Genomic DNA, 72,089 nt, shown 5'->3' with positions numbered 1-72,089 from the left:
CGACAAATGCTCAGGAAGGACCATATATTGTCTCACCTCCGTGTGATCTTTGTGCAAGCAAATCCGGATGGATGATCAACAAACAGGCCATCTGGCAGAGCCCTGGGTTTTGCGTTGCTTGAGCAAGCTGTCTTTAGCTTTCAAGCACTGTGGATGTTTAAAACATTGAAGAACAAATATACGGCCTCAGGTAAGCCATTAAGCAAAATAAACAAGCCAGGAAGGAGTTGGAGAGTGAAGGTGCTGCTCGAATAAGGAAGCCCTTCAATGAGGAAGGCTCGTATTTTAATCATCCAGGGGAGCAAATGCTGGCTGGATGTGGCAGGTGACTTATTTAATACCGGCCGGCTCTAGCTAGCTGTACCAAGACTGCCATAAAAAAGCATGTATTTATATGCTCATGCCTAAGAGTCTGCAGGCAGGGCATGTAATAGGCTTGCTGTACTCTTTAGACTGCAGGAAGCTGAGCTTATGTTTTTCAAACTCCAGATTTCCCGTCCATCTCAAGCTTATCCCAACGGCATTTAGGCCAGCAACTTGTGTGATGAGAAAATCAGCAGTAGAGAGAGACAGAAGGTATCTGGACTTCCCCTTCTCAGTTAATTTCTCTACATAGTTCATTTGGGTATGTTGGGCCAGCAGAGAGCTGCCTGCAGCACCTTATGGATGATTTAATCCATACCTATATATCTTTATTGTTCTGGTGGTCAGAGCCACAGTTAGGTGATCTTGCGCCCCTGGCAAAACCGTCCAGATTGCACCCCCTAGCCATGGACAAATGAACTCTTCTTTCTGCCTCTCCTCCAACCCCCTTCTCCACTCATTCAATTCACCCTCTATTAGAAACCTTTTCTTATGAGGCAATAATCAATATTTTTATTTATGGACATATTTTTAGCTGATTTTGTGCCCACCCCACACCTGCGCCCCTGGCGTGGGCCCACCTCACCCCCCCCCCACAGCTATGGCCCTGCTGCTGGTGGTGGTGGTTGCTGTTGTTGCTTTATTTGTTTGTTTAGTGCATTTGCAGTCCACCTTCCCTCCAAGTTGTTCAAGGTGGCGTACAAAGTTATTCTTCCTGTTTTATCCACTCAACAGCCCTGTGAGGTAGGCCGGAAGTGAGTGAGTGAGTGACTCAGTGTCACTCACTGAGCTTCATGGCTGAGCAGGGATTTGAACCCTGGTCTCCCCAGTCCTGGTCCAGTACTCTAACCACTACACCACTCTGGCTCTCCTCTGTATATCTATAGCTGTGGGATGCTATGGTGGGGCTAAATGTGGTTAGGGGTTGAGAACCTTTTTCAGCCCAAGAACAACTTTTTTTGGGGGGGTGCTGGGGGGAATAGAAGCCAGTGGTGGGCGGGGCCAGAGGCTAAAGTGGGTGGAGCAATGAAGGCAAAATTTACTTTTGTGCAATAGGCTAGTTTCTATACATGCTCTTCTCTGTCCTCCATCCAGACAGGCAAGAGGCATGATCAGAGTTGAAGGACACATTCCAGTAGAGAGAACCCACCACACTATTTGTCCAAGTAGCCCAGGATTCTCTGTTCTGGTAGAAGCTCCCTAGGCTCACAGACAGATGTAAGTCTTTCCTATTCCCCAGGAAGGACTCCTGTTTTACACACAAGATAATTAAAAACAGTTAAAAATCACAAAACCCAACCAATACATTTAAAATAACACCAAAACCAGTGCTTTTTTTTCTTCTAAAAAAATGTTTAGGGGTACTCTCATTTTGAATCAAGAAAATCACCATTTTATAGTTCAAATCAGGAAAAATAAATATGTACCATAAATGGACAAAAGTATAAAGAACATGCATTACTCATATTGAAATACTGCCCCTCAACGAGGCCAAACGTTCATCAGTAAAGCACCACACATCCAAATTCCACACTGCTTCACACATTAAACGCTCACTTCCGTCTGAGACTCAGGAAACACCGTGACAGGAAATGAGGCCACCATTGGGGGTAGCAACAGAACTGACGATTCACCATGTTAGAGAAGAACCTTAAAAAAAAAAAAGTTTCTTCTCCCGTTAAATTCACAAAATGTTTAGGGGTATGCATACCCCTGCATCCCTCCAGAAAAAAAGCACTGACTAAATCCATAACAAGTGGCCACTTGTGGTAAAACCCATTTATCCAGCTATGAAAAGCTGTCGGAACAAAAACACATACCCTCCAACATTCCTCCGACAAAAATAGGGATGTCCTATTCTTCTTCTTCTTCTTCTTCTTCTTCTTCTTCTTCTTCTTCTTCTTCTTCTTCTTCTTCTTCTTCTTCATCGTTTTATTATTAATTTTATTTATACCCCGCTCATCTGACTGGGTTGCCCCAGCCACTCTGGGTGGCTTCCAACATATATAAAAACATAATAAAACATTAAACATTAAAAAAGCTTCCCTATACAGGGCTGCCTTCAGATGCCATCTGAAGGTTGTCTAGTTACTTATCTCCTTGGCTTGGGGGGTTGCATAACTCCATACCCTCTAACATTTCTGCAGTGAAAATAGGGACATCCTCAGGAAAAGCAGGACATTCTGGGATCAAATCAGAAACTGGGACTTCTCTAAATCAGGGCCATCCCTGGAAATTGGGGACACTTGGAGGGTCTGCTGTTCCATAGAACAGGGTCAACCACACCCAAAGCCCTGTTCTGAGTTACTGTGGTTTTTGAGGTCTTTGGAACTTGCAGGAGAAACTCTGCAAGGCCTGCAGGAGGCTGTGGCTCACCAGTCATGCGCAGGGGCTCACTTGGTGCTTACCAACCACATTTCTGCGATTCTGGGAGCAAGCAGCAAAAACTGGAGGTTTAACGAGCCCCCGGTGGGCTGCTGTGCATGGCTAGTGTGTTGCTTTAGGCTCGGCAGGTCACAGGTTGAGGAGGCCCAGCTGTAAACTGAGATGCTCAGAAATTCAAGGATTGCTCCTGAATGTGTGCATGGCAGATTAACGTCCCAATCTGCATGAGTTCTACTTCTGAGATAATCAGATTCAGTGCCCTGCATGCTCCCCCCACACCACCCCAGCAAAGATGCACCGTCCCCCAGTGTAAGAAGTGGAGGTCAAATTAGGATTCAGTATTTTATTTCTGGAAGATTTAACTTGCTCCAGACTGTTCATTAATGGGTCTTTCCACTTCTCATCCGTTCACTGTGGCAAATGAGTTTCTGGAAAGGGCAAGAACAGTTCTGGAATGGGATTCTCTCTCTGTGTAAGAGGGAGGCATATTGGATACAAGTACAAGTATAATTTTGGCTTCTAGCCTCATGCAACATCTGAGGTCATTTGAGAATTAGGTTGAACCCAAAACTCTGGAGCCTGAAGGTGGAGAACTATGTCTGGCAGCAACTGGGAATGTGACCAACACCACCAAGAACACAAAATAAGCTTTCCTGAACCAGAAAACAGTCTTCCTTTGAAATGCACATTTCTCTGAATTTTGCAGTGCAGTTCTGCAGTTCTCCAGTTCTCCAGGTAGTGGGTACAAACAGCATATGTACTCTGGTTAAGTGTGGATAAAATGCATCCATTAGTAAAAAAAATATACAATAATGCATTAAGTTATTATTTTTATTATTTATTTGCATTTCTATCCCACTGTTTCTCTAAGGAGCTCAAGGTAGCAGACGTGGTTCCCCCTCCTCATTTAATCCTCAGTGAGGAAGGTTAGCAACTGACCTCCCAAGGTCACCCTGCGAGTTTCATGGCCAAGTGAGGATTTGAACCCTGGTCTGCCGGGTCCTAGACTGACACTCTGACCACTGCACCACCACCGGCTTTGTGAAAATGTACATATTAGGCAAAATTGCATGCAAAAAATACAGTGGTGCCTCGCAAGACGAAAATAATCCGTTCTGCGAGTCTCTTCGTCTAGCGGTTTTTTCGTCTTGCGAAGCATCCCTATTAGTGGCTTAGCGGATTAGCGCTATTAGCGGTTTAGCAGCTTAGCGGCTATTAGCGGCTTAGCGGCTTAGAAATAGGGGGGGGGGATGGAAAAAATTTGCAAGACTCGCAAGACGTTTTCATCTTGCGAAGCAAGCCCATAGGGAAATTCGTCTTGCGAAGCGCCTCGAAAAACAGAAAACCCTTTCGTCTAGCGGGTTTTTCGTCTTGCGAGGCATTCGTCTTGCGGGGCACTACTGTAATGTGTCTGTTAGAATAAATTTGCACTAAAATGGTGATGAATTTTCAGGACGACTTTTTAAAAATCACAAAGTGATACGGAAGTGTAGAGAACTGGACTTAAGAGTGGAAAAAGTAGAAATAGAAAGAAACCAAAATTGGCAGATTTCCCCATCCCTACTCATGTGGTAAGTGGCTTGCTTTTCTAGCCTACCTTTTTCTCCAAGGAGCTCAGGGTAATGTGCATTGTTCTTCCCCTCCATTCCCACAACAACCCAGTGAGGTGAGTGTCTGGTCTCCAAGGTCACCCCTTGTGAGCTTCATGGCCAAGTCCCCCCTGCTGTCTCCCAGGTCCTAATCTGATGCTCTAACCACTACACCACACTGACTATATTAGATCTAAACTAGATCTATATCTAGTTTAAAATAGCCATGTGTGTGATCTCTTTCTTTATATCTCTCCCACACACATGGAAGCCTTCCCCCCTTATTCTCCTCTCTTCCCCTTGACACGGGTTCTCTGTGCTTTTCTATAAATATTTCACTAGCACTTCTAAAAGTCTATTTCATCCCCTCTTTTAATAGTATCAAATATAAATGCAGCACTGGAACGGCAGCAAGTGCCGGTGATGGCTGGGCAAACATAAAACTTCCCTTGAAGTGCAAAGAAGTGGATGGCAACAATTTGGCTTTATCTATTATATATAAATACATACGGCTTGCCATTGATACGGTTCCTGTGAAACTCGCAGGACAGAGATGAGGCTTTTTGCTAACTTGCTATCATAATTCACTATGGTGAATCGGGGTGGGGAAGAGGCTTTGTTATGTTGTTGTTGTTTAGTTGTGTCCGATTCTTTGTGACCCCGTGGACCAGAGCACGCCAGGCACTCCTGTCTTCCACTGCCTCCCGCAGTTTGGTCAAACTCATGTTGGTAGCTTCGAGAACACTGTCCAACCATCTCAGCCTCTGCCATCCCCTTTTCCTTGTGCCCTCAATCTTTCCCAGCATCAGGGTCTTTTCCAGGGAGTCTTCTCTTCCTTTGTTATGTTATCTTTGTGGTATTGGAGAAGCGGTCGCACAACTGTATTCCCTACCTGGCCACTGCCACTATGTGAAGCTTTGGGGCATAAGCAAAGGCTGGGGTAGACCATGGCTGCGCAGCTCCTCAGAGTGGGCTTTTAAGGTAAAGGTAAAGGTACCCCTGCCCGTACGGGCCAGTCTTGACAGACTCTGGGGTTGGTGCGCCCATCTCACTCAAGAGGCCGGGGGCCAGCGCTGTCCGGAGACACTTCCGGGTCACGTGGCCAGTGTGACAAAGCTGCATCTGGCGAGCCAGCGCAGCACACGGAAACGCCGTTTACCTTCCCGCCAGTAAGCGGTCCCTATTTATCTACTTGCACCCGGCGGTGCTTTCGAATTGCTAGGTTGGCAGGCGCTGGGACCGAGCAGCGGGAGCGCACCCCGCCGCGGGGATTCGAACCGCCGACCTTTCGATCGGCAAGCCCTAGGCGCTGAGGCTTTTACCCACAGTGCCACCCGCGTCCCAGAGTGGGCTTTTACTTCTAGGTAAAACATAGGGGTATTTTTTTCTTCCTTCCAGCTTCTTGAAATGGAGAACTGAAATGGAGAAATGGAGCTGGAACTGTCCACCCAAGTCTTTAAACTTGGCTACAGGTCTAGGCCAAGGGACATAAAGAGATGGAAGGCTTTCATGCTGAAATTCAGCCTACATGTTGGGAAGGAGGTGAGGAACAGAAGCCAAAGAGAGGGTCTGCTAAACTGTGGTTTGAAGTGGCCAAGACCACAAAGTCTGTTCCCAGAGGGAACGGCAAGTGTGACTTGGGAACAAAACCCTGCTGCACCAAGTGCTTCTGCACTCAGGGATGCCTGTGTGGTGTAGTGGTTAGAGCGTTGGACTAGGACTTGGGAGGTCAGGGTTCAAATCCCCACTCAGCCATGAAGCTCCCTGGGTGACCTTGAGCCAGCCATTGCCTCCCAACTGAACCCACCTCACTGGTTTGTTGTGGGGTTTAATGAGGACGACAACTATGTATGCCACCCTGAGGTCCTTGGAGGAAAAGGTGGGATAACAAACACAATAAAACAAAACCAGAAACAAATTTCTCACTCCAGGCTCCCCAAGTTCCATTACGGGGGAAATGGAGAAGGTCCATAGCTGAGTAGAAGAGCATTTGCTTTTTGCACAGAAGGTTCTGGGTTCAGTCCTTGAGATCTCCACAAAGGGCTGGGGAAGACCCCTCTCTGAAATCCTGCAGAGACATTGCCGGTCAGGGTAGACAATACTGCGCTGGATAAACCACTGGCTTGAGCAGGTACAAGGCAGTGTCCTGCACTCCTGTTTTCACAAGGGAAGGGACATAGCTCAGTAGTAAAGCTCTTGTTTTGCATGCAGAAGGCCTAGGTTCAATCTCTAGCATTTCTGTGCAGGGCTAGTAGAGACCTCCACGTTCGAAACCCTGGAGAGCTGCTGCCAGTCAGTGTGGGCAATACTGACGTAGATGGACCAATAGTCTGACTCTGTGTCTGCCTCTCTCACACATACCCTGCAAACACACACCAAACACCACTTGGTCAACCAAGGATGTTCAATCTTCACTGAGCTGTTTTAGGAGTTTTGTCCCAAAATATTTTTTGATTTGATTTGATTTGTAAGCCACTTTTTCAAAAAACTAAGCAATATATGACGACAACAAGAAAAGCGGAAGATAAAACACAGCTAAACATAAACATAGCTAAAATGTGGGTCAGAAAATGCCTGGGTAAAATTTAGTTTTTAGGAGGTGGCAGAAAGAGATAGCTCCTTGCTTCATCTTCTTCTTTTTTAAAAAGAGGTCCTCATGAAAATCCATCAGCATTTTAGTGCAATTTCCCCCCTAATATTTTTCATGCGATTTTGACCAATATACACATTTTCGCAAAGCCGTTTCCCCTAACATGAGGCATTTTTATTGTTATTTTCATGAATATGTGTATGCACACCAGTAGATGCATTTGTTGCCTGCACTGCAAAATTAGGAGAAGCGCAAATTGTGAAGGGGCATGTTTCGATTTGTGTGTTGTTCCTAGAAGTGCAAATGATGTGGGTTCGCCTTTAAATGCAAACAGTGTCAAAATACCCCCCCCATCTCTGCCCTGCAGGGAAGACCTTCTGCTGCCTCTCAGGGCCAGAGAGGCCAAACCCTGTGAATGGATTGGATTTTCTTTATTAGTCCTTTCCGAGGTGCTTTCGGAATGCCTTTCGAAGTGCAAACGTTTAAACGTGGACTTCAGCTGTGAATTTAATAAAAAAAAGCGTGATCTGGAAATGTCGATTCTGTTTGTCTAGATCTCAGGATTTGACAAAATTGCCATTCCTGTCATCAAAAGCCCCAGGACAAGCGAGGTGCGTTTTCCTGAGGCTTTCCCCTTGTTTTCATATTTCTGTCGTAATGAGAGATGATGGAGGGAGAAACGAGGTTATTAGAAATGTTATACGGCCTGCGAGAGAAAAGCCATTTTCTTTTTCATTTTGGCCCCCATGTGCTGTAATTGTGAAGGATTCTTTTTGGCTTCTAAGTTAATGCACTTTCATTGATTTGGTTTAAATTCATGCATTGGAATGAGCTTTCTTTTGTCTTTCTTTTGGTCTTTTTTAAAAGCAAGTTTAACTTGGTTGAGAAAATGCAAAGGGAAAACACCCACACCAGATATTTGAAGTTGCTCTTCTCAGACAAAACATCCTTATTCGGTATATACTCCAGCTATCTCACTTCATTAGGACCATCCTTATTTACCTTACACTGGCAAAAGCCTGTTTGTATCTTGTCCGGATTTACTATTCTTCAAATGATATAAGAAAAAAACTGCTTCTTTTCTGTTTTGGGGTACCCATATAGAGTCCTTTTGTAGGTTCTCTCTTGGTAGGAGAAAATAACAGAGACCAACCAGAGAATATTGAGAAGCAAAGCAGCTAGTAAACCTGATCTTTATTAACTGTTGCAACAGGTGCTCTGCCACACGCAGGAGAGAGGAGGAGGACTCAGAACAAAGGTGTGCCTGGCCTTATATTGACATTTTAAATTACCCGCCCTGGAGTCCAAGACCACCCCCAGATACATCTTACTTACATCACAGAAAAGGCGGTCTACAACAGAAATCTGAATGCGTTGTTTATCTCCTGTTTGGCAAGTTACCTGATTGCATCATCTGCGTTTTGGCCACTCTTTTGTTATTATAACTACAGTGGTACCTCGGGTTACATACGCTTCAGGTTACAGACTCCGCTAACCCAGAAATAGTACCTCGAGTTAAGAACTTTGCTTCAGGATGAGAACAGAAATTGCGCAGCAGTGGCGCAGCAGCGGGAGGCCCCATTAGCTAAAGTGGTACCTCAGGTTAAGAACAATTTCAGGTTAAGAACGGACCTCCGGAATGAATTAAGTTCTTATCCAGAGGTACCACTGTACCTTGGGTTAAGAACTTTGCTTCAGGATGAGAACAGAAATTGTGCGGCGGTGGCACAGCGGCAGCAGGAGGCCCCATTAGCTAAAGTGGTGCCTCAGGTTAAGAACAGTTTCAGGTTAAGAACGGACCTCCAGAACGAATTAAGTTCTTAACCTGAGGTACCACTGTACTTAATTCCTGAATCTAGGTCACAGGTTACAGGCTCACACCCCGTTTATATCTTGAATGTGCTCTTAAGACAGGATTTGTGAGGAAAGAGACAATGGGGAGGTTTCTCACTTTGACCTTGCAGAGAAATATTTGAGGTAAATTTGTTCACGACCTTTTCTATGGGGTTTCAGACATGTGGTTTATATATATAGTTATGAACATTTCATTCTTTATATATATGACCTTAAAATTCTTATAGCACAACCTACTACCCCAGATCTGTAGAAAGCAGACATCTCCATTGTGGGTGGTGATGCATGTCTCTTCTGTCTATTGCAGATATACCGGTATATATCAGGAAGGGGTTTATCTCAGTAGCATCAAGGCATATTGCAATGGTAAGATCTCAGGTTAAATCCCTGGCATATCAAGGTAAGGCGGAGGAAGACCTTTCTCTGAAATCCCTGGAGAGCTGCTGCCACTTGACTTGACTTCCCCAACCTGGTGCCCTCCAGAAAGTTCAGGCTACATCCCCCATTAGCTTCAGCTAGCATGGCCAATGCCTCCAGCTGTGGCCACTGCTAGCCTTCTCCTCCATGATCTTGTCAAAGGTAAAGGGATCCCTGACCATTAGGTCCAGTTGTGACCGACTCTGGGGTTGCGGTACTCATCTCACTTTATTGGCCGAGGGAGCCGGCGTACAGCTTGCGGGTCATGTGGCCAGCATGACTAAGCCACTTCTGGCGAACCAGAGCAGCGCACGGAAACGCCGTTTACCTTCCCGCCGGAGTGGTACCTATTTATCTACTTGCACTTTGACATGCTTTCGAACTGCTAGGTTGGTAGGAGCAGGGACTGAGCAATGGGAGCTCACCCCGTCGCAGGGATTTGAACCGCCGACCTTCTGATTAGCAAGTCTTAGGCTCTGTGGTTTAACCCACAGCGCCACCCGTGTCCCATGATCTTGTCTAATCCTCTTTTAAAGCCACTCAGGTCTGTGGCCACTGCTACCTGCCGTGGGAGCAAATTCCAGAGTTTAACTATGCATTAAGTACTTGGCTTTTTCCTGTCTGGAGCCTCCCAACATTCAGCTTCACTGGATGTCCCCAAGTTCTAGTCTTAGGAGAGAGGAGAAAAGGAACTTTTATCTACAACCACTTTCTCCACGCCATGCCTAATTTTCTAAATGTCTTTCATGTCAACCCACCGTTTCTCTAAATGAAAATGCCCCAAATGCTGCAACCATTACTCATAGGGAAATCACAGTCCTTACTTCTGAATTTGCATCTATGCAATCAATTGGTATATGCAAACGTCACATAGATCTGTGTCCTCTTCCATCTTCTTGTCCTGCAGATGCATTTCCTGGTTTGGGGGAGATGTGTGACTGGCTACCTTATCTCGGAAAGTCAAAACCTGCCAGGACAGGTGCCAGCCAATAGGGTTGGTCCTTGGGACAGTTGTTGTGCATATGGTAGCATGCTGGGGGAGAAAAAACACAATGGGATTTAATTGCTCACTTAGTAATGTGTCTGTGTTCGCTGGATACTTCTTACACATATACCTGTGGGCCTGCCACGCTCCAAAAAGGACTTTGCCAAGGTTAGTCTTAATGGCTAAATTATGCAAATTCAAATTAAAAATATTTTCTTAATAGAAGATGCATAAATTATTCCCAGCTGGCCTGCAAGTGACAATAAATTTCATGCTCCTGGAAATTAAGATGGCCCACTTTTAGTAGCTTGCTGTTCCATTACAAAGGATGCATTATTCATTTCAGAAGGCTCCATCCTTCCTGGTTTCTCCAAGAAAGGACATTTAAGCTGCCGCCTATGCAGACTTAACCTGGGCTGAAGCCCTGCCAAAAATATGGGAGCTTACTTCTGCATAAATGGGACTGCACCACTGGACACTTCTCAAGCCTCTGTCTCCTTTAACCTCTGTATCCATTACTGTGGGATTTAGAACTCTATGCAGAAAGTTATACCTTTTAAGGAAAGGAGTTTTGCATTTTGCAATTATGTCATATGGACACCTTTATAGATTATACGTTCCAAAGTGGCTTGCATAAATGTTTCCAATTCATCCATTGCAAAAAGTGGTGCACAATACATCTGACAAAATGTAGCCTCTAGTTTTGCATAGGGCTCTGCTATCAGTTCAGGGTGGGGCAGCTGTTTTCAGTTGGGAGGCTGCATTCCCTTTTAGGCACGTTTCCGGGTGCTTGTGGTGGTGGGTGTCAAGGAGCCATCAGGCAAGTGCAGGTCATCCACAGGGCAGGAAGAACATGAGGCACGAAATGCAATTTCCTTCTATTCACAGAAAGTAAGAACGCAACACAGTTACAGTGGTACCTCGGGATGCGAATGGGATCCGTTCTGGAGCCCCGTGTGCACCCTGAATAGAATGTAAGATGCAACAGCGCGTCTGCGCATGCGTGGGTCGCGTTTTGCCGCTTCTGCGCATGCGCGTGACGTAATTTTGACCGTCTGTGCATGCGCGAGAGGTGAAACCTGGAAGTAACGCACTCCATTACTTCCGAGTTGCTGCGGAGTGCAACCCAAAAATACCCGTATTTTTCGCTCTATAACACGCACCAGACCATAACACGCACGTAGTTTTTAGAGGAGGAAAACCAGAAAAAAAATATTCTAAATGAAATAGTGGATATATGATTTTTGTGGTTCATGCTGTGGCCACAGGCATGTGATCTGACAGTGAGTTTGGAGTAGCTCAATGCAAAAATCCTGAGGATCCATGTGGATCCATGCTTTGTAACCACAGAGGAGGGAAGGAAGGGGAACCATGGATCCTCTGCTCACGACTGCAGCAGATCCCCCCCGCCACCCGCAGGCATTCGCTCCATAACACGCACAGACATTTCCCCTTACTTTCTAGGAGGAAAAAAGTGAGTGCTATGGTGCAAAAAATACGGTACTTATCCTGAAGCATATTTATCCCGAGGTATGACTGTACTCAGGCTCAACTTCTTCAGCTGGAGATGTTGCTCCCCTCTTCCCCTCTAGCCTCCCACTCTGGATCCCTCCCAAGCAGACAAAGCCTGGATCGAGGGCATGGGCTCCTCCTCTGGGCCTGTCTGCTCCATTGATCAGCAACGTGCAGGACTCTCCTCGAGTGGGCTGTCAGGGCAGGAGGAGAGCCAGCAGGACTGGGACTGTCCTGCTGCTTGGTAGCAAGGGCAACCTCTGACTCCTCTCTGCCTGAGTCTGTGCTCACACTGTGACTCTCTGCCTCTAGCCCTGCCATGGAAGGGACTCCTTCTCCAGATGCACTTTGATCACTCAAACCTCCTGCTTCTAGCATCTCCCAGCTCCTTGCTCCCCCAGGCTACTCTCCAGTGTCCCACCACCATGATCCAGGGTCTAAGTCGTCTTCTGTGTCATCCCTGGGGGGGGGGGCTCTAGGGCAGGTGGCACCCACCACTCTTCCTCATCCAGACAGTCCCTGACAGTCCCATTGCTAGAAGGGTAACAAATGTAAAATTTTGCCTTTTTATAATAGTTTATTTTCTGCACCCACACCCAACCCTCTCTAGCATCCAGACAGACAGACAGACAGACAGACAGACAGACAGACAGACAGACAGACAAGAGGCATGATCAGAGTTCAAGGACATATTCCAGCTAGGGAAAAACACTCAAGGAGGGGGTATCCAGCAGGGCTGTGCTGGTGAGAGGAGGTGTGGCCTGGGACAAGTCCTAAGGGCTCGGTAGAGAGGCCTGAAGTTCCCAGTCCCTGACTTAAGCTCTGCACTGGTTGACCTTCCAACTCAGTAAGGAGTTAAGCTGGTAAAGTGGACAGCATAGAAGTGAGTTTTCGGCTGAAGTTACTGCTGAAGCCAAATGAGCTCTTGTTTGAGAGTACAGGTGCAAATGCACTCTATTTATAACTAGGAGCATCGGCGTCACGCTAGGCCAATGCAACATTAATGCCAGTAGTAAAATGTGTCTTTTTCTTCTTCTGAAGGAGTGACTCCCTGCCCCTGCCCTCCCCCCCCCCCAAGATGTTAAAGATATTGAGCTGACTTGTAACAGTGCCTGCTACAAGATCGACGAGCGTGATTTGCCAAAAAGAGAGAGGGAAAACTCCCAGATCCAATATTGTCGAATGCTCTTCCCCATTGAGAGAGAGAATAGGAAATTAAGCATTCAGATCTGGAAACTTCGCTCTCCGGAGATTTTTGCTCTTTTGGAAAAGGCAAGTCTCTCAGCACAATGGCAGTGTCTTACGTCGCAAGAAGAAAAAAGGCATTTCTGCAAGGCATTTCAATGGAGATATGGAACTATACAGGCCACACTGAAGCCGGAGGGGGGGGGGGATGAGTGATAAGGAAGAATGCAGCTTTAAAATACTAGAAGAATGCTGAACTGTCCCCTTTATTAAGGTTAAGTAAGTCGATGAGCCTTAAATCTTTCTGAAAGAGGGAAAAGAAACCCCATCCTAGTTCTCTGGATAGACAGGGTGCACCTGCTGATTGACTCTCTTGTTGTATATAATGTTGACTCCCAACCTCAATGTGAACAGCGCATACTAGTAGATTTTGAAGTGCAGAAGCTCATCCTGAACAAAATGCAGGCAATTGTGTTGTTCCATTATTAATTGGCTACACACACACACACACACACACACACACACAGCAGTATGTAGCATGATACTCAATTATTAGGATCTGCACAACCACAATCCTATGCTCTGTTTTTCTTGGGAATAAGCTCCAATGAACTCAGCAGTGTTTACTTCTCTGCACTTTGGTTCAGTTTGTGTAACACATTGTGCTTTGACAAAAGATCTTTCACCAGCTGAGATGCAACCTGTAGCTTTTCATTAGAAAGGCAAATGATCTTACAGAGATGGGTTACTACTGAAACTGTTAGCCGGAAGTAGGAACCCCACTGAAGAAAAGGAAAGGAAAGGAAGAAAAGGAAACTTGGCTTGGTCCCGCTCCCCCGCTCCCCCCAATTCTCCAACTTCTTTTCTGCTAAACTGTCTCAGACAAGCTTGAAACCTTCATTATTGCTTGATCTGGTTGTCAGAGCAAAGAGAGCCTATCAGTTACACTGGCAGAAGATGCTATTCCATCTAGTTGTGAAAAGTCAGTACAGTGGTAACTCTGGATGCGAACAGGATCCGTTCCAGAGCCCCGTTCGCATCCTGAAGTGAATGCAACCCGCGTCTGCATGATTTGCCACTTCTGCGCATGCACGTGACGTCATTTTGACCGTCTGCGCATGCATGAGCGGCGAAACCCGGAAGTAACACGCTCCATTACTTCTGGGTCGTCGTGGAGCGCAACCCAAAAATACTCATCCCGAAGCTAATTCAACCCAAGGTATGACTGTACTGTTAACAAAAATAAACATAGTAGTTAACATGACAATGCTGCTTAGACAGTCTGATAAGTACCATTGTAATGCACCCAGTCAAATATGCATTACTTAAAGGGTTCAGTCTAACCCAGTGCCTCTTTCCCAAGTGATCTCTCTCTCTCTCTCTCATATCCCACCTTTCATTCAAGGATGGGATATATAGTTCTCTCCCCCCCCCCCACATTCTAGCCTCACAAACAACCCTATGAGGTAGGGTTGCAACTGAAGGTGAGAGACCAGCCCAAGGTCACCCAGTGAACTTCATGGCTGGATAGGGATTTGAACCCTGGTCTCCCAGGTCCTGGGTCCAACACTCTGACCACTACACCACACTGGCTCTCCAATCATGTCCTTTCTGCATGTAAATAAAACAATGCCACTCTTCCTGAAATGCGTCTTTGGTGTTCATTGACGTCTTTTGTGCTCTAATATATTTTGCTGATTTTTCAAACACTTCTGCTCTCCATATTTTTCTTATACCAGTCCTCCATTAAGAGTGTTATCTATTATTTTCCCATGTTTGGTGATGGTTATTTTGGCTGATTTTGGTGCATGTTGAAAATATTTTTGTTTGCCTTGCCGCTTGGCCCTTTCTGATGCCAGCTGCTATAGTTTTGGACACCAGCCTATTTTCATTGTTTATGCTGTATTGCACTTTTTTTTTTTTTACTCATACTGTATAATTTTTATGGTTGTATTTTTTTCATTCATGGACACTGCTTGGATATGATTATGTGACAGCCAGTATAGAAATATAAATACCTTTTTAAAAAAATACATAAAATTAAATTGGATATTAGTGAGTGTTTTGTGTTTTTTAAAAAAATGAGAACAGAAGGCCAAAAGAATAGCCTGCTGGATTAGGACAATGGCACATCTAGTCCACCACAAGCAGGATTCGACCACAACAGCACTCTTTCCTCCTGTGGTTTCTGGCAACTAGTATTTAGAGAAGGATTGCTGCCTCCAACGGTGGAGGCACACACTATCTCCTGGCTAGTTGCCATTGCTAGCCCTGTCCTCCGTGAATATGTCTAATCCTCTTTTTAAGTTCTCCAAGCCTGTGGCTATCCCTGCCTCCTGTGGCAGTGAGTTCCATAGTTTAACCACGTGCTGTGTGAAGAACTTCCTTTTACCTGCCCTGCATCTTCCAAATAAATTTAAAACCTGTTAGCTACAAAGCATAAATGCTTGATGCAATTCCGGGGTTGTGTTGGATCCGCTTCTGCTGCCAATGTCGCTTTTTAAATATTTGTTTCCAGTTCCTGGGATTTATTACAGCTGATTTTGCTCCAGGCATGGCTCACCTAGGGAGCTGATACCTGGGGTTCTGTTGATATTCCTGTCATTGGCAAGGTAAGAGCAGGTTGACCTGCCTTCCATATGAGCATCAGACTAGAAATAAATCTCATTTCCATATGCTTTTGGGAGATTAAAAGAAGTAAAAAAAATAAAATAGGAAAGTTGCACAGGTGTTGTATTTTATGGACAGGTTCCACATGTATGACAAACTCCCACTGCTGATTTACTTTGGACATGTGATGCTTTTCCTTGCTCTGGGTGATATGGAGCTTTGTGTGCATGTTGTTATTATCAGGACAGCTGGCATGTAGTAGTTACACAGATGTTGAGTCCATTTTTATTTATTTATATATATATACATAATACAGCTGGTGATCACAGCTCCTGGGGAGTGTCCCTGTGTGATGAAGGTGGGCATAAGGTAGATTGGGTAGATCACCTGATGATCCACAGGAGATACATTTGAAGATCCAGAGCATAGAAACAACCTTTTTTTCACACAGTGCATAATTCAAAGTGGAACTTGCACCTGAAGGAGGCAGTGATGACGGCCATCTTAGGTGGCTTTACAAATGCATTGGGCAGATTCATGGAGGAAAAGTCTGTTGGTGGCTACCAGCCATGATGGCAGTGCTCTGCCTCTGCAGCTGGAGGCAGCAATGATTCTGAATACCAGTTTCTGGGAATCACAGGAGGGGAGGGTGCTGTGGTGCTCAGTTCCTGCTTGTGTGTTCCCCACAGGCATCTGGTTGGACACGGTGAGAACAGGATGCTGGACTAGATGGGCCATTGGCCTGATCCAAGAGGTTCTTCTTAATCTTCTTATAATGGTGAAAACTGTATTGTGGGACTTGAGTAGCAATGAGGTGCGAAAATTACAAGCAGTGATATGTTAGATAGGCACACCTTTCACCTCATACTGTAGCAGCCTGAAGATAATTGCGCAGACATGTTTCTGATAATACAGTGGTTCTCTGGGCCACACTTTCAGACTAAAAAAGCGATCACACCACACCGAATTTTTTATCGATAAGAAATACTTTGGGGGTTGGACAACTCCTAACAGTGCTTGATTTATAACATAGAATGCAACTACTGTATTTTTTGCTCTATAAGACTCACTTTTCCCCTTCTAAAAAGTAAGGGGAAATGTGCGTGCGTCTTATGGAGCGAATGCAGGCTGCGCAGCTATCCCAGAAGCCAGAACAGCAAGAGGGATTGCTGCTTTCACTGCACAGTGATCCCTCTTGCTGTTCTGGCTTCTGAGATTCAGAATATTTCCCCCCTTGTTTTCCTCCTCCAAAAACTAGGCGCGTCTTGTGGTCTGGTGCGTCTTATAGAGCGAAAAATACAGAACTTTATGATATGATCACAGGACATCCAGGAAGTATAAAACAAGGCAACTACATGAGAATACGAATCATTCCCAAAATATAATTATAAACGAGCCTCTTGCATATGTACCTTAACTACAAACTCAATGAGAGTTGTGAGCTTGCATTTGGCAGGTAATCTCATTTATGTTAGGTATCATCTGAGACAAGCAATTGCTCATCTCCTCATCAGCACAAAGAAGGCTTTCTCTTTTCTGATCCTTCATATTTGTCAGAGGTGAAAATCCCTGTTCACAACAATATGTTGTGGAGAACTGTGGAAGATGTTAAGTTGTGGGCAAACATATCAGACGACACAGCGATTCTTCAACAGCTCTTGTTTATTCAGAGGCCAGAATAGAACTGAACTGAAGAGCTCAGTCAGCCTGCTTATATAGAGCTCCAGAACATAGTAACTGCTGCAACTTTCTAAAACTATCCAATCACTGAACGTCACTTTCGATCCTTCATTTGCATACAAACTATCCAATCACTGAACGTCACTTTTGTTTTTTTTATATATATATAAATATTTATTAGAGTTTTTAAATACAAATGCACCAATAATAAACAATCTTACTTCTATCACAACGTAGTTTCATCACTTCTTTGGACTCCCTCACGTCTCCCGCTCCCATTTACATCGTTAAAAGATTTTTCCAAGCAAATTATCAACTTGTTTACGATCTTATATCCACTCAATCAAGTATAATCTAACAATTCTCCATAAAATTTATGTTTTCTTTAATCTCACTTATCATCAAATTCAAAATCTAATTTAGTGGTGGCCAATTTTTTATAATCTAGCATCCTTCTTAACATTCAACCAAATTATGTTTTTGTAAATACATCTTAAATTTCTTCCAGTCTTCCTCAATCCTCTCTTCTCCCAGGTCTTGGATTCTGCCAGTCATCTCGGCTAATTGCATGTAGTCCATCAGCTGCATCTGCCACTCTTCCAGTGTGGGTAGATCTTGAGTTTTCCAGTTTTTTGCGATGAGTATCCTTGCTGCCGTTGTTGCATACATAAAAAATGTTCGGTCCTTCTTTAATACCTTCTGGCCGACAATGCCCAGAAGGAAGGCCTCTGGTTTCTTAGGGAAGGTATACTTAAATACCTTTTTCAGCTCATTATATATCATTTCCCAGAAAGCCTTCACCTTAGGGCATGTCCACCAGAGGTGAAAGAATGTTCCTTCATTTTCTTTACATTTCCAACATTTATTATCAGACGAATGGTATATTTTGGCAAGTTTAACTGGGGTCATGTACCATCTATATATCATTTTCATTACATTTTCCTTCAGAGCATTACCACTGAACGTCACTTTTGATCCTTCATTTGCATAACTATCTACAGTATCCCCCTGCTGGCCCAGAGTGAGAACTTCAGTACATAACAGAAGACTAGCCAATGCTCTTGGAGAGAAGATTCTATTTCTGACTGCAAACTTGCCATCCTCTCCTGTTACACCAATGTGCTGAGCCACACCCTTTGAGAGCCATCATATCAACACCTGGAAGTACGATGGTGAAAGTGGGTGCAACTGAATAACTTAGAAATCTTGTCTGTTTGTAGGTTCGTTTTCTTCTTTTTTAAAAAAGGGGATTACACACACCCACACACACACCCACACACCCCCCCCCCTAAATTCAGCAAAGTTCTGCATACAAGCAAAAACATGCAGATATTGTATTTAGTAAGATGGCTATGTATATGTAGCCAGTTAATAATAATGCTAAAAATTGGGTAGAGAAGCCAATGGGAGAAAGTGATCTTTGATAAGCTAATTATTTTGGAAGGGGGGTGTACTTGCATCAGAGTTTAGTAAATCAGCATGCAGCAACTGCAGGGCTAACAAAACTAATCTAAAACACCGGCTTCCCTGAGGAGACAAAGAAATGTCAGAGCCCGTTGAGACTCCCACTGCATTTATGCAAGTCGCCCTTTTCTGTCACATATTCAACAGACCTTCCTGGAAGAGGGCCACAGTTCTTTAAACAACCTTAACGTGCAGTTTGAAAAGAGATTAATGAATATCTGCCTTTGTGCACAATAAATTTCGTTGCTTGGTTCCCTTTCTGCCTCCCCCCTCCCTCCGGATATGCTAAATGAACTTGGATCAGCGTGGGCACCTCCAAACAGCACCTCTAACTCCCTCCAGCAAGTTTGATGGGCTAATGGCAAATATACCTTTGATGGAAAACACTCCTCCCCACAACACACACAAAGTTACCATGTTTTTCTCCATTCACCCCAGAACAGCTATTTTTACATCGTTGCTTTTAAGAACGTGAGATTAAAGGACTTTAAAAGGTTTTTGTGTGTGTTTTAAATCTACATATGTGTGAGCAGGTGGACTTCTCTCTCTCTCTCTCTCTCTCTCTCTGTGTGTGTGTGTGTGTGTGTGTTCACAAGTAGCTTTTTGTCTCTTATTTGCAAGTCTTCTTGTATCAGTTCCCAACCTGGTGAGAGATGAATGCAAGCATAAAATGAGACTTCCTGTTTTGCATATCCAGTGCTGGATTTGAAACATTGCATCGAAGGCTCTGCCTGGTTCCTTGTAGCCTCACTTCTCACACTGAGGGAACTGCCAAAAGGCCCTCGGTGCCAGATCTCTGTGTCCAGGCTGAACGACGGGGGTGTATACAGGTATTCAGGGTCGAGGTCATTTAGAGCTTTAAAGGTCATCACCAAGACTTCAAATTGTGCTCAGACCATATAGGTCTTTCTGGACTGGTGTTATATGGTCCTGGTGGCTGCTCCCAGTCACTAGTCCAGCTGCCACATTCTGGATTAGTTGTAGTTTCCGAGTCACCTTCAAAGGTAGCCCCATGTAGAGCACATGGCAGTAGTCCAAGAGGGAGATAGCCAAGGCATGTACCACTCCGGTGAGACAGTGTGCAGGCAGGTAGGATCTCAGCTGGCATACCAGATGGAACTGGTAGGCAGCTGCCCCTGGACACAGAATTAACCTGTGCCTCCATGGCCAGTTGTGAGTTCAAAATGACTCCCAGGCTGTGCAACTGATCCCCCATTCAGAACCAGGGAGTCCCCTATACCTGTCCGCCCTCTGTCCCCCAGAAACAATACTTCTGTCTTGTTGGAATTCAACCTCAATCTGTTAGCCGCCATCCATACTCCAACCGTTAATTCTCCTCACCCTCTCAGTGACTTTCAGTACTATTGACCATGGTTTCCTTCTGCAGCAGCTGTCTGAGTTAGGAGAGTGTGGCTCCGCTTTGCAGTCCTGCAGACGCACATACCTTGGGTTACAGACGCTTCAGGTTACAGACTCCGCTAACCCAGAAATAGTACCTCGGGTTAAGAACTTTGCTTCAGGATGAGAACAGAAATCGTGCTCCGGCAGCGCAGCGGCAGCGGGAGGCCCCATTAGCTAAAGTGGCACCTCAGGTTAAGAATAGTTTCAGGTTAAGAACGGACCTCCAGAACGAATTAAGTTCTTAACCTGAGGTACCATTGTACACACAATGCAACGGAGCAATAAATATTGCTTCATTTATTTCTCATGAACACGTGTGGTTTTTTAAAAATTTAAACAGCAGCAGATGCAATGGCTACAATCAACCCCAGAATTAGGTGTGATGAAAACCCTGCATATATAATTGACTAAATTAAAATTAATTAATTTTGAATTGAATTAAACATTGCCAAGAGTTCCACCATGAAGAGAACTTAATTCATGTCCTTTTCACTCAGAAATGATAGTAACTCTTTTCAGAAGTAATTCAGAGATTTGTGAATTAGTTAATCCAAATTAGTTCATTTGTTCTAAGCACGGCACCTGGCATTGCCCACCAAGCAATGGGCCTCTGGCCACCGAGTAACCTCAGGCCACTGGAGGCTGGATTAAGGTGGATGGATGAGGCACTGCATTTCATTGGTCTTGACTCAGGGGTGGAGCCACCCAGTAGCAGAAATGCCAGAGGGACATCACTCCATATGTTCATGTGATTATTTTGATACTGTGTTTCTTGACCTTTTGGTGCTGTGCTTTGGAGCAGGTGGTTGCTAAGCGGCTGCCTTAAAAAAGAAAAAGGAAAAAGGAAGGGGGGGGGGAATGCTCGCTAACAGGTTTGAGACTGTCTGAGATGCTGGGGCAGAGCCCGTGAATTTCTCTCATACTTGGAGCAATCTTCATATCTCGGAGGCTGCTCAGCTACTCAGACCATGACCTGCCTGACACTGCGGTGCCCCTTAGCCCTTCGTCCTTTGACCTGTTGTTTTCTCTGTTTCCTTGGAGCCCTGAATGCAAAACACACCCTCCTAGTGCAGCTGGATACCTCTGCATATGAGTGGGGCAGGGGGCTGCCTTTGCCCTTTTCTTTCCGCTTGACCTTGGAAGATCTCTTTATGTACACCAGACACAGACACACACGGCTGTCTCAGAAGAACATTTGCATTGTATTCCACCTTTCCAAAGTAGGAAGGTATGAATATTTACCTTCCCAGTTGTTGACTACATTGTCTCCGCCATTAAATTCATTCTCACATATATATTTTTATTTCATTTCTATACTGCCCTATACCGGAAGGTAAGCAGAACATAGGTGAGCAGCCAATCCACAAAGCACCAGAACATGGGTAAGCAAACTAAAGCCCAGGGACCAGATCCGGCCCAATCACCTTCTAAATCCGGCTCACAGACCGTCCGGGAATCAGTGTGTTTTTACATGAGTAGAATGTGTGCTTTTATTTAAAATGCATCTCTGGGTTATTTGTGGGGCATAGGAATTCGTTCAGTTTTTCATCTTCAAAATATAGTCGGGGCCCCCACTAGGTCTGAGGGACAGTGGACTGGCCCCCTGCTGAAATTTTTCTGACCCCTGCACCAGAACATAAAAAGCCCAGTGCAGGCCCTGATTTTAAAAGACCAAAACAACTTCATTATTAGTAATTAGTCTGATCACTGTCACCACCACTCTATATGCAGTTTCATATTTCAAAGAAATATTGCAGCACCCTAAAAATATCACAAATAAAAATAAAATACAAAAAGGTAACTATTCCACATTTTAAAGCAGCATGCATAACAATTAACAAAGTTATCTTCTTAAACATCAACATAAACTGGGAGGAAAACTACAGTGGTACCTCGGGTTACGTACGCTTCAGGTTACAGACTCTGCTAATCCAGAAATAGTACCTTGGGTTAAGAACTTTGCTTCAGGATGATAAAAGAAATCGTGCTGCGGTGGTGGCGGCAGCAGCAGGAGGCCCCATTAGCTAAAGTGGTGCTTCAGGTTAAGAACAGTTTCAGGTTAAGAACAGACCTCCGGAATGAATTAAGTACTTAACCCGAGGTACCACTGTACTTGGGATCTATAATAACTACCAGGAGATCCAAAACCCTATCCTCCCCTCCCTCCGATTATATTATCTTTTAACATAAGAAAAAAAGGCAGCTGTTAGCAGTGGCAGAGGAAAGGGGTGTGGTGGGTGCGGTCTGCCCCGGGTGTCATTCCTGAGGGGTGTTGACATCACCGCCCTGCCGCCCTGTGATGCTCCTCACGGGCGGCACCCCCCCCGGGATGCTTGCCCCACCCCCACAGACAGCTAGCCCCGCCCCCATGGGTGGCTAGCTCCGCCCCCGGATGCACAGCATGTGCACCGCTCTGGGTGCTGGAGCAGCTAGCTCCGCCTCTGCCTGTTAGGCAGCAGAGGCAGCAGCGGCAGGTGAGATTTTCTGTTTTGCTTCAAGCAGCAAAATGTCCTGGGCTGGCTCTGCTTCCTGGTAGCAATGGATGCTCCTGAACTCAGTAGTATCTGCTGCGTCTGTGGAACTGCAGGGAAATGTAGTTACCAGTGGGCTGAGGTGAGAGGCCTTAGGAACAACACCCCTGTGCTCCCCCCTGTGGGGGAATGATATTCTGGTGCTTAGGTGCCACCACTAGGTAGGCCCTGTTCATCACCACCATTCTCTTATTTCAGAAGGTGGGGGCACTCTGAAGCACTCCCCTGAACGAGATCTATCAAATGTTTGTTAGGCTCGTGTAGGATTGCACAGTTTCAGGATAACCCAGAAGCATTTTTCTTGATAAATAATACAGCCCCTGGACTAGTTGCTAAAAGCGGCTCAAATATTTATTCAGTCTCAATTCGTCTCCCCCACCCCACCAAGCTCCTCAGTCCCACTTGTAACATGAAGAATTTTGCACTGCAGTTGAACATTAACAGCCTTAATAATTCCCCATACCATCTAATTAGACTAATAATAAAGGCTTAATTACATATCCAGTTAATCATCGAGTTTGTTCACTCAAACGCTTTTAATTGGTAACTCAAAGCGCCAAGGTCTTTCAGGTCCTAAAGACGTCGCCCGCCTTGGCTGACGGCTAGAGCCACACACACAGGGATGATGAAGATCTCTGCAATTCTTTAAAAACAGATTTTCTCCCTAAAGTTCTAGAAATGTCACAACATTCAAAAATAATGACGAGCAAGAGGAAAGCTTGGGTGCAACAATGCATCACATGTGGTACCAAAATGGGGGGAAACAAACCTCCAGTCAAAATGTCCTTAGGATTTCCCCCCTTCTTGAGTAGTTGCGGGGACAGTCTGTTTTGATCAAGGTTTTTGTGGACCCCAACTCCATCCATCTCAGCCAGCATTCCCAATGGTCAGGAATGAATATGCTATATCTTGGGCTGCCCTTGGTTGGACCTGTGATTGGAAGCTCCAGTTGATGCAGATTATAGCTGCCAGACTGCTGAAAGGGGGAACCTGGCTGTCAACATGTGACACATCTGCCCTGGCTTCCCATCTACTACTAAGCCAGGATCAAGGCGCTTGTATTATTGGGCAAAGCCTGGGTGGCTTAGGCCTAGAGAACTACAGCAACCACCTGAACCCTTCTATCCCTGCTTGATAGTATTGAACTGAAATCAGGATGGTTGTAGGCTGTTCTCTGAGTTGGTGAGGTTCATTTGACGACAACAGACGCCTTCTCTTTCAGCCCTCACCTGACATAACAACAACAACAACATTTTATTAATGGCAACCATTGGGCTAGAGTTCTATGAGGATTACTGAAGGAGGAGGGTCAGACTGTGCCTTGGCCAAAGGCCTGGTGGAACAGCTCTGTCTTGCAGGCCCTGCGGAAAGATGTCAAGTCCTGCAGGGCCCTAGTCTCTTGTGACAGACTGTCCCACCAGATCGGGGCCATGGCCAAAAAAGCCCTGGCTCTGGTTGAGGCCAGCCTAACCTCCCTGTGGCCTGGGATCTCCAAAATGTTTTTATTTGAAGACTGTAAGGTCTTCCGTGGGACATACCAGAAGAGGCGGTCCCGTAGGTACGAGAGTCCTAGAGCTAGGGAGGCTTTCCAAAACAGCCTCCAGGGTTTGGACAATTAGGAATGCAGGGGTTGCTGTTCCCATGGGATACATAAATTGTCTCGGTTCCACCATATATCTGAACTGCTATGATTCCAAACAATGCCACAGTCCCCTACATGTGCACAACATTCCCCTAAATTGCTGGTCCCCGATGTGCGGGCAACCTCACAGAGGACTGTGACCAAAGTTTGCATTTTTAAATGCTTCAGAGTCGACAGGATAGAGAGAGAAGGAACCGGGACTCAAGGGACATGGAAAGAAATTGCCCATCATAACTATGGGAGCACCCTTCTCCCGAGGAGCCGGAATGAAAAAGCGAGCCTGTGATTTAGAAGGCTTTGTACTGTCTGCACTCACGGAACTCTGAATAGCAGAGAGTTCTACAAAGCTCCGTGAGAATGGGAAGCTTTTCTGTATTCTGCCCAGGTAGTTTCTTGCAAAATGATAGTTAAAGACTCCGGAAATTGGGGGCCTCTGGGTTTTGTACGATTCAGTAATATGCCACCTAAGCCATTTTGAAATAGATACCTGTACTTGGGTAGCCCCGAGTCTTTTCTTATTATGGAAACGTATAAATTGGCTCTTCGTGTAAAAAGCTCCCCCCTCCCTTCCCTGCTACCTTTTGAGTGTGTGGAAAGTAAAAAAAAATCTAATTGCCTTATGGACATTTGAAGAATTGAGGTGCTTCTCCTGGGAGGTTTTGCGCTGAACCAAGAGATAACGGACCTAGCTGCTGATTAAGAATGAAATGGAGAGTCAATAGCTAAATGCTGGCAGGATTTCCTTCCTGTTCAAAGTTCGGTTTAATTGCTAATTTGTAGTTACATTGTAAAGAATGCTGTCTCTCCCTCCCCCCTTCTTAATTTTCCCTTTCCTTTTAGGGATTGTGTGTGTGTGTGTGTGTGTGTGTTACTGTTCTGGGGTGGGGGGAAGGATTGCTTTGATAGAAAGAGAATCATATTTCAGTACCATAACATGATCTGCATGCCAAAAGTCCTGGGTTTAATCCCTGGCCAGGTTAAAGTAAGGAGGGGATGTCTGTGGCTAGGAATGGATAAATCAATCAATCTCAGTTTCTCTCAAACTCTTGGGTGCATTCAGATGTGGAGACTCCTGTGTTAGTTTTTTTTAACTTTTTTTTACTTATTTATTTTATTGCATTTATAATTCCCCCCTTTCTCCAAGGAGCGCAAGGTGGTGTACATACATCTCTTCCTCTTCATTTTAGGGTTGCCATACATCTAGATTTTCCCAGACACAATGGAGGTAGATAATTGAGGATTTCCTGATTTTTGGAATTTTCTCCAAAGAAGCTCAACAACTTTTGTGTCCTGATTATTACTTCTTGAAATACGGCAACCCTACACAACACCCCTGGGAGGTAGGTTAGGTTGAGAGGCAGTGTGTGGCCTCCAAGGTCATCCAGCGAGCTTCATGGCCGAGTGGGGGTTTGAACCCTGGTCTCCCAGGTCCAAGTCCTATACTGTAACCACTACACCACATTCGCTTTCCTGGTTGCAGTGCTAGAGCTTCTGCCCTACATTACCTGCTGAGTAATGGAACAGTGGCTTTTTGACCACGTTGCACTGTGTTTCATTCATGCCTGTGATTCCACAGCAGATATCCTTGGGCATGCCACCCCCCCCCATATGTGCATGCCTGGTTCTGTTCCCCCATGATTCCCCCATGAAAATGTTAGGGGGTGGGGGAGAGAAGAGAACTGTATGACCCAAATTTTATTGCAGGACGTGATCCATGCAAATGGCACCATGATGGTGCAAAGCTCTCACAACTTTCTGGGTTAACAGGATTGTAAATGGAGTGTGTCCCCTACCCCAATGCAATTTACAGAGAAATAAGTCAGAAATTTCCGCTGGATTTCCAGAATTATTATTATTGCATTGTGTGAAAGAACACATAAAATGCAGAAATTATCATGCAAGTGAACATTGGTACTTTCTAAATGTAGCTGTCTTCTTCTTCTTCTTCTTCTTCTTCTTCTTCTTCTTCTTCTTCTTCTTCTTCTTCTTCTTCTGTGGTTTAAAAAACCTAGCTGTGGTTTTTTTAAAATTACTAAAAAAATAAAGTTAGTTTGCTTATTTTCCCCCCCAGGCACAGTTCTGCCAATGTATGTATTTTGGTATGCAATTTTACATAGTAGAAGCACTTTGGTGGAAGAATTGTATCACAAAGCTTGGAGAAGAACTAATTTCAAAGGAGAGAGGCACTTTGGTTCACACATTGGTTCAGGAAGCTTGTGTTTGGAGCGTTTGCACTGAGAATAACAACAACAAGAAGCAGCCTTTTAGATGCTGTCGATATGAAGTTGACTTGGTGACCTTGGACCAGTCATTAATTCTCAGACTAACCTTCCTCACAGGGTTGTTGTGAGGGCAACATGAAGCAGAGCAAATGCTACATGCCGCCCTGGGCTCCTTGGAAGAGCAGTGAGTTCTCAAATGTAACAAAAACATTTTAAAGAATGGATATAAGAGAGGTGCAAATTTTGACAGTTGGCTCTGTTTTGGTTCTTGTATAATTTCAGGCAGTGGGAACTGGAGTCAATTCTCCTTTAAACATTAACTGAATAAAATTTCTGCCCTCGTCCTGAAATTTGATGTGATAGGTGAGATCTTGCTGGGATTCTGCTGGGATGGTGCTTTGCCATCCTTCAATAAACCCCAAGCTCTTGCCATCCATGAAACTCTCTGGAGAGACTTGTTGGGAAAAGGATAAGGATAAAATGCTACACTCAATGAAAATATTTGGAATGTCATGGGGGAAAAATATTATAACAACAGATACATTTCAGCTAATTTACAACGTAAGCAAAATATGTACACCATCACTGTTTTTGTGTTGTTGCTGATGTTTTTCTTTTTCTTTTTGTGGAACAAAATTGTAACAAACTGTACTCATTTTCTCAGGAGGGAGAAAGTTCTTGAATTCCCACCTTCTCACAGAGCTACAATTCCCAAAGTTTGCATTTCCCCCCAAATTTCCATTTTGTTGACCTGAGCCGGCCCTCCCATTAGGCATGCTTGTTCTGGACTGTCTTCCAGTCTGACTGGCCTTCTCTCTGCAGCATTAAGAATGGTCGCTGACTGGCTGAGTGTCCAGAGAGACAGACAGCCCCAGGGCCTCATGCTCCAGCAGGTGTCACGCATGCACAAGTGTTGCAGACCCTCCAAGTGTCCCTAATTTCCAGGGATGTCCCTGATTTAGAGAAGCCATCCCAGTTTCTGATTTGATCCTGGAATGTCCCACTTTTCCTTTTGATGTCCCTATTTTCATTGGAGAAATGTTGGAGGCTTTAGAGTTATCTGACCCACTGAGCCGTCTGAAGGGGATCCTGTATAGGGAAGTTTTGTTTTTCTTTAATGTTTTTATATACCGTATTTTCGCTCTATAAGACGCACCAGACCACAAGACACACCTAGTTTTTGGAGGAGGAAAACAAGAAAAAAAATATTCTGAATCTCAGAAGCCAGAACACCAAGAGGGATCGCTACGCAGTGAAAACAGCAATCCCTCTTGCTGTTCTGGCTTCTGGGATAGCTGTGCAGCCTGCATTCACTCCATAAGATGCACACACATTTCCTCTTACTTTTTAGGAGGGAAAAAGTGAGTCTTATAGAGCAAAAAATACGGTATGTTGGAAGCTGCCCAGAGTGGCTGGGGCAACCCAGTAAGATGTGTGGGGTATAAATAGTAAAATTATCACTATGGAATGGGACATCCCTATTTTCATTGGAGAAATGTTGGAAGGTATTGTGTTTCCTCACGTGACACACATCACTGCAGCTGCTGTGTTGTACATCCGAGTTCTCTGGACAGAGAGATTGGCTGTTAGCTTGCCCTGGGATTTGTAGCTCTGTGCGGGGAATAATAGTGGCCTCCTAACAATTCTCAGCATGCCCAACAAACAATAATTCCCAGAATTCTTTGGGGGAAGACATGGGTTTTTAAAGTGGTCTGACAGTGCTTTAGATATGTCATGTGGCTGTGGCCATAACCTGATGAGGGTGCAACTGAATGGGACTTTTCCTTCTTCTACTTCCTGTCTTTCTGAGATGTTTGCAATCATGTTTGCTAGGGAAGTTTTTTCTTTTTTTCCCCATTTGGAAGAAAACAGCTTCACTCTCCTTCAGAGAAGAAAATGACCCCCCCCCCCCATCTGCAGAAGTGTGGTGATGTCACAATTTTCATACACCACCATCTTTTTGTTCCTCAGAGACCCACCTTTCTAGCAGAGGTTGTCTTGATTAAACTGCCCTTTTCTCATGTCTCAAGAAATGTGTCTTCTTCAAATTTCCTGTAATACATTTCCCCACCCCCACCCCTTTATCCCGGGGTGAAGGGAAACATTCCTTCCTTGAACCCTAAATGTACCAAATTGCAGCTCTCTCTTAACACAAACAATTCCCCATCCACGGAAGCATCTTTTAGCAGGCTTCCATGCCTAGGGAACCAAATGAAATACAGAAAAATGGAATATTCAAAGAGTCAGACTATAGAAACAGTGCGCTCTTGCTTTAAAAAAGAGCAATGGGGGGTGGAGAGAGCGAGAGAGAGCGAGGGTTTTATGTGAATTAGGACCACTCATTATTTGTCCTGGATAACAGATTATTGGCTTACATTTCCTGCACTTTGCTGGGATATAAAACAGCAAAATAAATGGCAACCACTCTCCCTGGCCCTCAGTGGCTGCCTTTCTGATTAGACGCCATCTCCAGCTTGACTGGTAGAATCAAGGCAGCTGCTGCTGGGGAGCCCACAGAGCCACTATGCCTCAGAGTGTGTGCTGAGCGTTGCCTTTAAACGCGTTCTAAAAGATATCTTTCGGGTTTTTAAAGATTGTTTTGTACTTCTTCAAAGATTGTTTTGTACTTCTTCAGCCCTTGAGGTTCCTTCCCTCCTCTGCCCACTGCTCCAGCCTGCTAATATTTTCCTCCAGCGTACATGGATGCTGCTCCTTTGACTAAGCAAGGACCAGGAAAACTGAGATCATTATTAGTACATAAAAGTGGGGCCTTGTACCAAGATGGTGTGTGTGATTGCATCCTCCTTTAGAAATTCTACTTGGTCCAAGTAAGTACGGACAGGGGCTATTCATGGACAGGGGCTGAAAGAGCTGATATTCTTTTTACATAAGAAAAAAAAATAAGTTGACTACAAAAATCTGGAGTGGCTTGGTGAGAATAAACATGGGAAATGTTTTTCTAACCCCATAAAGAAAGGAAATAATAATAACCTGAATTATTCGCTGAAATTATTAAAATGCCTCCACATATTTCGGATTAGAAGGCTTTCAATTCCAAAAATTGGTTTGGAGGCAAGCCTTAGGCCCAGTACTTTATTTTCCCCAAGCAGTGGCATCAGCAAAACCATCCCCTATGTCTATTCCAGTGGATAATGGTGATGATGTTTAATGGCTTTTACAATATAAAGGTAATCCTCACAGAGCCTTCAGATTCTATTAAGAAGTTGGCATCTATCTCAAGATTTAATCAATTGACAGGTCAATCACCATATGAGAGGATGCCCTTTGAATCACCACATTTGTAGGAAAGATATTGATGGGGAGGAAGAGAGGCATGGACCATGTGCCTCAAGCCAGTCTTGAATCAGAGCATCTTCCCTTTTTTGTATTGGGGTGGGGAAGTAGAAGGTATTCTTTTGATGTTGTGTCCGAATTATTCTCTGCAGGATCCAGAGCTTATATGCACCCCCCACACCAGACTCGTTAAAGCTCAAATGCACCAGAATATTTGTGAAGTATTCACAGAGACACGTGCCTTAAGAACCAAATCACATATTACCTGCATCATGCAGAGGCCACTGGAAATTTGTTGTTGTTTAGTTGTTTAGTCGTGTCTGACTCTTCGTGACCCCATGGACCAGAGCATGCCAGGCACTCCTGTCTTCCACTGCCTCCCGCAGTTTGGTCAAACTCATGCTGGTAGCTTTGAGAACACTGTCCAACCATCTTGTCCTCTGTCATCCCCTTCTCCTTGTGCCCTCAATCTTTCTCAGGGTCTTTTCCAGGGACTCTTCTCTTCTCATGAGGTGGCCAAAGTGTTGAGCCTCAGCTTCATGATCTGTCCTTCCAGTGACCACTCAGGGCTGATTTCCTTCAGAATGGAGAGGTTTGATCTTCTTGCAGTCCATGGGACTCTCAAGAGTCTCCTTCAGCACCATAATTCAAAAGCATCAATTCTTTGGCGATCAGCCTTCCTTATGGTCCAGCTCTCACTTCCATACATTACTACTGGGAAAACCATAGCTTTAACTATACGGACCTTTGTTGGCAAGATGATGTGTCTGCTTTTTAAGATGCTGTCTAGGTTTCTCGTTGCTTTTCTCCCAAGAAGCAGGCCCCACAAAAACTTGCTCTTGCTGCAGAGCAGCCAGTGTGGGCATCATGTCAGTTTAATACCTGGCATTCTGGAGAAGTTTCATGCCACTGCTAGCTGCTACCCGTCAGCAGAAATTGCGTACTTCATTTCTTTATTTAAAATATATAATCCCCAGTCTTTAGCAGAAAAGGGCTCTCGCGGTCGCTCACAAACAATCGGTAATAAGGGGGTCCCTGCCCTCAGGTTTATAATCTTAAAGAACAAAAGACATAGCACAAAAGGAAAAGGTATTTGGAAGGAGGAGGGTGGGGAAAGCAAAGGCAGGCACTAGATCTTAGAGACAAAATTCTTATAAGTGTTCTTATTAGCAGGAAGTAGGGGATCATACTCTCTAGCTCAGGGGTAGGCAACCTAAGGCCCGGGGGCCAGATGCGTCCCAATTGCCTTCTAAATCCGGCCCATGGGCAGTCCGGGAATCAGCGTGTTTTTACATGAGTAGAATGTGTCCTTTTGTTTAAAATGCATCTCTGGGTTATTTGTGGGGCCTTCCTGGTGTTTTTACATGAGTAGAAAGTGTGCTTTTATTTAAAATGCATCTCTGGGTTATGTGTGGGGCATAGGAATTCATTCATTATTATTTTTTCAAAATATAGTCCAGCCCACCACATGGTCTGAGGGACAGTGGACCAGCCCACGGCTGAAAAAGGTTCCTGACCCCTGCTCTAGCTGATGGTTGGAGCTAGAATATTCTTGCCACAGCATTCTTCCTATGAGGCAGAATGGAGCCAAAATGTGTCCTCCGACTTTTGCCACCCTGCACACAGAATGTGAAGTTGAGGACTGGGGCTCACAGAGCTATAATTCCCTGGGAAGGGTGTGTGTGTTATATCATGCAGGGAATTGTAGCTCTGTGGAGGGAAATAAGGGTTCTCCTAACAACTCTCAGCCCCCTTAACAAATAACAGCTTCCAAAATTCTTTGTGGGGATGCATGCCTTCTCAAAGTGGTGTCATAGTGCTTTAAATGTATGGCTTGAATGTGGCGTTAGGCAGCTTTTTGCCTTTTCATATTTGATAAAATAACTGGCACAGAAACACACAAATGGATTTTACAGAACTGTTCACTCTATTGATAACTGCAATACTGTAAAACTGATACAGTCATCCCTGAACATTATTCTTAAGTCTCCCAGTACTCTACGGCAGATTTTAATATACATTTTTTTTGAAGTCATTAAGATTTCCAAAAGTCCTTAAGTTGTCACATTAGTGGTTTAAAAAATGTGAACCATGAGAGGAGACAAGTGGGATTTCTTTTTTTCTTTTTTGAGGAATGCTAATATAGTATATTAGAAAATGGTGTATATAATAGATTTTTGAGTGAGAGGTATAGATATGCATGTATGTGCAGGTAATAGAACATTTCGGCTATTACTGAGCCCCATCTGGTGGTGATATGCAAGAACAGCGGATATTTACGCCAATGTGGACTTCCCCGTAGTTACACTGTAGTTTCATGGAATCTTTCATTTTCGAAATGTTTTATATACATGGATCGTCCAAGTGTAATGGAGGGGGGAATGTGGTTGTGATGCTTTGCCAACAGATTTCAGATACCCAGCCCAAAATTGTGGACCGTGTTGATTTTCAGCAATGGGGAACAGGCAGGTGATCCACAGATGCCACATAACATGGCTTTGACCCAGCCTGGTTGAAAATTAAAGATTTCTTCCTCCCTCCCTCCCTCCCTCCCTCCCTCCCTCCCTCCCTCCCTCCCTCCCTCCCCTTCCTTCCTTCCTCCCTCCCTTCCTTCCTTCCTTCCTCTTCTTCTTTTGTTAAAAACCATAACCCATACATTAAGTCATGACTAATTTTAAATGTGTGCAGTTGAAATATATGACCGCATCTTATTATGCAGAGGTTTGGTTCCAAGGGTTCCATGTATACATACTGTACATACATCACCTTCATAGACCTGAGAAAGGCCTTTGACCTCATCAACTGAAAAGGACTCTTCACAGTGCTCAATAAGGTAGGATCAGGGCCAGATTTAGGTTTGATGTGGTCCTAAGCTAGTGAAGGTAATGGGGCTCTTTATATGTCCAGCTGTCCTTTGTCAACAACAAATTGTCACTGTTTTTTGTGTTGAATATATGCTATATGGTAATTTATGGACCTAATAGGTATCGAAAGCCATTTGCCACTGTTGCTGGATGTAGGTTTTATTTTATTTGTTTTTTATCTTATATTTTGGAAATGTACATCGTGTTTTTTTTCTTTAAATTTTTTTGGGGCCCCAAGAGAGTGTGGCCCTAAGCTATAGCTTGTTTAGCTTATACGTAAATCCTTCACTGGGTAGGATGCCCACCTAAGCTCCACAAGATGATTGTGTTCTTCCACAAGAACATGTGTGGCACCATCCAGCATGATGGCTTGTCCTCGGATGCCTTCTCGAGAAAGAGCGGTGTGAAACAGGGCTGTGTTCTCGTGCCAACTCTCTTTGGAATATCCTCCTCCTCGTCGCTCTCATATGCCTTAAGCTCAACGGAAGGCGGTGTATACATTCATTCAAGGAGTGATGGGGGTCTGTTCAAGCTGGCATGTCTCCATGCCAAGACAAAAGTGTGGCGAGTCCTTTATCCAAGAGATGTTGTTTGCAGGCAGCGCGCTCCGAGGAAGCCCTACAGAGACACATCAGCCATTTTGCCCAAGCCTGCATGGAGTCGGGCCTTACTATCAGCATTGCTTTTTTTCGGGGGGGGGGGGGGACATAGGGGTACACATACCCCTAATCATTTTGTGAATCTAAGTTTGGCCTCATTGAGGGACAGTATTTCAATATGAGTAGGAAAATGAGAGTACCCCTAAACATTTTTTTTTTTTTTAAAAGGGGAAAAAAAGGACTGACTATCAGCCTAATGAAGACCAACTTCCTGTAGCTGTGGGTGAACAGAGCTGGAAGCAGGCTGGAAGCTGAGAAGCTGGAGGCACAGGCCCAATCTTGATTTGTGTGGAATCCAAGCTATGACCAATGGAGAAGCCAGGTCTCCCGGAGTGTTAATGCTGTGAGCCCTCCATCTTAGGCTCAGGTTGTATATAAAGGTAAAGGGGTAAAGGGACCCCTGACCATTAGGTCCAGTCGTGGCCGACTCTGGGGTTGCGGCGCTCATTTCGCTTTATTGGCTGAGGAAGTCGGCGTACAGCTTCCGGGTCTTTTGGCCAGCATGACTAAGCCGCTTCTGGCGAACCAGAGCAGCACACGGAAACGCCGTTTACCTTCCCACCAGAGTGGTACCTATTTATCTACTTGCATTTTGACATGCTTTTGAACTGCTAGGTTGGCAGGAGCAGGGACCGAGCAACAGGAGCTCACCCTGTTGCGGGGATTTGAACCGCCAACCTTCTGATCGGCAAGCCCTAGGCTCTGTGGTTTAACCCACAGCGCCACCCACATGCCCCAGGTTGTATATAGGTGTAAATAAACCATATATCTTAAAGACACCACTTTTCTCCAGCCTTGCAGCTAGACTCATCTGTGAGACAGGCTTTGGGAGTAAACCCTGGGCAATTTTTTTTTACCCATAAAAGGCTAAGGAGTATGCCCTACACAAATCCAGAGTGGAGTCCCTAAGACGGTTGGATGGCACCTTATATGTCTCCTTCCGGCAACTCCTGCAGCTAAGCTGATGCCAAACATATTGCTCTGCTTTCCTTCAGACCACATCAATGAGGCCAAAATGAAGGTCTTAATATCTGGGCAGCCCAGGACCTCCATACACACTGCCCAGGTTTGTGCCCCGGTGAGGTCACTTTGGTGCTGCTAACGCAGCAAAAACAACGTGGGAGGCAGCCGTTATGAGTTACCGGTCTCTGCAGCCACAGTGGGCACTGTGATGCTCCAGCGGTTTGTCTTGACCCTCAGAAGCACACTCCATTGTATCTCAAGACAGACAGATGCCAACACAACAACACACTGCAGGTTAAGGGGGCTGCGAACAGATTTTTTTTCCTGGAATTGAATAACATGGAAATGAGCACTAAAATTGACTCATATTCCATTAGTTTTCCAGAAGTGGCTTTTAAATCATGAGAAAGCTGAAATGCCAAAATTAACAGGTAGGGAAATGTTGGGGGCAGTGGAATAAACTGATGGGTGGACGCTACCAGAGTTACATATGGACTAAGGCTTCCCATTGAACGATAAAAAGATTGTTAATGGTCTCCACATTCTTGCCTCACTTAGGTTGGCTAAAACAAGCTAGTCAGTGGTCATTGTGCCTTCTGGGATATGAGTTCTAGTTTACAGCAAGAAACAACAACCTTAAATCAAAGAGCTGCCATTCCAAATATTTCAAGGCAACTAGAGCAAATGCAGATGAATGGGGAAATGCATCATTTAATTTGACTTTTAGATCAGTTTTTGACCTGCTTCACTTCTTTGGGGGGGGGGAGGAGGGAATAACTACTATTTTTTTTTATAAAAACCATTTCAGCTCACAGTTTTACTCATAGTGAGTGCAAGAACCATTTTATTATTGCATCATGAGAACACACGCCTCACACACTATTTTTACTCCAAAAGGTGACCGGCTCTTCCATGTATAGGTAGTGGTGGAAATGTTCCCCTAAGAGGCTGTTTTCTAAGCAATGCAACCGAATTTGGGCAGCAGGCCCAATCTACAATACCTTGCTAGGAGTGGATGAGAGCACCTTACTAACATCAATGTCTGATGCTTTCATATGAGGATGCAAGTCAATATAAATCCCAGCTTCCTTGCACAGCTTCAGCAAGGTATCAATATTGCTCTGGGACAAACGGAGGTACCTGTGCAAAGAAAATAAGAGGGAGGGATACTTGTAAGTCACATTTGTTAAGAGGAAAAAAATCTACTGCCCTGGATTCTCTAAGGTAAAGGTAAAGGTACCCCTGACCGTTAGGCCCAGTCATGGGCGACTCTAGGGTTGCAGCGCTCATCTCGCTTTATTGGCCGAGGGAGGCGGCGTACAGCCAGCATGACTAAGCCGCTTCTGGCAAACCAGAGCAGCGCACGGAAACACCATTTACCTTCCCGCCGGAGTGGTACCTATTTATCTACTTGCACTTTGACATGCTTTCGAACTGCTAGGTTGGCAGGAGCAGGGACTGAGCAACGGGAGCTCCCTGTCACGGGGATTCGAACTGCTGGCCTTCTGATCGGCAAGTCCTAGGCTCTGTGGTTTAATCCACAGCGCCACCTGCGTCCCTTCTGGATTCTCTAGTTCACCATTAATTCTAAGTCAGGGCTGGGGAAACATTTGGTCCTCCAGATGTTGCTGAACTACAACTCTCCCAAAGGCCAAGGATGATGGGATTTATAGTTCGTTAGCATCTGGAGGGACGAAGGTTCCCCACCCCTGTTCTAAGAGATGTGGCTGGCGCCAGCATCTGACAAAACAGGGCCAATATGCAGGCCCCAAGGATAGTTGAGGGGCCCTCCTACCTTGCTCCAATCCTCCTCCTGATAAGTTAGGGGGCAGGTGGTGTAACTGGATGAACAGAGTAAGCACAACAGGAAGTAGGCAAACAGACTGGGTGAGATGCAGATGATGGACTGGTTTGAGGACCTTGGCAGAGGAATGAGCCAAAGAGCTGCAGAAAACAGGAGAGACTTGAGCAGCCTTCTCCAACCTGCCATTCTCCAGAACTGCCATTGGCCCAAGCCAACATAGCCCATGTTCAGGAACGATGGTCCAGCAACATCTGCAGGGCATCAGGTTGGGGAAGGCCGAACTAGACACACAGCCAGGGAGTCAAAACTGGAGCTGTTGGTCAGCTGGCTATCCTCTTCCTGCCTTTTTTACACAGCCTACTGAGAGTTGGCACCATACAGCAGCCTAGATTGGTGAACCCGCAAGGCAAGGTTGGCAGTCAACGAGCGATACACAGCACCAAAACAGTAATCAGTTCACCCTCTTTGGTCGTCTCCCCATGCTTGTCAAGAAGCAGATTAAGGAAAAAGAAAAGCCCTGTTCTGCTGTTATGCTCATGAGTATATAAAACACATCAGCAGGAGGAAAGGGGGTGAGTGCACCAGCTGTGGCCCCACCCACAAGATGGGAGTTGTAGTTCAGCAACATCTGGGGACCCGAGGTCAAATAATGCTGATGCATGAGGGCAGTGCTTTTTTTCTGGGAGGACACAGGGATATGCGTACCCCTAAACATTTTGTGAATTTAAGTTAGGCCTCCTTGAGGTGCAGTATTTCAATATGAGTAGGAAAATGAGAGTACCCCTAAATATTTTTTTAAAGAAAAAAAGCACTGCATGAGGGTGCAATTTAAAATCAGAGTTCTGTCACCACACAGGGAGACTTTGCACTGTTCTCCAACCTGAGGTGGGCAACAGGGGCAGCCTGTTCCCCACTATCGTGTTGTCCTTACTTGTGAACACCTGGATAGGGCTAAAGTGATGTAGACATCACAGGGTGCAGGTTCTACATGAGGGTTGCCCTTTTTTATTTTTTTGCTAACCTGCAGCTCAGAAATTCTTCAGGCTTAATCTCAGGCAGCAGTTTGAGAGGCTTTGAGTTCTCTTCCTCCCATTCTTTCTCCAGCAAGCTTTTGAGCTTTTTCTGCAATGCTGGGAATGCAGAGAGTGGCTTATGGAGAAGCAGTGTTGACATTGAGACCCGGTCTCCCCTTGCTGACAACCTTTGCAAGGAAGGGAAGAATGCAATGGCTTCTTGGAGTGATATGCTGTTGTCCTGGCTAGGCCCCCCAGGGCTGCTTCCCTTCCTGGTGTCTCTGTAAGGTTGGAACCCATGGTAAACACTGTTTCTGGGTGCAGTTACATGTCTGCCCGAGATGGTCTGCATGGGCAAATCCATTCCACTGAAAGGTGTGAGATCCTTGGAATTCTTCCGGTCTGAAAAAGATCAAGCACTTTGCTCAGAAAAGCAGCTTCTGGTTGCTGGTTTTGATTTTCTCATTGTTTTGTTTTTACTACCCATCTCAATCTCAAACCTTTTATTGGCACATAGACAGAATTCTGAAAGTCATAAAATCACTCAGCAAAATCTGCATCTAACAACTAAAACACTGTTGTATGACATTCACAAATCTTCATTGCACATTGCAGAAACCTGGCAACTATCTCCGTCTTATTCCCATCCTGGGTAAGGAAGGCTACCTTACATTCATCTAACTATCACTTCGTGCTAACAGTTGTTTTTACTAATAGATTTACTGCTTTATTATTTTTGTAAACTGCTTTGAGGAACAGGCGTCATGCAGCATCTCTAAGAGTGCCCATTCTGCAGATCAAAGAGGTCAAGAGGGCATGAAAGGGATAAGGTGATCTTGCAGGTTCAGGGTCAACAGCTTCTGGAAGGCCACAGGTCCCTCACCCCTGCTCTAAACCTAATCAAACCTGACAGCATGGAGTCGGGGAACCCCAGACTGGGTCTTGTGAATGCAATAACTGTGGGATGTGAAACACATAGCAGCCAAGTACAACATTCCTAGAATGAACATGCATGGGGATGCTTTGTATGCAGTCAGGAGAAAACTTCCTGTTTCCTCCTGAGCTGTGACTAGAGGTGGGTGTGGCCTCATCTGGACTGGTTGTACTGGGTTACAAGAGCAACACAGGAAGCACATGTTCTCTTCCTTTTGCTCTTCTCCACTTTGCTGTTCTATGTGTGAGCAGAAGTGGCTGCCTGTTCGCAGTCACTTAGGAACTAACTCCCTTATGGGATAGTTCCACATGTGTATATAGTTTTGTAACCTAAGTTTGCCTTCAGGGAGCCAACCGTGAACTGAATGATTGTGAGTAAACTACTTTTATATAGACTTGAACAAGACTGTCTTGTCTATTCTTTTTAAGAGGGATAAGAAGGGATCTTACCAGAAATCGAGGCTTAGACGAGCCTGCAACAAGCAAACCGCTGTGCGTTTAAAGGGGAATGTTACTCTGCTAAGATATAAAACTCACTAACGCAAGTTAGGAAGGATATCATTAAACAATATATCCTCTCCTGCATCCCTGAACATTCCCACAATAAATCCTACCATTGCTTGACCTTTTGGTTGGGAGTCTCAGGAAGCTCACAAAGTTGGGCAGATGGTCACCAAACTGGGTCCACGGGCTATCGAAGGAATCTTTCCGAGAGACTGTGTGAGTGTCTGTGAATTGTTCTTGGCTGGACGCAGGGTGGCTGGGCGTCTGAGGTGAGGAAAAGGAGCACATTTTCTAATTTATTTGGGGATCACGCCTTGCAAACATTAGACGTTAAACATAAGTGTCCCCTGGCATTTTGAAAATCTCAGCTTCTTTTTACACACCCCCAGACCCTCACACAGACCGTTCTCATTACCATCGTCTCCTTGGTGTGGGCGTGCAGTTTCTGCCATGGCTCATTTCCACCCCAGGTAGCTTATAATCTTGCTTTACCTTCTCTTACATGCTTTAAATGTTTGGTGGCAACGGGGCCTTTGGTCAAAGGCAGAATATTATGGGAACACGACTGGTGTGGCTGCACTGGGTGCAGAGCCTCGGGGATGCCACAAGTATTATTTAGAATTGAGAGTGAGAGGCAAGGGGGCACTGAATTTTGGCACTGTCCTGGGCGCCACTGAAATTTGAGAGCCCTAGGCTGGCCACTGCTTTGGTCTGATCCAGTGATGTCTCTTTCTGATGTTCTTGCAAAGTCTATAAGATGTATGTTCCTTGTTATTATTGTGCATTTTTAAAATAGAGTCACGTTAGGCACTTGACCCCCCCCCCCTTTTCAAATGGCAGGCACTCTTTCCCTTTTCACCGGCAGCTGGTGGGTAAACATGTTGCTGCTTTTTTAAAAAGAGCTTCCTTCACCCTTAAAAAAAATGTTCACATGGGAAAGTGTGAGACAGATGGCAAAAACAGATAAACGTTTCCCAAGAGATGCTAATCAACTACTTAAGGAAAATATGATCGAAGGGGCAGTGATGAAATCTTTCTCTGTTTTAAATATAGAGGGTGGCAGGAATTTTGGTGCTTTCCCAACAGTATTTTTCCAAGGGATGTTTGGACCACGTTCAAGGAAGAAGCTGCGTTGGATTATTTTAATTGCTGTGTTTTAACAACATGCCACATCCAAACGCTCCTTTGAACAAAGGCTGCAAAAGGTGATTCTTGACTTTGAGAAAAGAGACGAGCCCCTTCTTTATCTTCTGCTCATTTTCAAGTTTGCAGGTCCCCTGGGGAGGGATTGCAAACTTTTATATCCAGCTTTTGTGCTGTTGTTCGGTCCCAGCTCCTGCCCACCTAGCAGTTCGAAAGCACATCAAAGTGCTAGTAGATAAATAGGTACCACTCTGTCAGGAAGGTAAATGGCGTTTCCGTGCGCTGCTCTGGTTCGCCAGAAGTGGCTTAGTCATGCTGGCCACATAACCCGAAAGCTGTACGCCGGCTCCCTCGGCCAATAAAGCGAGATGAGCGCTGCAACCCCAGAGTTGGTCACGACTGGACCTAAGGTCAGGGGTCCCTTTACTTTTACCTTTTTTGTGAAGTTTATGCTGGGTGAGGTAAGTATATTATTACAAACGCAGCCCACTTCACTGAGTGGGGAGAAGATCTGGGGAAAGGGCTGACTCAGGTTTGGTTTCCTTTCGCAGGAGAGATCACAGGAGAAATACAATGCAATATTCAAATGTATTTACAAAAATGCAAGCTGGGCATAAGAGTCACACTGCTATAAATCCATTGCCCCATTTAAGATCTCTAGCCAAGCATCACAGCAGCAGAAGATGCTCTCAGGTTAGCACTGCCACCTTAATTCTTTCTCTTTCTTTTGGTCAGGGTGCATTCAAATATGGGGTTTTATAGCATTAGTTTTCCTGATTATAATGATAGTGCTTCTGTGCTATATACTAGTGTTCCTTTCACATGGCAGGACCTGTTGTTTAATGGAACTGTGGCTTGTTGACTTATATGCCAATGCGTCATGCTAAATTTCATTCGCACCAGTGGGCGTGGTGTGACACAACAATAAATGTCACTGGACAATGTTGCTACTTCATTCGCAGGATTAATGTAAAGACGTGCAGTGATATAAAATTAAATTTTATTACATTGGATAAATAATAATTAGATCCTGCTTGGAGATGCAGCAAATGTATTATAAACATAAGTAACCACAGAAAGGAAGGGAGGGAGGTCAAAATGGGGTTTTGAAATTTGATGTATAATTACTTTATTGTTTGATGTAAAATGAAAAATGAAATTAAAAAAGAGACAATGTTGCTACTTCCCCTCCATTTCGGCACATGTGTGCTTCTGTTCCCCATGAAAACATCAAGAAATGACTTTACTCCCGTGGTTTTCTGGGTTAAGGGGGCTGCAAGTCCCCCCCCCTCGAAATCAAATAGCACAGAGTGCTAAGCATATACTATGTTGCTTTAGTTTTCCAAAAGTGACTTTTACATTGTGTGAAACATCAGGTATAATGTAGAAATTAACAGTTGGGGAAATAGCGGGGGAAAGGAGTACCAGGGGTCAGCAAACATTTTCAGCAGGGGGCCAGTCCACTGTCCCTCAGACCTTGTGGGGGGGGCCCGGACTATATTTTGAGGGGGGGGGGATGAATGAATTCCTATGCCCCACAAATAACCCAGAGATACATTTTAAATAAAAGCACACATTCTACTCATGTAAAAACACCAGACAAGCCCCACAAATAACCCAGAGATGCGTTTTAAATAAAAGCACACATTCTAAAAACACACTGATTCCCGGATTGTCCATGGGCCAGATTTAGAAGGTGATTGGGCCAGATCTGGCCCCCGGGCCTTAGTTTGCCTACCCATGGGGTAAACTGTTGTGTGAATGCAGCCTCAGTCTCATTCTAAACACACATGCACACACTCCCTATTCTGCTGTTCATACACAGAGAGATCTAGCTTAGAGCATGCTGGCAGGGGGTAGGACAGCGGTTTTATTCCAGAGATCCCTCTGGAACTCTCCCATTGAGAAAGCATCAACCATCCATGCCCTGAGCACTTAGCTGGGGACCTGCTCAACAGGAAGGAAGTTAAGGACAGCAGGTCCTATATGAAACATTATTCCGAGCAGGGAGGCTGAATGCCAGTGGTTACAAGAGTCAGGCAGCTGCTCTGGCCAATGGACCAAACCAAAGGTTACACTGTGGAAAAAGTGGGTATCGAGGATGGATTTGAAGGGAGGGAGGAGGGATATGGGAGAAATCCTGTACTGTTCACATTTTAATGTGAGCCTACCTCGTTCGCACTTCACCAAAACAATATGCAAACCAAACCACATCTGTCCATCAAAATCCACACATTTCAACATTTACTGATCCAACGCTTCAACCAAGAAATCTGTACAAAGGATTTGTGTCTTAGGGGGAAATGTGCAAAAAAATATATATGAATGCATTTATTCATGAAAATCCTACTGAAAAAAATGCATTCTAGTAAAGGAAACTGGTTGTCAAAAGATGCCTGTTAGAGAAAATCACATGCAAAGATGCGTTATCTGGGGATAAATGCTTATGGAAATGCTGGTGCAGTTTTTGGAGGGGACCTTTTTTTTCTTTAGGAAAAAGTTCAGCTGGCAAACTGATGTGAACTGAACTTAAAGTTGGGAAATTGAGAAATAGGAAGAAACTGAAATTGACAGAGTGCTCCACTCCTGCTCCTGGGCCAGTAATTTCACTGTCTTCTGTGTTCTTTAGAGGCACAGAAGCAGGACATTTTCTCCCTCTTTCTCCTGACATCACAGAGCAAGCATGCCCAGACCCACCTCTCAAGTCAGGCCTATCTGGGCATGCTGTTCTTTGCCTCTCTATCACCAATCTGTGGTTCTTCTGACTTCCCACTTGGAATCATAGCAGTTAACCGAGTATCCTGAGACTGTAATAAGCAGGTGCAGTACTGATGAATACAGCATATTGTGGGGAGGGATTCCCTCATTAGGGCTGCAATTTAAGAAGTCATGGACTTTTGAATAACTTCAAACCCCCCCCCTTAAATATGCAAAAGCTCCCCCTTTTCATTCACAGGTGAGGCCATTGGGGCAGCAAAGCTGTCGGAAAACCCAGCTCCGTGTTTAGTACTGGAGGAGATTGGTGCTAGTGATCATGTTGCATTTGGGTGTGACTCGGGATCTGTTGGCATTTAAAAGTGAGCCTATCTAATTTGTGCTTTTGGAAACAGTATGCGAAACAAAATACAGCTATCTTTTGAAATTTGCACTTCTCTGAATTCTTGCAATGTACCTCCCCAGCCATGCAATGTGTACAAAAATGCATTTGCACTAGGATAAAATGTCTGTAAAAATGCACACATTAGTGAAGATCGTATGCAAAAATGCATTATATAAGGCAAAATTGCACATACAATTTTGTCTATTAGGAGAAATCCGCATTTAAAGTATGTTTCTGAACACAATTCAAAGTGTTGGTGCTGACCTTTAAAGCCCTAAACAGCCCAGTATACCTGAAGGAGCATCTCCACCCCCATCGTTCAGCCCGGACACTGAGGTCCAGCACCGAGGGCCTTCTGGCGGTTCCCTCACTGTGAGAAGTGAGGTTACAGGGAGCCAGGCAGAAAGCCTTCTTGGTAGTGGTGCCCACCCTGTGAAGCAGCCTCCCTCAGATGTCAAGGAAATAAACAACTATCTGACTTTTAAAAGACATCTGAAGGCAGCCCTGTTTAGGGAAGTTTTTAATGTTTGATGTTTTATCGTGTTTTTAATATTCTGCTGGGAGCCGCCAAGAGTGGCTGGGAAAACCCAGCCAGATGGGTGCGGGGTATAAATAAATTACTATTAATAATAATAATAATAATAATTTTCATGGGGATTTAAAACAAACTTACAAAAATAACAAACATGTGGAAATGTGGGCACCTAAACCTAAGATGAATGAATGAGAAGCTGCAGCCAAGAGATTCAGCCATCTATAGGTGTGTCCTATAGAACCAAGAATGGAGCTAAGCAGAGAGGTGCAACATTTTGTAGCTAAAAACAAAACAACCCTCTTTCTTATGAGTCTGTGGTTTATGCACTGCGGGGGTTGGACTAGATGACCCTTCAGGTCCCTTCCAATTCTACAACTCCACTATTTGTGCTGTGTGTATATAGACAGCTAGATGAGCAATGTTTCTATATTGCCATCCTGCCCTTCCAGACTTCTTCATTACCTTGTAGTATAATGTTTTATAGGCTGAAGAAGAGGGTGAGATCTGTGCTTGTTTCTTCAGCCACTTTTTCACCTTCCTCTCCTCTTGCTTCAGCAGGTTATCATTAATCGTCTTCATGGAGTCAAGAGACCGCCGAATCTTCTTCAGCTGAAGAGTTTGGGAGATAGGAACATGTGTGAACACAGGAAGCTCCCTTGCACTGCGTATGACCATTGAGCTATTTAGCTCAGTCTTGTCTGGTCTGCCTGATAGCAGCTCTCTGGGGATTTAAACAGTTGGGTCTCTCCCAGCCCCAACTGGAGATGCTGGCGATTGAACCTGGAACCTTCTGCATGTAATCTATTACACCACTGTGCTGTGGCCTTTCTCCTAGGCCTGGTTGCTTGCAGGACCTTAGATCTGAGCTATCTAAACAGCTCAGGTAAAAGGAGGGTGTCCCCCACCCCCTGTTAAGTGCCTGGTCACTCGAAAACACATGCAGATAGTTTCCCTCCTCCATACCTGAAATGCCTCTCTCTCATTGGAGACCCGCAGGGACTTTGCCCTTTTGTTTTCGAGCCAATCCATACTCCCCAGTGGCTTCCAGTTTCTTTCCCCCGTGGTTCTGATTTAGTGGAAGCCAAGGCACCAGCCAGGGTCAAGGTAGCCAGAAAAGATTTGAATCAGTTGCCTACTGCCCATCTTGCCAGTCTAAAGCCATTGGCTGAGCCACGAGGAAGGTGAAACAGCGGCTCATGAACTGTGATGCAACAATCTGTGTGCTTCCATGACTCTTGAAAGCGTTGCCTTGGCAACTAACCTGAAACCTTGAAAGGGACTGTGGTATCATTAATAGATAATTAGTCAAAGGATAACGATCAGTGGCTCTTCGCTGGAGTTTTCATAGAGGCGCTTTTAGGCTTGTCTGTTAATATTGTGGTTGACAGAAGCTTATATCATTGTGAGTTGCGTGGAGCAGTGGGAGTATCCTCCACATGCTGCAGATAACAACTCTCATTGGCCATGCTGGCTGGTGCTGATGGGAGTTGTAGTCCCAGACATCTGGAGGGGACCAGGTTGACTACCCCTGGTTCAGAGGAAGCACTTATTCATAGCTAGAGAAGTTGGTGAACCTGTTTCACCAAATTTATCCAGGAGGAAGAGAAATCCCCCCTCCCCAGTTTTGTGTAGGTGGTAGGTCACCATTCACAGTTGCATAGCTTCCTGGTTTTCTTATTTATTTATATATTTTTTGGTGCTGACACAAGTCTGCTGTCCCCCATCACAATATCCCAGGGATAGTGTCCTCCTCAAAGCATTTTGTGTTTGTGTGAAATAGGAACTGCAACAACAAAAACAAACCTAAATATTAAAAATTGTGGTGAATATTTGGAGAAAGCAGCCTTATTTATCTAGGGAAAGGGGAGAAGCACAGAATCATAGAGTCAGAAGGACCCCAAAGGTCATCTAGTCCAACCCCTTGCAATGCAGGAATCACAGCAACATTGTGGTCCCGACTGGTGGTCATCCAATCTCTTTTTTAAACATCCCAATGAAGGAGGTTGAACAGCTCTTCCCATAAGGAAGTTCTTCCCAATGTTTTGTCAAAATCACCTTTCTTGTCAGTGGTTTAGGTCCTGCGCTCCAGAGCAGCAGAAAACAAGCTTGTCTCCATGTCTTCTGAGTCATTTTGACAATGCCGCAATTCTTTTATAATTACTATAAAAAGGTGCAAAATGTAAAAACAATAGTAATGAGGATCTGGCAGCTTGGAAGGCCTATTTGTGAGAATCTAGCCTTCTCTGGGCTGCTCAAAAGGAGCAGGCGAGGGTCAGGGAGTGGGCCACTGTGGCATATGCCAGCCATTCTCCCCTGTGTCCCTGAGCTTTTCTACACCAACCACATTGGTTGAGGTCTGAAGGGAGGCTTCTAGCAAAATTCGCTCAATGTGCTTAGAAACCTCCCCATGACTGGGACCTCTATGCTTTCAGGCTCCCTTGATTGCAAGGAGGCTTCTCTATGCTTTTAGCCAAATGCACTTAGACGTTCCCTTTAGACCTTCCCATTCAGCGTGAGGTCAGGAGTGGAGCAGGGACTCCTGGCATGCATAAGAACTTCGGAAGAGCCCTGCTGGATCAGACCAATGTCTCATCTAACCCAGCATCCTGTACTCACAGTGACCAACCAGATGCCTGTGAGAAACATGCAAGCAATGTTTCCGAGGACAAGAGTACTCTATCCTCTTGTGGTTTCTGGCAATAGCTCTTCAGAACCATTGTTGCCTCCATTCATGGAGGCATGCATAACCATCATGGTTAGTAGCCATTGATAGCCCTTTCCTCCATGAATTAGTCTAATCCTCTTTTAAAGCCATCCAGGTTGGTGGCCACCACTGTCTCCTGTAGGAGTGAGTTCCATAGTTTAACTGTGCACAGCGTGAATAAGTCTCCAGCTCTGTGTTGCAAAGATGGCTGCCAGTGCAACATGAACGCTGGCACATATGAGAACCCTTTGCAGAAGATCACAGTGCCTGGAGACAGAAGACAGTCAGGTCACATATCCACAGCAGTGACCAAAGGAGAAATGACTACTAGGAGGGACACAAAGAGAAGAAAAGCCATGGTGTACCTGAAGCAGCAAAACCAGATCCCTTCATCTGCCCCACCTTCAATAAAACATGTCTCTCCCATATTGGTCTTTTCAGCTACAGCAGGCATTGTAACTCTCCGATGGTTTGACCTTATCGCCAAAGGTGCACTCTTGCATTGTCTCCTGAGACAGTCAGGTGCAAACAAAAATCAGTCTTGCATACATTGGATGTCTACAAGTTCTAGTGTTAGGAAAGAGGGAAAACAACTTTTCTCTATCCACTTCCTGCCTGCCATGCATAATTTTATAAGCACTCACTCTCGTCCCCAGCTTGAGCTTCATTTTAAACACCTGGAGAGGGTCTGTGGTGCCTACCAGTAAGCAAAGGAAGAAGAAGGTGTTCTACTCCGCTCTGATCTCTCGCTCTAGCAGATGGAGGTCAGAAAAGAGTGCCCCCTTTGGAATATGCCACCAACAGCAATTGCTTCCTGTTCCTTTATGGTGCTGTTTTGCTACCTATTGGCTCTGAGCAGCCAGAAAAGCTACTCAGTACTTAGACATCCCAGATTCCTTGGGCCTTCGGTGACAACAGGCTGAAAGTTTGGACATCTGTTCTGAAGATAGTGTCGGAGGCATAGCCGCCTTTGCAGGCCACAGGTCTGGAATGGAGAGGGATGTTTCCGTTTTCACAGTGGTGTTAAATTAAACCAATAAATCTTTGGAAATGGTAGAAAAATCATTCACCCATAAACATTTCTCAGAAGGGAGGATGGAAGCTAAGGTTTTTTCCTCACTCCAAAAAAAGTTCAGATCTACTAATCTAAGCCTCCAAGGGGTTTTAGACATCTTAATAGCTTGATGAAACAAGGTAGCTGGAAGATTTTCGCTTCCACGGGGAACTGGAGCCATCAGTGGTATTGGACCCATGTTAGAAATATTGGACAGGGAAACGAACTAATGGTTGAAAAATAAGGGAGTTGAGCAGAAGGTTTAATGGGGAAGCCTATTTTCCAACCCCCACCCCTTTCTTAAAGGGTTATATGATTTGTCAGATACAAGTCTTAGGAGGCCAGTAACATAAATTTGATACGAAAATGAAGTGTTAGTCTGGTTGTGCCCACTCCACAAAAGCATGCCATAATGTGTTTCGATTTTTCATGTATTTTACTTCTACTTGTGTTGTATATTACTCTGAACAATTTTGGAGAAAGTCCAGTTATTATTATTATTATTAAGCAATTTATATACTGCTTGATAAAGGTAAATGGCATTTCTGTGCTCTCTGGCTTCCATCACAGTGTCCTGTTGCACCAGAAGCAGTTTAGTCATGCTGGTCACATGACCCGGAAAGCTGTCTGTGGACAAACGCCGGCTCTCTTGACCTGAAGCGAGATGAGCACCACAATCCCATAGTCTCCTTTAACTATGAACTTAATTGTCCAGGGTCCTTTACCTTTTTATACTGCTGAATTCCTAAATTGGTTTCTAAGTAGAAAAAGTAATTACAAGCACATTAAACTATAAAAAGGTAAAGGTAAAGGACCCCTGGCAGTTAAGTCCAGTCGCAAATGACTCTGGGGTTGGCATGCTCATCTTGCTTTACTGGCTGAGGGAGCCAACGTTTGTCCACAGACAGTTTTTCTGGGTCATGTGGCTAGCATGACTAAGCCACTTCTCGCAAAACCAGAGCAGCACATGGAACCACCCTTTACCTTCCCGCTGGAGTGGTATCTATTTATCTACTTGCACTTTGACATGCTTTTGAACTGCTAGGTTGGCAGGAGCTGGGACCGAACAAATCCCATCGTGGGGATTCGAACCACCGACCTTCTGATCGGCAAGCCCTAGGCTTAGTGGTTTAGACCATTAAACTATACACGTTCATAATTAAAGTGATTTCATTAAAGCATTAAAATATAATCATCTATCATTAAAATATGCAATAAACCATCTCATTAAAACAACACAGCAATTAAAGCTGGAGACTCAGGTTGAGAGATTAAAGGAATGCTTGTGTAAACAGGTGCATCTTCAAAAGCCATCAGAATGTCAATGTAGATGGGACTTCTCAAATTTCAAGTGAAAAAGCCCACCTACATGTTACCACAAGCCGATAATTATTAGACTGTGACAAGACCAACAGGTCTCCATTTGCTATTTTGATGTTCTTTCTGGGCAACAAAGGAACCAGCCTCAGATTGTGTCAGAGCTGGGCTATGGACAGCAGTCTGAACCAGGGAACCAAGCATTTGTCAGGCCTGAAGAGTAAATCAGAACTACAGGGCCAACCATGAGGCAATATTAAGAAGCAAGCTAGAAGATGAAGCCAAAGATTACAGTGGAACTAGAGGACAGGAAGGAAGCAGGATCTGGAATCAAGCCAACAGTCAGGATAAAAGAAGAGTCAAGAATTCAGGAACACAGCAGGGAGACCTTGTGGCTCAAGCAAGACTCAACTGAAACAAGAAGTGCTCTTATCCTTCCCCTCCAGCTTGGGCAGGTGGAGACAGCCCTGGAGCTGAAGATACTACTTATAGAAACTGTCCCTTACAGTTTAAGGTTCAACACATGGGGGAGCAGCATACAGATCTAGCATATGGCTGAAAGTCATCACTGAGTTTGCTTTTCTGGATACAGTATGCTCAAAGTGGCTGTGTTCAATAATGCTGGCTTCCCTAGGCATCTGGTTGGCTGCTGTGAGAACAGGATGCTGGATCAGATGGGCCAATGGCCTGATCCATCAGGGGTCTTCTTCTAAGTAGGGAGAGAAATAGCATGTGTGAGCCTGGAGCCCACTCCCTTTCAGCTCACCTGTGTTTTCATCTGCCCCACGTCAAATGTGGGGCAGATGGGCGTGATCTGACTGAAATGAACCGGTGGGCCTTACGATGTTCACAGGGGAGGCGGTTTCCCAATCCTCGATGCCTGAGATCCATTCCTTCCCCTCTTTAGTGTGCAGCGTAATAAAGCATTTACGTTTGAAAACACACTGAGGTTCCCTGCTCCATTTTCACACGCCATTACTTCGGCATCACTCCCAAGTGGCCCTTTTAGACATGTTACCGACAATTTCCTTTCATGATCACAAATAAAAATACTTGTACCCCCTTCATCAATTTTGCTTTTAATTAATTAGAGTGCTCTGGTGACAGTAAGACACAGCTGTGTGCAGAGGACTCAATGGAGAGGGAAATGAAGAATGGGTGAAGGATCCGTGTTAAGGACTCCTCTTCCTCCAATTCTGTCTTTCTAGGGATCTCTAACCTAGAGATAAAAGGCTAAAGGCACCTCGCTCACAGGGTGTCAGGATTCGGAGCTGGTCCAAGATGTTTGACCAGCTGAGGCAAAAGCTAAGATGGCGTCACTTCCTCACCTATGTATTGAAGCCAGTGGGGCAGCTAGAGATGGGGAGTAAAATTGATTTGAAGGCAGACGTTCATAATTTGAACTTTCTGAAACAAGGTGCAAACTGAAATGCAGCCATCCTTTGAAATTCACACTTCTCCAGTAGCCAACCAGGTTCCTGTGGGAAACACGCAGTCAGGACTCAAGCACAAGAGCACCATCCGCTCCTCTGGTTTCCAGCAACTGATATTCAACAGCATTGCTTCCTCCGACTATGAACGCAAAGCATAGATGTCATGGCTAGCAGCCATGGATAGCCTTATCCTCCATTTATCAGTTGACTTTTACAGAAATCCCAATTGGTAGCCATCTCTGCTTCCTGGGGGAGTGAGTTCCACAGACTTTCTTTTACCTGTTTTGAATTTTCCAACATTCAGTGCATGTCCACTGCTTAAAAAAATGCACACGCCTAATGTGTCTTAATTCCCTCAGTCTGTTTTTCAAATTGCACATTAGCAGTTTTCCAACTGCACCATTTCCCTGCCCCTTAAATTCACATTTTTTAGTCCAGCTAACACATTAAGAAGAACACCCTTGTGGTGCAGTGTATAGAGTGTTGAACTAGGACTTTGGAGATCTGGCACATATGCTGTCTTATATGACTGGGGCACACTCTCAGTTGTGAAGGGCCTGGGGGAATTTCACCTGGATCAACAAGACACAGCAAGAGGACTCCCATGGGAGTATCCCCTATAGGAGACTATAGAAAACCATCCAAAGGAACCAGCCATTGGCCTGGAACATTTGCTCTGTCTTTAGGACAACCAGCCTGATCGTATTTCTAGCACCTTTATAATTTAATTAAGAAAAATAAAATAAAAATAAAACCCAGCAGGGTGTCTCAGGACCTGGTTGGGAAATTGAAGGATATTTGTCTCTGGCAAATGTCTGGCTCAGACAGAAGCAGAGCAAGCTCTTCCCTATGACTCCCAAGGGTGGCAATAAAACTGGCTGGGAGTTAAGAGATTCATTTTGTGGGCCTGAACTGATCAAAGACTGCCTATTGTCTTTAATTGTGTGTGGGGCTTGGATGGTCTAGGAGGCGACAGGGGACCAAGAAGGAGCATCTGTGACCTGCCTTTGAATTACCTTCAGGATTAAATGTCAAGAGTTTGAATTTAAGGTGGCTCCACACACGATGCATTTCCTGCTACCCATCTGTGGAGACATTGCGTGTAATTTATGTGTGGGCATGTGGCTTGCAGCCCATGTGGCAGAAGACACCCTCACTGAAGGGTGCTGTGTCACAAAGAGGCAGACCCAGGGCAAAAGACCAAAGGTGTCCAACCAACATCCCAGGGAATTTGTTGCCAAACTTCCCTCTCTCCCTTCACCCCATAGGCCACTTAATGATTTATTTATTTTTGGCCTGCCGTAGCGTGATTGTAATGCTAGATCCTGTATGATATTTAGTTGCATATTTATTGCTTCTTTTATTTTTTCTATATTATTTTATTGTAACCCAATTTGAATTCCATGGAAATCAGATTGTAAGTGTTCTGCACAGACAGGCCAGGGACCACAGAGATGCAGCTTACGGACAGTTTGAGAACCCTTGTCTAAGGATCAATGGATGGCTGTTGGTAGTGGTGGTGAGCTCTAATCTCTGCACAGGTTCAGAACGACACATGGATATCTGGGGTGAGGCCAGCAGGCACGAGACCAGTCCTCAATTTTTCATTCACTATGGATCCTAATCAGAAAATGGTTAATGCCGAGTGTAAGTTAAGTGGTTATTCTGCACAACAACTGGCCATTGTGCAGATCCCCCAGTCAATATATGTAGTTCCTACCAGGCCTTGGAGAATATTTCCTGAATTTTGTACATTCTCCAGTCATTCTCCATTTCCCAAATCTTGTTGGGGATTGGGCATAATAGCTGAAGAATGTACAAAATCCAGTATTGCTCTGAATTCAATTATGCTAAACCCTCAAAATATGAAGTCTTAGTTATTCAGACAATATTATTATCCAGATCTTCCGGCTTTCCTGTCAGCAACTCTGTATGTCCTCCTTTTTTATCCAAACTTCTGGCTACTTCAATTTATTTTTATTTATTTTTAATAATAATGCCCTCACGTTGTCCTGATGAATCAGATCTTACTCCTACCATCATGTATTCTGCTAGCAAAAAACCCTCCAATTTACTTGGTCATGGCTGGTTTCAAAGGCTACAGTTACCATAGTAACAAAAGTTAGTTACCTAAGTGACAGTGCTCTTCTGATGTCATTGGAACAGAAAGTGTTCCAGGAAACACCCTTGAACTTGGTTCATAACAGCATTGTTCAGGAAACGTTTAGCGGGGTGGGCGAGGGGAGGATGAACACATTTTCTCTAGGTAACAAACACTTATTTTTCAGCGGTAAGAATGAGACACCTTTGCACTTTTGCTGAAGAAGTTTCAGAGGAAGAAAACCAAGTGGCACTTTGAACTTTTGTTCCAATGGGCTTATCAACAGATCTTAATATACAACATTTATTAAGTCGGAAAATGAGCATCACACGTTGCGTGTGTCACAGTGGTTGGCAAATATGTTTCCTGGCACAAAGCAAGTTCCCAAGTGCCTGTTCTGTGGGCTGGATGTGCTCATATGCTCAAGTGCGCAAGCACACAGTGCTCCAGTGGGTAATAGTAGCAGGACTTTGGCCGCTGGATTTTGCTGTTTGGTTGTTTGGAACAATTAAAACACGAACATCAGGATAGTCCTGCTGGGTCGGACCACAGGTCCATCTAGTTTAGCATCTTGTGACCTATCAGATGCCTCCAGGAAGCCTGGCAGCAGGGCCTGTGGCCATTAGTCCTTGCCCATTATTGCTCCATGGAAACTGATCTTCAGCATAAAGCATATGCATTTAAAGACATAGGACCTACTACAATGTATTTTGCCTGGAAAAACTACTGCCTCAGAATAGCGGCTGGGCATTCCACTTTGGAAGAGGGGTTGAACATGGTCCTGATAGAAGCTTCTCCCCATCCAAGAGAGGGAGTGGAAGAATAGTAGACAAAGTGTTTTATATATATATATATATATATTAAAATCCTCAACCTTTCTGGAAGTCCAATAAAGCATGTTTCTACGCTGGCTTTTGGAGCTGTACTACAATTCAGCATCTGATTTGTTCAAACATGTTGCAGACTGGGACAATCAGAATCAGATGTGATCTCCAGAACAGATGCCCAACCAGGGCTGGCAGTTAATTAAAAGCACCATGTACTTAAATGATTAACTAATCACAGCGTGGTGGCGTTCAGCAGAGAACCTTCTCTGCTGGATTCGGCAGAGAAACTCCTAATGTCTGCCTTCGGGGCAGCGTTCCTACTGCAGCTTGCTTCTGTGTCGCCAGCAGAGACAACACAAGCAGTTAGTCTCACAAATTTCATTAAAACCCTGCTTAGTTAGAGCTTTAAAAATGGGCCGAGACAACTGTATCAATAGGTCTCCATCGCAGACGCATCAAGATCGCCTTTGTTCTGATTAGGTTGCTTCCAGATGACCCATTTTATCTATCATTCATCCTGACGTCTTTGTGGAGAGATGGCATGACATCAAGTGTTCGCAGAGCACCCATTCCAATTTATTTGCAGGGAGATTGCATGCATCAAGCAAGTCTGATCCCACACTTTCCAGTTTCATTTTCTGGTCACTTTCTTTTAGTGAAAAAAAAAAGGTGATTTGGGTGAGCGGGGAAGGGAAATAGGTTTCTTGCAGAAGTGTGTCAATTCAACTTGAACTGCACTGTCTGAATTTGCTGGTATGTGGTTCGCATATCACATCCGCACGATGCATTGAAAGCACACTGATATCCCCAAAGAATCCTAGGAGCTGTCGTTTGTTAGGGGGGCTGGGAATAGTAGCCCTGGGAGTGGTAAACTACAGCTGCCAGGATTTTAGTGGTGAAGTGAAAACATTACATTTAAAGTTGTCTAAATGTGCTTTGGATGTATGGTGTGAATTTAACCTACATCTCTTCTGCCACAGCCAGGGATGATGGGCTTTCCCAGTTTTCTGGCCAACTGGTATTTGACCCAGTTCATCTGCTGCTATTTGACAATGTCCCTTCAAAGGACCGAGTATTTCTGGAGTGGGTGGGGGCTTGGAATAAGCAAGAAAGGCTTTGCTCTTTCTCTTTTTCCGGAGGTGGTGGTTTATTTATCTTTTCTTCTCATTTCTTCCTTTCTTTCTGAACTCACTTCATCACACATAACAGCTGACTCGTGCAATGAAAGAAACACTAATAGAAAATCAATGTTTGCCCGACAGAGAAGTTGAAAACCTCTAAATCAGCCATGAAAGAATGTTATACTTTCAACTCTTCAGACAAAGGGGACCAAAATATACTGTGGAAAGTGCTGGAGCGCTGGCACTTAAGCTCTGAAGGCTGGCAGTGGCGATGGGAAGATGGAAAGCGAACTTGTGGCTGTAAAACAAGTAGATTTTATAGTGATACCAGTTTGACTATAGTAATGCCAGTTGCGTGCAGTTTCTGCCACTTGCCAGGGAGCAGAGGAAGACCCCCCCTCAAAGGTTTCCAGGCATGAGGCCATCAGTGGGGCTCCTTAGGAAGGGGAACTAAGCCAAGTAACAGAGAAGACAAAGCAAAAAACCACAGGTTGCAATTGTGCCTCCAGTGCTAACATGCAGGTTGTAAATTATTTTTATTATTAATAAAATAAAATTGATTACCCTCCCTTCACTAGCTGCTTCCAGGGCAGGTTACAATAATTTAAAGGGGTGCCAGAGCCACTTGGTCAGGTCACTCACATCTCTCAGGTAGGCATATTGAGTCTTCCTTTTTGCATTTGAAGAGAACAGAAGGAAGATGTGAGACAGCTTGGCTTAGAGGAATGGTGGAGCCAGGAGACCATAGTCCGGTGAAGCAGTAAATGCCATTGGTGGCATTTCTGCAGGTAGTAGCCAGTATGGAACACCCTCCCCTGCCAAACAGGGCATTGTGGAGACAGGGGTAACTTTAAAATGGAAAGCATAATGCTGGTGGTCAACAAAAGAGGTTCAAAGACTCTCTCAAGGCAAATCTTTAAAAATGTAGTATAAATACCAACAACTGGGAAACACTGGCCTGCGAGCTCTCCAACTGGAGAACAGCCTTTACCAAAGGTGTCATGGGTTTTGAAGACGCTCGATCTCAGGATGAAAGGGAGAAACACACTAAGAGGAAGGCACGCTTGACAAACTGCCACCATGTTCAACTCCTGCCTGGAAACCCATGTTCCCACTGTAGAAGGATGTGTGGATCCAGAATTGGCCTCCACAGTCACTTACAGACTCACTGTTAAAACTGTGTTTATGGAAGGCAATCTTATGAGTGATTGCCAAAGAAAAGGAAGAACAGCAATGGTAATAGATCAGCTGGATCTTTATCTGTCTCACTGCAAGAAATGGGACTCAATTTGCTGCACCAGCCTGGAGCGCCATTGATGGTTGCTGCTCCTATCTTCATCTTCTTCTAATATATACAACTTCTAACATATGCATTTTGGCACAAACGTTTACCCAACATACACATTTTTGTATGCATTTATGCACGTTATTTTCACTAACATATGCATTTTTATAGACACCACCCCCAGCACCTGGATTTTTTGACACATTACTTGCCTGGGGAAATGCGATGCTAGACAAAGAGAAGGCAAATTTTTGAAAGATGGCTGCGTTTTGGTTCTTGTATTGTTTTGGAGTTTAGGTAGGCTTGTCTTTAAGTGTGAGCTGGACCAAGTTTCTCCCCATCCCTGTCCTAGACCCAAGTACTAGTGGTCATTGCCCAGATCGCTCATGTATCAGAGGGACTGTTGTCTTTCTTAAATAGCCTCAGGAACGTAATGTAGAGCTGAAAGAAGGTTTGTTCAGAAGCGTCTTTAAACAGTTAATTTGCGTCCTTCGAGAGCAGTTTTGTAACTGATGAGAGCAGTTCAGCCTTGGAAATAAATCTCAGGTTTAATTGCCTTTTTTGTGCTCCTGATTTCTGTCAATGCAACAATGTCTATATACCTGCATGTATTTCTACGTTGTGATTACCTACACAAAAATACAGCATGGAGTTTGAAGGGAAACACTTAAAGCAGCCTTGCTGACACTAATGTGTCTTTAAAAGGAGCAGGAGAAAAACGCCAGCAGCTTAAGGATTTCACACCTCACTTAGTGCCAAATTCAATTTGGTATTATTTATAAAGATTAACTCCAGAAAGAGGACATTGCTGGTGTAATGCGAGGCCAGGAAGAATTGGGGCACTTAGAAGCTGCAATAGAGCATGCCAAATTAAGCTGGTTTTTCTAAAAGCTGGCAGTTTCCATTTGATTTCCATTAATTTATTTGGTGTGTAATTATTTAAAGTATTAGACATGGAGCTAACAGGGGGTGTAAAAAAACCCTCTGAATTGGTTGGGAAACATCCATTTAAGCTTAACAATGATGTTACCATAATTGGGAGAACAGGACCTTTAATTGCAAGAACAGTCAATGGGTTTCTGTTATTTGCTGCAGCGAGCACATTGATATTCAGGATGCAAGCCAATTGCCATAAAATATAGAAAGTTCTTTAAATTTAGATTTTAAATCCAATTCATCTCATGCATGGATATTACTTCATTGCAGGGGGTTTAGACTGGATGATTGTCAGGAACACCTCCAACTCTACCATTCTATGATTCATGATTCTATGGGTAAGGACAATTTATTTGTATGGATGGGTTAGGCCTAGGCTTTCAGGGTCAAAATCTGAGACCTAGGGGTGGCCCCTGGTGATGTCACACTCATAGGGAAGTTCCTGGAGATGGAGGCTAATTGTGAGATGGGAGCTGAGGAGGCCAAATCCCCTTAGAGTGCCTATTTGTAGCTGGAGGGAAGTTTCAAACTGTGTCACACAAAGAGAAAGGAACTTGCCCACCTGGAGATACAAGCCCTATGCTTGTCACTTGGAAGAAGCCAGGAAAACCTGGCAATTTCAGGTCAGACACAGGTCTGGCAACCTTTGTTTGGCCTCATTTTTTGTGGGCAATTATTATTTTTGTTCTTAACCATATTGTCAGGGGCTGGGCTGAGGAGGAATGGTAGGGACCGTTCCCCGCCCCCTTCTCCTGAACCTTCCAGATAACAGGAGGGCAGTATTGATTTAGAACAGTGGTTTGCAGAAGGGCATAGTTCAGAGGCTGCAGAGAGCAGAAGCTGGGAAATATTGTAAGAGGAACAGCAGGAAGAAGAAGAAGCACCAGGGCAGAGACAGCTGGATTAGGAAAACATTCCTAATCCTTCTTCTCCCAGAACCAGGTGGACATTGAGGGTGTTAGAACAGAGAGCTCAGAAGCAGAAAGCTCAGATTAGCCGACGCAGGAGTGACGTCTAATAGGGGAAACGTAGGGGGGTGGGACTTTATTTGGAGCAACGCCATTATTAGGGAAGGCTGCATTCCTTCGTCACTCTCTGTGAATTATTGAATAAATTGCTTGGTAAGAACTTTTATCGTTTCCCTGATTCATGGCTGCCACCATGGGAGGGATCAGATTCCCCGAAGCCTGAAACATACTTAGGAACACTGGAAACTGCCTGGTACCGAGCCAAGCCATTGGTCCATATAACTCAGTATTGTCTACACTGACAGACAGAGACTCTTCAGGCAGTCAGATGGGATTCTGGTCCCAGCCCTACCTGGAGATACAACCTGGACCTTCTGCATGCAGAAGAGATGTTCTGTCACTGAGCTCCCATCCTTCATTCAAGCAATGTGCCATTTTATGACACTGTGAACCTGTGCAAAGAGAGTGACTTGCCCAAAGCCACCGGTAAACCTTACAGGAGAAGTTGGATGCAGAACCTGACCCTCCTCTCCCTGTGCAGGTTCAACACACTCTCCACCAAAGGATATTGACAGTGAGTTGTAAGTTAGCTAAGGGTGGATATTTGAAACTGAAGATGAATTCCTCAAGACCGAAAAGCTCTTCTGGCACCACCTCCTGGATCAGGTGGCCATGTAGGAAGCTACCTTAGATACCAAGTGAGACCACTAGTTCATGTAACTCAGTGATGTCTGCAATGATTGGAAACAGCTCTTCAGAATTTCAAATGGGAGCCTTTCCCAACCCTACCTGTAAATGCCAGGGATTGAATTTGGTGCCTTCTGCTTGCAAAACAGATGCTCTACCACTGAGCTATGGCCCTTCTCCAATGTGCGGAGTGAGTGTTATTATGTTCTAATCTTATTCTTGTTAAAAGGAGTCCAAGGAAGCACCTATGGCTCTCTTACAACAACCTTGGGCGATAGACCAGGCTGAGAAAGACTGATGGAAATAACCTGTCTACCTGTATTTTCTGGAATCTTAATCCTTTCTGCCAACACATCATCCCCCAAAGATGTTACCACTGGGCAGTCCCACCAAAGGGGAAAGTAAAATCCCTTTTGCTTACAACCCCTGCAGCGCTCCTATGACTGAGCATTTTTCATATGTGCAAGTTTCACTGGTGTTTAGGGACCATCCATGCTCTCTTAAGAGGATTTTCTGTAATGGCAGATTTAAAGAGCTTAGGCTCCCAGACACCATTCCATTCCTGCATGTCCGGTTCTTCCTGAAGATTATGTTCCCGCGTTGACTTAAGCCTCATTAGCATCCCTGTAGATTTTTCAATTAATATATTATATATTTTTGAAACCAGGCCTTTAAGTCTCTCTCCTGCTTCCATCATTCGTAATTCAGGCAAGTGCTGGCTGCTGCAAGTTGAGACTGGTAGGGCGGATAGCAGAGAGACCAACAGCAGGTGGAGCCAGAGAGTCAATGACAAGTGGAACCAACTGATTCTTGTTTTGTTTTCCTCCTCCTCCTCCTCCTCACTGCTGAGTTCTGTAAGGGCAACACTGAGGCCACATTCACACCATCCATTTAAATAGCCATAGCTTCCCCCAGAGAATTCTGGGAATTGTCATTTGTTAATGGTGTTGAGAGCATTTGTTTATTTATTACATTTATACCCCACTTTTTCCTCCAAGTTCTGCCCCTCCCCATTTTATGCTCACAACAACCCTGTGAGGGAGGTTAGGCTGAGAGGCAGTGACTGGCCCAAGGTCATCCAGTGAGCTTTATGGCGAGTGCGGATTCACACGGCTGCAAAGCGTGTCTTTGGCACTTGCCGATAACATCTTCTTATTTTTGCTCACAGGTAGCTTTGTACTCATTCCTCTTTATGGCAGTAGGTTTGTTTTGAAGAAATACACAATAGAGATAGTTTTGGCAGAGCCCTTGATCTGCATAAATTAAGCTGCCCACAATGCTTAATTATCTCTGATAGCTAACCAGCTAATTTTGCCTGGCATTTGATATTTACGGCATACAAGTGGCTTATAGCCTTAATGATATGAATGAGCATAAAGTCTGGGGGTTTTTTTGTGGGTGTACTTTTTGCACACCTCTTATACACACACAGAGAGAGAGAGAGAGAGAGAGAGAGAGAGAGAGAGAGAGAGGGAGGGAGAACTAGAAAGGTTTTCAGCAATATGGATATTGGAAAGAAACAGTGGGTATACTGTAGGTCTATAAAAATCTATTGTGCAGCCCTGCCGTATCTTGAGTCCAAAAGCTTGTGGTGTTTTGTGGATTACATGAAGCCTTCTCGAACCAAGCCAAACCTTCCAGCATCTCATTTCCATAGCGGCCAAGCAGATGCCTCTGGGAAGCCCACAAGCTGATCATTTTGGCAACAACTCTCTTATTTTTTGCTCCCCAGCAACTGGGGCTCAGAGACCTGCTGCCTCTGAAATTTAGGGGTTCTCGTCACCATCGTGGTGGAAATTGCCAATGCTTGCTTATTCATTCCATGTCTGCAATGAAACACAATCCAGTGAATACTGTCAGTATCTGATGTTGCTGCTTTCAGTCCTCAACTGATACAAGCAGGATTACATTCCTGCCTCCCCTTCATTTGCATTGCGTTGGGGTGGAATAATATAATGACAATGCAATTTGCATAACTCATTACATAAACTGTGTAAGTTATGTAAGTACACCACAGTGAGCAGGAAGATGAATAAAGTAGGTTCTGGTGGAAGATGAACTGCTGCAGAATGGAAACAGTACCGTACGGCATGTGATGGATGTGGGAATGTTCAGGGATGCAGGAGAGGATATACAGTGGTACCTCAGGTTACATACGTTTCAGGTTACATACGCCTCAGGTTACAGACTCCACTAACCCAGAAATAGTACCTCGGGTTAAGAACTTTGCTTCAGGAGAATGTATAACTTGCTGCTTAAATGGAACACTCAGGATGAGATAGTCAAATCAGCCATGATAAAATGGGCTCAGGATATTGGGTACAACATTATGTTTGAAGACTGGGAAAGGTTATGGACCACTGGAATGAGATTCACGGCATGTAATGCCTTGAAAGAGAATATTATGAAAATGATATATAGGTGGTACATGACCCCAGTCAAGCTAGCAAAAATTTACCATCGATCTGATAATAAATGTTGGAAATGTAAGGAGGCTGAGGGGACATTCTTTCACCTTTGGTGGACGTGTCCAAAAGTGAAGGCCTTCTGGGAAATGATCTACAATGAGTTAAAAAAGGTGTTTAGGTACACCATTCCTAAGAAACCAGAGGCCTTCCTCCTGGGCATAGTGGACCAAAAGGTGTTAAAGAAGGACAGAACATTTTTTATGTATGCAACTACAGCAGCAAGAATACTTATTGCAAAAGTTTGGAAGACACAAGACCTTCCCACGCTGGAAGAGTGGCAGACGCAGTTGATGGACTATATGGAATTGGCAGAAATGACTGGCAGGATTCGAGATTTGGGAGAAGAGACAACAGAAGAAAACTGGAAAAAATTTAAGGACTATTTACAAAAACATTATAAGTTGTATGAATGTTAAGAATCTGCATGATTTGGAAATTCTTGCTCCTGCAATTAGATTGGGAAAATAGAAAACTAAGTTATAAGTAAGAAAAAGGTGAAATTTAAAGTTATTTTATGTATTATCCTAAGGCATAAATATTTGAAAAAAGGTACTTTAAATCTAGAAGTAAAATATTTTGAAAGATACAAATAAGATACGAAATAAGGTAATAATTTGCTGACATGTTTATTGTAAGGAACGCAGGGTGAGGGAGATGTGGGGAAGTCCAGTTAACAATGTAAAAATGCATTTTGAAAGTTGGATCGCTTTTTCTTTTTCTTTTTTCTTTTTTCTGTAAATTGAAAATGTAATAAAAATTTTAATAATAATAAAAAAAAGAACTTTGCTTCAGGATGGGAACAGAAATCGTGCTCCGGCAGCGCAGCGGCAGCAGGAGGCCCCATTAGCTAAAGTGGTGCTTCAGGTTAAGAACAGTTTCAGGTTAAGAACGGACCTCCGGAACGAATTAAGTACTTAACCTGAGGTACCACTGTATTGTTTGATTAAGGCCTTTCCAATTTGTGTAAACAAGTTCACAATTTAGCAGAGTAACATTCCCCTTTTTAAACTCACAGCGGATGCGTTTGCTTAGGCTCGATACAGCCTCTATAATAACTGTTCTGGTATTTCCCCCTTATTCCCTCATAAAAGATAAGACACGACACAGTCTTCTATAAAAGTATAAAAAGAGTTTACTCACTCACATTCTGTTTACAATTGGATCCCAGAAGGCAGACTTAGCTTAGAAAAGTAACATACACCTGGAAACTATCTCATAAGGAGACAGTCCCTTTGTCCTCTCTTGGCTGGAGGCCAAGAGAGCATCTTTGGCTAAGCAGATGTTGCTTCTTCAACAAAAGTAGTCATAGAGAGAGATGGCGGCCAGTCCTATGCTTTTGTTACCTGCACAGGTGAGGCCACACCCACCTCTAGTCACATGCAGAGGAAGTCTGTCCCAGCCCAGAAGGAAACAAGAAGTTTACCTGCTGGCAGGACAAACATTCCTCCCCATGTGTAAACATGTTCACTCTAGGAATGTTGTACTTGACTGCTCTTGTGTTTCACATCCCACAATGGATGCATATTTAGTATTATTTATTACATTTATTTACCACCATTATCTTCCAAGGATCTCAAGGTGGTGTACATGGCTCTCCTCTTCCCCTTTTTATCCTCACAACAGCCCTGTGAGATGGTTTAGGCTAAGAGATGGTGACTGACCCAAGGTCATCAAACGAGGTTCATGGCTGAGGGGGGATTTAAATACAGGGCAGAATGGAAAATGGAGACTTTATACAGACTTCCTCCTCAGAATATTAGTCCATCCAGCTCAGCATCATTCACATTGACTGGCACTAGCTCCTCAGGGATTCAGGCAGAAGAAATCCCCAGTCAGACTGGAGATGCTGGGAGCCGAACCCCAGAACTTTCACAAGCAAAACAGATGTTCTACAACTCAGCTACATCTCTTCCCCAAATGCAAACAGGGCTTTCAAATAGTAATTCAGCCTGTTTTGGATGGAGTAGAACCTGGTTCAAAGTTTGGGACTTTGCTCTTGGATGCTCAGGCAGTGGCTGTAGATAGGAATACCTTTGTCTAGGCTAGTGAGCTAAGTCACTTAGGCTAAATTACAATGTTGGGCATTTTGCTAGTTTGAAAGTTCTCTTGAACCTCTCAGAATCTCCCAACTTCTAATCCCAACATATTCATTTAGCTCAGTTGGTTTGAGTGTGGTGCTGATAATGCCAAGGTTGCATTGTCTGGGAAAGCTGCATATTCCTGCATTGCAGCAGGTCGGACTAGGGACCTCAGGGTCCCTTCCAACTACATGATTCTACGATTTGATGAAACCAATTTTGGGCCACTTTAAAGTCACCTGGAACCATACTGAGAAAGCAAGACTCCTCAATTCTTGTGTGGAACCACTTCAAGGAATGTTGAAAAGGACTCATCCAAATAAGTGGCAGTTTGAACAGCAGACGGAATAAAAAAGCACCAAGATTGCAACCTGCCAGTCACAGGCTCTTATTTGCCAGACCTGCTCTTACTTAGTTCCCTTAGGTGGCAGTAAATACAGTCTTTTAAAGCTGAGAAATGCTAGTTAGATCAGCAGTGTCAGCATTTGGGAGCTCAGGTTGGAGCTGCTTCGAGCTTTGGCTACTTTTGGGAAAGGACAAGCGATATTTCAGCACCCAGATCAGCACAGATACCTGGATTCTAAATTGCAAAGAGGTTTCATTGATGTGGCAATTTTGTTAACAAGCCAGTTAGTTAGGAGATTGATGGTAACTTTGTCTTCTGACAAAGGGAGATCCATTAACGGATATGTCGCATCAATAAAACTTACTGGCAGTTCCAGGAGGGACCAAGGAGGTAGACCCAGTTTGGTGTAGTAGTTACAGTGTCAGACTAGGACCCTGAGCTCCTTGGAGGAAAAGTGGGACAGCAACAACAACAGCAACAACAACAACAACAACACCTGAGTAGTGGAGGACATGCATTTTCTTTTGTTGGTTCCAGAAAGTCTCAGCATCTCCAGTTAAAAGGGTTTGCTTCAGCCCTTGGAGAGCGCCTGCCAGTCAGAATAATGCAGGGAAACCAGCATGGTGCCCTCTGGCTTATTCTGGACTATAACTCCCATCATTCTTGATCACTGGCCATGGTCCACATCTTGACTCCATGCCCCAGATGCTCAAAGTACAAGGTTGGCTACTTATACCTCCTGGGAGGCCACTTGTCAAGGGGAGCGTGTCTCCCCATAACACTACGCATGACTAGAGTGAACATTTCAAAACCTTGAATTCTGGCATGTTCAACAGATCATCAAAACTGGCTTTGCTCTTGCATGCCTTGCCTGCATGTCCTTAGCAGAGCTCTGTCCAGGTCACCAAAGCGAACAAGTGACTTAAATAACTCTCACAAATGCCCTTTGAATTACGCTGAAAGAGTTCCATGTGCTGTGAAATTGAAGGGTTTAAGTGTTTGCCATTAGTCAGGCATAAGCCATCCTAAGCCGCCCTCTTTCGCTTGGCTATATCAGGCTGCGGTACAGGAAGCCACGGGAGGAAAATTTCCCGTGGTGGCCAACATCAAATGTGCTTTTTGCAAATGGATACATCCACTGCATTTAATGAGACCATCGCTATGCACAACCCAGCGCGCCCTGTTTGACTGTGCAGGTGCTTATGGCTTTCATTAAGAGTTGCCAGATCAAAATGTTAAAAAAGAAAAGAAAAGAAGAAACCCAGCCCTGGGGAGACTGTTCTATAGAATGGCAATATTCTGCAGTAAGCGACACCCGTTATGTTCTACAAATGGCCTAATATAAGGGACAATTCTTTAAAACACTGAGGGCTAGTATGGTGGCTTTGGAAAATACACTTTCATACTTTGGAAAGATAACTGTAGCTTAGTAAAGTGTGGCGCATCCATCAAACAAATCCTACTATATGGGCAAATCCTGCTATGTGAATTTTGTGTGAATTGTCATGCAAAGAGGATGCTTCATAAGTGCCTATTGACCCAACGTGGCTTGCAATGATTTCCAGCTACTGTAAACCGAAGCATCTAATTTAGGTTAAGCACCTTTCTCAATCTCTCTCTCTCTGAAGCATTTTCAGAAATGCTACAGTGATTCTTTTCTTTCTTTGGACATGAAGCAAATAAAAGAAGCCGAGAACTCAGGAGAGAATTTTTATTATTATTGGGCATTGCTCTTAATGCATTTGGATGTTGAGAAGTACATTTACCTCTAAACTTCCAAATACATTTGTAACTTTCAACGGCAATGGCCTGTCAATCTTCACTCCAAGACATACAACAGAGCTACGATGTTTCTGGCTGGTTGTAGCACAGAATCCTTAAGAATCCACTTGTGCTGGTTGGTGAAATGGTTCAGGGCTTCAAAAGAGCACGGGAAATTTAAGCAGACACCAAATGGAATCCTGAAGTGCACTTAACTTGATTCAGAATGCTGACTGGCCCTGTTTCGCATCCTCTAGATTTTTTGCCTGGCTGGAATGTGTCATTGAGCTCCGATAACCCCTATTGGTTGGCTGGATCCAGAGGAGAGCAGCGTGTAGAAACTATCCTGCTATACAAAGATAAAATTTATATTCACTGCTCTGTCCACTTTTTGCCTATGGCCCCACCCACCACTGGCATATGGCCCCCAGAAAGTTGCCCAGAAGGGAATGCAGCCCCCCAGGCTGAAAAAAGTTTTCTATCCCTAGTTATTTCTTAGGAGGAGTCTATGAGCTGAGAAAGCCTCCCCCCACCCCCCGCTCATTTAGCTGTCTTGCTGCTCCTTCACAAACACGGTTCTCAGTTTGCCCTGAGATTGTACAGCCTGTTTCCAGTCAGTGCGCACCACCAGGGCGCATAAAACCAAGCACGATCGCTTTCCCAGGCTCTTCCTGATACCGCTGACTGCACAGTCAATGAACTGTGAACTGGCTCCTTCCAAAGAGTGTTAATGATAATTGTAATCTCTGCTGCACGTTCCCGCAGATGGCCAAAAATATGTCGAAAGGAGAAGGGCTGAGAGGTGCACCTATAATATCATACTCTTTTATTAAGGCGAAGCCATCTGTTTGGGCTCAGGATTGTGCCGCCACTTCTGCTATCCTATCCTATTAGGCTGTCGATTATCCTCATGACCCTTTGGAGGAGTAAAGGTCATCCTGATATCATGCAGTAAGCAAAGAAACGGATGTGGATTATTTGTGTATTAGATGATGTTAGTTCTACAATGATGGGAGCTTTTATCTGTCATCAGACTATTAGGCATCATTCATGGCAACTCAATGAGGGCCTTTCTTTGACTACATTGCACTGCTGGCAGAGGAAGTCTTATGTAGTGGTTAGGGTGACAGACTAGGACCTGGGAAACCTGGGTTCAAATCCCCACTCAACCATGAAGCTCACTGGGTGACCTTGAGCCAGTCGCTGCCACTCCGCCTAACCTACCTCGCAAGGAGGGGTGAGAGCTATATATGCCACCTATATGCTGTTTTAGGGACTCCAGATTTGTGTAGGGTTTACCCCTTAACCTTTTCTTCTCCCGGTGATTCCCACAAGGCAGTGGATGTTGGGGGTCAGAATTTTCCTTCTCCTAGATCAGGGGTCAGCAACCTTTTTCAGTCGTGGGCTGGTCCACCATCCCTTAGACCATGTGGTGGGCCGGACTATATTTTGGAAAGAAAAAAAAAAAGAATGCATTCCTAATGCCCCATAAATAACCCAGAGATGCATTTTAAATAAAAGCACACATTCTACTCATGTAAAAACACCAGGCAGGCCCCGCAAATAACCCAGAGGTGCATTTTAAATAAAAGGACACATTCTACTCATGTAAAAACACACTGATTCCTGGACCGTCCGCGGGCCAGATTGACAAGGCAATTGGGCTGCATCTGGCCCCTGGGCCTTAGGTTGCCTACCCCTGTCCTAGATGGACTGACTTCCCAAGCTGATGAGCCTGATCTGCCCCTCACTTCCCTCAACAGCGCATGCAGAAACCACCTTCTTGACTATTGGGCCAGTATTGCTTTTGTCGACTCAATCCACCAAGCCATGTCTTTGCATGTAGAGGGACTCTAAAGTGGGAGACCCGTTGGCTACCCTTATCTGGCTTAGCCAGCCAGTCAAAGCTGCTCCCAGGCTGTGGGCATGACCTTGGCAACCCCCTCCCCCCAATGCTATGCCCCTGAAAGGTACAGGTGGTCCCTCAAATAGGGCATCACTGGCACTTCAAATTAGGTCCTGAAATGCACTGGCAATCAGTGTGGCTGGTACAGAATTGGTGTTATATGTCCAGATCACCTAAACCCCACAAGCAACTAAAGGAAATGCATTCTGAAGCTTCCAAACCATCTTTATAGTTTACACTTTCTCCCCTGAGAGAGAGACTGCAGGGGCTCCCTGTTCCTCTCCCTCAGTGCAATAACACTGCCATGCCCCCACCAGTTTAATACCGGCATTTGTCTAGATCAAGCATTACAGTGCGCTAGACGGCGTAATCTATGTTTTCTCTAGCACATACGATACAGGCACAAGGTTTAACAAGCAGAAGTGATAGTTTTCTCAGGACCCTGGGAACAATTCATTAACACCAACCCTTGTAGTTTTCTGCATGAGAGAAGAATGCATTTAATTGCTGAGAAATTTCAGAGCAAAACGGTGAAGTGGGGGGGGGAGGGTTGTTGGTTGCCTTTTTAATTGCCTAACTTTTTGTTTGCTTGTTTGAATTCCAAAATTCTATTTGGAATTTTAGTCTGTTGCATCCTGTTTTGAAACCAGATTTCAGTGCAGCAGATCTTGCTCCCATGGAGGCAAGCCACTTTTGGGGAGGGGGTGGAATTGTGGCTAGCCTCTTTGGCATCTGTTGGGTCAGAAACAATGAACAAGCCTCCAGCTGCAAAAAAGGAGATAGGAATATAAGATGAGCCTGCTGGATCAAATCAAAGGCTTTTCTAGTCCAGCATCTTCGTCTCCACCAGAAGCCTATAGGAAGTTTGCAAGCAAGCCATGAATGCAGGAAAACTCTCTGCCCAATGTTGTTGTTGTCGTTTAGTTGTTTAGTCATGTCCGACTCTTTGTGACCCCATGGACCAGAGCATGCCAGGCACTCCTGTCTTCCACTGCCTCCCGCAGTTTGGTCAAACTCATGCTGGTAGTTTCGAGAACACTATCCAACCACCTCGTCCTCTGTCGTCCCCTTCTCCTTGTGCCCTCCATCTTTCCCATCATCAGGGTCTTTTCCAGGGAGTCTTCTCTTCTCATGAGGTGGCCAAAGTATTGGAGCCTCAGCTTCTCTGCCCAATAAAATATGCAATTTGTCTCAATGAATTCGTTCCTCATGGCATTTTAACCTACAGATATTTTGGTGTGTTTCTTTGAGCCTCAAAATGTTATTGCACAGTTCAGAGGTGTGCACAACACAAATGACGGTTATGTTCCAATGCACTCATTAGTCCAGCAGGTGAGGATTAGGTCAGCCTGCATTAGTTTTCATAGAAATCCAATTAGTTCTCCTTTATGTGAAGGGTCATAGATCAGTGGTAAGTCATCTGCCTTGCACAAAGAAGGTCCCAAACCCCCAGCATCTCCAAACAGGGCTGGGAAAGACTCCCACCCAAAACCCTGCTGCAAGACGATACTGAGCCAGATGAATCAGTGGTCTGACTCAGGTCTCACCCGACCAGCATATTACTACTTCCAACAGTCATGTATTCCATGCTATCATTTGCTCAGGGTGCTGAGAGTCGTTAGGAGACCTTGATTTCCCTCACAGTCCTCAGAGAGGCTTTACAGTCATTCCTTCTCCCTGGGAAACTCTGGGAACTGTAGCTCTGTGAACAGGTCTCCCATAAAACTCTCAGCACCCTGAACTGAACAAACTACAATTCCCAGGATTCTTCAGGGGAAGCCATGACTGTGGTATGATAGTTCATTAAACGTATAGATGAGGCTTCAACATACGGCAGCTTCCTACATCCCTATCCCTAAGCCACGACTAGTAGTAATCATGTTTTTCTGTATTAGAATATTCTTAAATGTTGCCTTCCAGCTACTAGCTTGAAAAGGGACTAATGAACAGAACAACAACACTGTTTGGATACAGCAGCCGACTGTCACCACCCTCCTGTAACCACATTCAAGTCCTTCTATTCATCAGCCATTCTGAGCAAGCTGTGGCCTCGTCCTTTGCTAAAACCTGCCAGTATTTATTTCATCAGCTCCAGCTCTGGAAGTAGGCTTGGACAAAAGATGTACTTGATGCATCACAACCAATCCTGTGCCTCTTGCACATCTGAGTAAAGGGCCTTTTGTATGTACATTTCTCTAGCTGCCCCGAACAAGCCACTTATCTCTATATGGATGCATTTGGTGTGGGGTTTTTTAAGAGCTATTTGCAGATTAGGTTCCACGGTGATGTCATCGCCCAAGATAGGCTATCGGGCAAATGTGACCTTTTTACTGCTGCGGAATATTTTGCCGTCCCTGTACAAAAGGCACCACTTGCTGTGCTGAGATGGAAATGGTCAAAGAAACCCCACCAGGCTGATTGCCTGGATACCAGCAACCAATTGAGCACAGCGGTACCTTTTTCAATCCTCATTTTATTTTTTGCTGTTATTACGAGGTCAGTAAACAGCAAATATTCACAATGAAGTTAACACCCACCCACCTATCTGTCTAAAGCAGCAGTGGAGAGCCTCAGGGATGGGGGCCAAATGTGGCCCCCAGCACTCTCTATATGGCCCTTGGAACTCTCCCCAGGCCACACCCTCTCCCAAGTCACACCCTTTCTCCCAGGCCACGCCTTTTGATGGCCTTTCTTCAAAACCTCCTTGAGCATTATTTGCCTGGCTCTGATCGTGACTCTTGCTTTCCTGGGTGGGAGGACAGAGGCGGATGTGTGAGCCCTTGACCAACTGCTAAACCAGACATGTCCTGGCAGCAAGCCAGGTGCCAGGAGCAATGGGAAATGGAATGAAATGAGCCAGGCGACAGCTAGGGAGCAAGTGACATAAAACTGGGAGCAACTATGGCCGAACTCAGGTGCAAGTGTTTGCTCCCACAAGAGACAGTGCTGGCTGCTAACTTGGATAGCATTAAAAGAGGATTGAACAAATTCATTGAAGACTCTCAATGGCTACTAGTCAGGATGATTGCCTCAGAGGCAGTGAAGCTTCTGAATGGTGACTTCAGGAAGGGAGAGGGCTGTTGTGCTCAGATGCTGCTTGTGGGCCTTGCATAGCTTGGCCACTGTGAGAACAGGGTGGTGGACAAGGGGGAACCTTGGCCTGATCCAACAGGCTTTCCTTGAGTTCTTATGTTCTTACTTAGGGCTGTGCCCCTGCTCACTCTTCTAGCTACCCACCCCCTCTCGTTCCCCAGTTAGACCCGTAGAGCTTCCCCTTCCTGCCCCATACAACTGCTGAGCTCACTTTTCACCTTTCCAAACCCAGTTCTAGAACCCCATTTCTTTTCTGCCAGCAGGGGAGAGGGCAGAGAAAGAGAGAGCGATAACCCTCCTTTCTCCCTCTGTTCCTCTGCCACTGGTGCCAGGGCAACCTGAGAAGTGGCGCCTTAACTCTTACCGTTGCTGGCAATCCGTGGGAATCTTGAAGCAAAGCCTAGATTGCAGCAGCGTGATCTTTCTTTGACCCTGCTGGAGACAGTAGTCACAAATGTCCTGAATAAATAGGTAATGTAGAAAGAGAAAGGATGTCAAGCACTCCTGCAGAGTGTGTCTTATCAGCTTGTCCTTTGCTTGTTATGATATGCCTGTCGTGTTAACAGCCAACGTTTGCAATTTTGAGGATGTTCGTTTTCTGAGGATGTAATATTTTTGTGGGTCAGTAGATGGCGATGGTGTTATAAAAACAGAGGCAAGTTTTTTCCAGGTCTCTAAAAGGCAAACTATCCTTTCCTGGATGGCGGGTGGGGATGGGGGTAGGAAGGGTGACAGCTGAAGAATAAGAGCATATCCACACTTCCCTTTTGCTCTGCTCTTTCCAGGCACAAACCTTAAAACTCAATGTCTGAGCCCCCCTCTTTTTTTGACCCAGGTTTCCACAGGTAAAAACTTTGGAACAAGACAGAAAGAAAGAAAGAAAGAAAGAAAGAGCCTTAAAGTGCACACTTTGTCTGGAAAGAGTGGGGCAATAGGGAAGTGTGGATAAGCCCTTAGTAAAAGCGATATAGAGGCATTTTCTTTCCACTCAAGGAAACAGCGTTTTGAAAGCTGCAAGCTTGACCTATTGGGTTTTGCAGATTAATCTTCTGCTTAATTTTATGAGCTGGACCTTCTGATAGAGCGACATACCATTGCTCATTTTCTAACTTTGTTAGAAGTATGCTTGTTTAAGTAACTTTTGTGATCAGCACATACATTTTAATGCAGATCATTCTTAACATTTATACTGCGCTTTCCAGTGTATCATTCTCTAGCTGAAATCCTTACAGCAGCCCAGTAAAGCAAGCCTGTGTTGTCTTTCATGTTATAGACAGTGGGTTGTTGGGAACCAAAGCTGGGAGGTCATGAGGCCACCTAGTAAATCTGAAGGACTGTATTCTTCCAACAGGCCTTTGGGCACTAACTGTTTTTTTAAGGAAAGGGATTTTAATAGTGCTTTGCTGTTTTTGCTATCTGTATTTTAATAAAATATTTTTAATAAATTAGAATTAAAACAATACAAAAATTCTATTAGCGTTTAATTACCTTTTAATGATAATTGTTTATATTTTTAAAGCTTTTTGTATTTTATCTGTATTTTAATTTAAGCTTTCTTGACTCCCAGTATGGGGAAAAGGCAGAATATAATAATAATAATAAATCCAATGCAGAACCAAGATTCAAACTGTGCACTTCTTGCACTTCTGTCACTCAGTTGCTTTTCCACTAAGCATGTTGGAGAATTCCATCAGAAACAGAAATCAGGGCAGAAATGGCCATAATCTTCTTGTTTGCCCAAGATCAAGAATGGAAATCATGCAAGCAAATACTAACAATATGAGCTGCTGGTAGTTTTTAAAGTGCCAAACATTACATTAATGTTATTTCCTGCCTTGTGTTTTCAGCGTCTCCTTTCCACTGAAATTGATTAATTAATTACATACCTCCCTTGCTAAGATGACCATTCAGTCATGGGGTTGGAGACTATCAAGGGCAGAAGTGAGGGATCTAAGATCCTGGGACCAGATGTGGCCCTCCAGTCCTCTCTATCTGGCCCTTGGAAGGAGAAATGGGAGCAGGAGGAAGCAGAAATGGAATAGGAGGAAGGAAAAAGCAAGAGGAAGGAAGAGGATGAAAATAAGGAGACAGAAGAGAAAGGATCAGGGAGGAGGAAGGGAAAAAAGAGTTGAAAACAGCAGGAGGAGAAAGAGAAGGAGAATGAATAATACCAGTTTTTAAATCCTCATCTATTGATTCATCCTGATCCAAGAGGTCTTCATGTTCAGGCCAACCCTGTTTTGCTGTAGCAGCCTGGTCACAATTGTTGAGGCACAGCGAGCCTTCAATTTGTTTGGGCCCTTGGCATGCCCCTAATCCCACCCATGGACCTCACACTGCAGTGGGTGATGTCCCCATCTCCAGCCTACCGTCTTCCTGCTCTTCTGTCTTACCAGTGTCTGCTATGGGTGAGACCTTCTCCTTCTCATGCACTGTGGGGAGGGAGAAGAGGAGGAGGTGATGAGCCAGTAGTGGCACAGATGGAGAAAGCTAGGAAGCAGGAGGGGGCAGTGATGAGGAGGGGGCAATGGGCCATCAGCAGCTGCCTGGCTACAATGCCTGCATTAGGGAAAGGGGCTCTGAAGTCAGCCAGTGGAGACTGGCACTGCCCAGTCTGCCTCAGTCTGCCCCTGGCCAGCCTTCTTACAACCCATCCAGAGGAGGAGCCTGTCTGCCACCTTCCCCTTCCTTAGTCTCAGCGTTCCCTTTGTAGAACTGAGCCAGGAGGAGGATGGGGAAAACTAGAACTAAGTTGGCTCCAC

General features: G+C 44.6%; 1 protein-coding gene across 2 annotated transcripts; it reads right to left on the bottom strand.

The window, feature by feature from the left end:
* Positions 1-35,036: 35,036 nt before the first annotated feature.
* LOC309347577 (uncharacterized protein C16orf78 homolog) lies at positions 35,037-44,439 on the bottom strand. 2 transcript variants are annotated; one of them, XR_014158986.1, is made up of 5 exons: positions 44,206-44,438; positions 43,705-43,851; positions 38,575-38,728; positions 36,946-37,429; positions 35,037-35,350 (listed from the first exon to the last, which is right to left on the bottom strand). XR_014158986.1 is itself a non-coding variant. In XM_081872243.1 (5 exons), the coding sequence occupies exons 1-5, from the start codon at positions 44,269-44,271 to the stop codon at positions 35,203-35,205; spliced, it is 909 nt and encodes a 302-aa protein (XP_081728369.1). In that variant the 5' UTR covers positions 44,272-44,439; the 3' UTR covers positions 35,037-35,202. The 2 variants fall into 2 exon arrangements, 1 of the variants encoding a protein (XP_081728369.1); XM_081872243.1 differs by having other exon boundaries at positions 37,036-37,429; positions 44,206-44,439.
* Positions 44,440-72,089: the final 27,650 nt, after the last annotated feature.

This window comes from Podarcis erhardii (assembly GCF_964252035.2).
Source record: "Podarcis erhardii genome assembly, chromosome: 7".
In the NCBI taxonomy this organism is placed as follows: Eukaryota; Metazoa; Chordata; class Lepidosauria; order Squamata; family Lacertidae; genus Podarcis; species Podarcis erhardii.
Note: the sequence above shows the minus strand (reverse complement) of the source record. Positions and strands in the feature narration are given on the sequence as shown.

Excerpts from the sequence above, each read along its gene's own strand:
- LOC309347577 (XM_081872243.1), bottom strand. The coding sequence starts at position 44,271 with ATGGATTGGCTCGAAAACAAAAGGGCAAAGTCCCTGCGGGTCTCCAAT. Across the intron at positions 38,729-43,704 it reads ATAAAACATTATACTACAAG|ACGCCCAGCCACCCTGCGTC; the intron begins GTAATGAAGAAG and ends TCCTCACCTCAG. Across the intron at positions 37,430-38,574 it reads AACCAAAAGGTCAAGCAATG|ACCGGAAGAATTCCAAGGAT; the intron begins GTAGGATTTATT and ends GATCTTTTTCAG.